Here is a 72,089-nt window from a genome sequence, read left to right as displayed (position 1 = left end):
CCATCCAGATGAGTTTTGCATTGTAGCCATATGCAGGAATTGGCACATAGTGGAAAACCCATATTTCAGGCATGAAACTAATTTAGCACATTGTTTGAAGATTCATATCTCACTTAGCTGGAGATAAACAAGATGATGCCTGGGGTTTCATTTAGATGGATTTGAACTTAATTTCACCCCATCAGTCATTTCATTGACACATTTTTTACGTGACGTACCACCGAAGTTCCTTGCTAGAATAGTATTGCATTGTTCACAAAGATGGCTTGTGCCACTATCATACTCTAGCTTCAGTAAAGATCATATCCTCTAGCTTTCAGTCAACATTGGTAGACGACAGTCTGCTGTGACTAGACAGCTTATTGAGGTCATTGCTTTCTAACTAACACATGCATGCATACATTCTACCACAGACAGTCAACAGGAAATGTCTCTCTTGATGTTTAATTCAATAAGATTCAAAGGCAGTGCTGTCTAGATGTCTCCACCAATGTATTTCCCCTGTCTCTAAGGTTGAACTCAACACCCAATATCTCAGTGTCCTCACAAGGATTGGAAAACAACATATACCGTTGTAGAAGTCCGTAGTAATAGTTTCACATTGCCATAGATTACAACTTAAATCTAAACCAAAAAAAAAACACAGATACGATGTAAAAAACTTGCATAAATCAAATTGCCAGAAATAAGTGATTTGGGAGCTTGGTCAGTATATCAATAGTGTATTGATAGGAACATCTAAGAGGTTTAATAATCATGAACAACACAATAATGATTTTATCACCAACAACAAATGAATAGTCCTGTCAGAGCCAAAAGTCCAAAGAGCATATTCAGAATGTAACTGAAAACGTTATTTCTCCCAGAACCTCTGGTTGAGTCTTTGAATGGAAGTCCAAGTCCATGTAACTATTTGTAATTCAAGAGAAGACAAAAAGTAATCCCAACCGAATCCCAAGTACGAAGTCCAAGTCCATGTAACTATTTGTAATTCAAGAGAAGACAAAAAGTAATCCCAACCGAATCCCAAGTACGAAGTCCAAGTCCATGTAACTATTTGTAATTCAAGAGAAGACAAAAAGTAATCCCAACCGAATCCCAAGTACGAAGTCCAAGTCCATGTAACTATTTGTAATTCAAGAGAAGACAAAAAGTAATCCCAACCGAATCCCAAGTACGAAGTCCATGTAACTATTTGTAATTTATAATGTTTCATCATTTATTTTATTTTAAGTGCAGTGTTCCATTTCATTTTCATATTATGCTTTCATGGTAAGGCATTTACAATGATACAGTACTCGACATCTGCCACTGTTACAAGGCCTTGTTAGATGTCCAGTATTTGAATTTCTGTTTGGCATTTGCATCACACACGTACTTGTTGTACACTGCTCAAAAAAATAAAGGGAACACTTAAACAACACAATGTAACTCCAAGTCAATCACACTTCTGTGAAATCAAACTGTCCACTCAGGAAGCAACACTGATTGACAATAAATTTCACATGCTGTTGTGCAAATGGAATAGACAAAAGGTGGAAATTATAGGCAATTAGTAAGACACCCCCAAAAAAGGAATGGTTCTGCAGGTGGTGACCACAGACCACTTCTCAGTTCCTATGCTTCCTGGCTGATGTTTTGGTCACTTTTGAATGCTGGCGGTGCTCTCACTCTAGTGGTAGCATGAGACGGAGTCTACAACCCACACAAGTGGCTCAGGTAGTGCAGCTCATCCAGGATGGCACATCAATGCGAGCTGTGGCAAGAAGGTTTGCTGTGTCTGTCAGCGTAGTGTCCAGAGCATGGAGGCGCTATCAGGAGACAGGCCAGTACATCAGGAGACGTGGAGGAGGCCGTAGGAGGGCAACAACCCAGCAGCAAGACCGCTACCTCCGCCTTTGTGCAAGGAGGAGCACTACCAGAGCCCTGCAAAATGACCTCCAGCAGGCCACAAATGTGCATGTGTCTGCTCAAACGGTCAGAAACAGACTCCATGAGAGTGGTATGAGGGCCCGACGTCCACAGGTGGGGGTTGTGCTTACAGCCCAACACCGTGCAGGACGTTTGGCATTTGCCAGAGAACACCAATATTGGCAAATTCGCCTTTGGCGCCCTGTGCTCTTCACAGATGAGAGCAGGTTCACACTGAGCACATGAACACATGTGACAGACGTGACAGAGTCTGGAGACGCCGTGGAGAACGTTCTGCTGCCTGCACCATCCTCCAGCATGACCGGTTTGGCGGTGGGTCAGTCATGGTGTGGGGTGGCATTTCTTTGTGGGGCCGCACAGCCCTCCATGTGCTCGCCAGAGGTAGCCTGACTGCCAGTAGGTACCAGGATGAGATCCTCAGAGCCCTTGTGAGACCATATGCTGACACATGCACATTTGTGGCCTGCTGGAGGTCATTTTACAGGGCTCTGGTAGTGCTCCTCCTTGCACAAAGGCGGAGGTAGCGGTCCTGCTGCTGGGTTGTTGCCCTCCTACGGCCTCCTCCACATCTCCTGATGTACTGGCCTGTCTCCTGGTAGCGCATCCATGCTCTGGACACTTCGCTGACAGACACAGCAAACCTTCTTGCCACAGCTCGCATTGATGTGCCATCCTGGATGAGCTGCACTACCTGAGCCACTTGTGTGGGTTGTAGACTCTGTCTCATGCTACCACTAGAGTGAGAGCACCGCCAGCATTCAGAAGTGACCAAAACATCAGCCAGGAAGCACAGGAACTGAGAAGTGGTCTGTGGTCACCACCTGCAGAATCACTCCTTTTTTGGGGGTGTCTTGCTAATTGCCTATAATTTCCACCTTTTGTCTATTCCATTTGCACAACAGCATGTGAAATTTATTGTCAGTCAGTGTTGCTTCCTAAGTGGACAGTTTGATTTCACAGAAGTGTGATTGACTTGGAGTTACATTGTGTTGTTTAAGTGTTCCCTTTATTTTTTTGAGCAGTGTATATTAAAACAACTCAGTTGATGCATAGACATAGGGAATGCAAACGGCAGATGCTTTATTTGCTGGCTGGTTAATTCTCTCTCCCTTTGGGATGATGTGACTGAACGGCTTGAATTGTTGAATCTGTTCATGGGTCAATGAATGCCAAAGAGATCAGGTTCCCCATCTTTAAATTACAGGGTGCATCTGAACTGACTGTGCTTAATCCACATTATAATTACATCTATCCAATTTTCCAGCTGATTATACATAGATGAGTTTAAACGACATGTCTGATTTAGTTGTATTAGACTTAACCAAAATATCATTGGCCACAAACATTCTGGTGGTTGATTGAGACCTGGCAGGCTTGGATAGAAGACAAACCTGCTTTCAAATGCTCTGTGTGGATTCAGTTGTTGGATTGTTTCAGAGAAATGGAAGAGCTACACATTTCAATTGGTTGTTGGGATGATTATTTTGCTTTTTATGTTGCTGCTGATGCTCCCAATTTCTTGTTTGATTTGTTTGGAAATCATTTGATAATATAAATACAAAGATATAAATGGTAAGAATTGTTGAAGTCTCCATATGCCTTATTTCAAACAGCAAGAAATTAAGTTAACCTGTTTGGGCTGCAGGGGCAGTATTGAGTAGCCAGATAAAAGGTGCCCATTTCAAACGGCCTCGTACTCAATTCTTGCTCGTACAATATGCATATTATTATTACTATTGGATAGAAAACACTCTCTAGTTTCTAAAACCGTTTGAATTATATCTGTGAATCAAACAGAACTCATTTGGCACAAACTTCCTGACCAGGAAGTGGAAAGTCTGAAATCGATGCTCTGTTCTACTTCCTGCCTATAAATGGGCATGATACGTATGAGTATACATGCACGTCATACACCTTCCCCTGGATGTCAAGAGGCGGTGAGAGAAGACATTTAGTGTTTATCTTGGTCTGAAGTGGAATACAAGCTCTTTGTATGACGTGTCCCCCATTTAGGGTTTTCTGGAGAGCGCGAGGCGGTACCTGGATTTGCCTTCTGTTAAGCTGCCGTGATAGGCGACTACTATCTCCGGCTTTGATTTTATTTGATACATGTGACCATATCATCGTAAAGTATGTTTTTTCAATATAGTTTCATCAGATTATTGAACATTGTTTGGGAGTTTTGCCGTGTTCCGTTCTCTGACTTTGTTGACGATGGAGCGATTCGTGCCACTTGGCTAGTGCGCTTGCTAAATCGAGAGGGAAAATGAATGTTCTAAATCCAAACAACGATTGTTCTTGACAAAGGACACCTTGTCCAACATTCTGATGGAAGATCACCAGAAGTAAGAAACATTTTATGATGCTATTTCATATATCTGTCGTGCATGTGAACTAGTCGTCGGCGCCCAACGTTTGGGTACTCAGCTATACCGAAGCTGGATGTCGTAATGAAGTTATTTTTTAGAATTCTAACACTGCGATTTCATTAAGAACGAATGGATCTATCATTTCCTATACAACATGTATTTTTTAGTTATGTTTATGAATAGCTATTTGGTCAGAATATGTGTGTCAGAAAAAGTGTTGGAAAAATATCGTTGCTGTTTAGACGTTGTGGAAAAAGTAGCTAAGTTAGCACAATGTGTAACTACTGGTTTCAGCTCTAAATATGCACATTTTCGAACAAAACATAAGTGTATGTATAACCTGATGTTATAGGACTGTCATCTGATGAAGAATATGAAGGTTAGTCAAAAAATATATATCTTTTACTGGTTTGTTACGATCGCTAACTTTTGCTACTGGGAAATGGCTTGTCTTTCTGGCTATTGTGGTAAGCTAATATAACGCTATATTGTGTTTTCGCTGTAAAACACTTAATAAATCGGAAATATTGGCTGGAATCCCAAGATGCCTGTCTTTCATTTGCTGTACACTATGTATTTTTCAGAAATGTTTTATGATGAGTAATTAGGTATTTGACGTTGGTGTCTGTAATTATTATGGCTGCTTCGGTGCAATTTCTGATTGTAGCTGCAATATAAACTATGATTTATACCTGAAATATGCACATTTTTCAAACAAAACATAGATTTATTGTATAACATGTTATAAGACTGTCATCTGATGAAGTTGTTTGTTGGTTAGTTTGGTTGGTTCTTGGTTAGTTAGGTTGGCTTTGTGCATGCTACCTGTGCTGTGAAAAATGTCTGTCCTTTTTTGTATTTGGTGGTGAGCTAACATAAATATACGTGCTGTTTTCGCTGTAAAACATTTTAAAAATCGGACATGTTGGCTGGATTCACAAGATGTGTACCTTTCATTTGCTGTATTGGACTTGTTAATGTGTGAAAGTTAAATATTTAAAAAAATATATCTTTTGAATTTCGCGCCCTGCACTTGAAGTGGCTGTTGTCATAAGTGTACCGGCACCGCCCTGCAGCCATAAGAAGTTTTAAGATTAGGTTTATCAGAACAAACTATTACACCTCGTTGATGATCTAAATCCATAAGAAGGAAACGTTTTTGGACTTGAGATAGTTGTGGTTCTTGATGGGGCAAATACTGGCTAATGAAAATTACTTGATTTCATTTCCTTCTGGCCACACAGTATTTGTCTTTGTTACGCTAACCTCTAAACTGGAACAAATTCACAAAAATGTAGTACTAAATACAAGAAAGCTGATCCTTATCTTATTAGCTGGAAAGATTACTACTGAAAGATCAATTTACACACTTATGCGGAGCCCTTGAACAAAACACCAATGAATGATATTTTTTTACACAAACCAGGCCTCCAACCCAAAAGTAGTGGGATCATACAAGAGGGAGTAAGGAGGCCCACCCCTGAGGGCATTTGGAGAGAAAGTTGTTTTGTAGGGAAGAGGGTCTCTTGACAGTGATTAAAAGTACTGTGTCACTTATTTGGGCTTGGAGGGGAGCTCAGTGCCTAAGGCAAGTCCATACAGCAGCCCCACGTCTCAAATTATTTTTGTTATTGGAGTCTTGTAGACGAGAGAGCCAGACAGTAAGAGAAAGTGTGTGTGTGTGTGTGTGTGTGTGTGTGTGTGTGTGTGTGTGTGTGTGTGTGTGTGTGTGTGTGTGTGTGTGTGTGTGTGTGTGTGTGTGTGTGTGTGTGTGTGTGTGTGTGTGTGTGTGTGTGTGTGTGTGTGTGTGTGTGTGTGTGTGTGTGTGTGTGTTATGGGTGTCTGTGCTCGAGTCGGTATACCTGTATGTGTGGTCCCAGTGATATTTGACGTGACTAGGCTCTCTACTATCATGATGACATTAACATGAGAAGCATGAGCAGGATGAAATACACTGTTCTCTGAGCCTTCTGGCTTGGTGCCCAGAGCAGGTAAAATGCAGGCTTTTACCCCCATCACTCTCCCTTTCTCATTGATGGATTACTTTTTACTGCCTTTGTGAATGGCTGTGCAAAGCCGACCCACTCAGTGCTTGATGGAAATGGAGACATAAAAGTGACATAAACATTTTGGCAGCTCCTTTAGACGTGCATAGCTTTTCTGTACTAGAAGCTAATACAAGTGCATCACTCTTGATGTAGAATTATTTACACTCTTAAAAAAAAGGTGCTACCGGACTCAATACGTAGAATTTTGAAATTATTGCAACCAATAGAATGCTATATATATATATATTGTATCCCCCATATATATATATATATGGGGGATACAACCTTCTCCGCTCTGCAGATCTTCCTGCGAGGAGGCAGAGTTTGAGAAACAGACAGTGATTAAAGAAGCAATAAAACCGGCCTTCTTTAAACTAGTTGAGTATCTGGAGCATCAGCATTTGTGGGTTCGATTACAGGCTCGAAATGACCAGAAACAAAGCACTTTCTTCTGAAACTCGCCAGTCTATTCTTGTTCTGAGAAATGAAGGCTATTCCATGCGAGAAATATGCCAAGAAACTGAAGACCTCGTATAACGATGTGTACTACTCCCGTCACAGAACAGCACAAACTGGCTCTCACCAGAATAGAAAGATGAGTGGGAGGCCCCGGTGCACAACTGAGCAAGAGGACAATACATTAGAGTGTCTAGTTTGAGAAACAGACGCCTCACAAGTCCTCAACTGGCAGCTTCATTAAATAGCACCAGTCTCAACGTCAACAGTGAAGAGGCGACTGCGGGATGCTGGCCTTCTAGGCTAATAACCTATTTGGTTCCAGGTAGAACCCTTTTGGGTTCCAGGTAGAACCCTTTCCACAGAGGGTTCTACATGGAACCCAAAAGGGTGCTACCTGGAACCAAAAGGGGTTCTACCTCAAACCAAAAAGGGTTCTTCTATGGGGACAGCCGAAGAACTCTTTTTATTTATTAAGAGTGTAGGATGCAATGCACAAATGTAATCGTTTTTCAACATAAATATAAAGGCTTGATAAAGACACTTCAAATTATCACATTGATTGATTAATATAAAAAATAGTAAGCAAATCCTATCCATCAATATTCTTTAATTTAAAGTAAAGATCACAAAAGTAGTTTTCATCCAGAGGGATAGCATTTTATATTAGCTGTGTATATACTGTGGTTTGAATTGACATGTCTTTGCTCTCCTTCGGTTTTTCTGCAATAATACAAATCTACAAAAGTTGGAGTTAAAAATATACTCCATTACAGAGTGTCAAAATGTTATCCACACCTCCCAGCAAGTAGTTATATTACCCTCTGGCTGCAAGCTGTGGCCAGAAGCAATACTCAGAATGATTGTCTGGTTCTAGTGGTCTGTGTCCAATTTCAGGACTTTTTGGAGTGTAAACATGTTTGACCATTAAAAATGATATTTTCCCTAACCCCAAACCTAACCCTACCCCTAACCCTTAACCTAACCGTAAACCTATCCATAACCCTATCCCTAACCTTAACCCCAAAACCTTAAACAAAACCCTTAAGCTAAAAATATAATTTATAGTTATTGTTTTCAGCCCTGTTCAAGACATTCGGGTGAAATGTTAGGACATTGGGGTCCTGATAATGTAGGAAAACAAGTGCATAAACACACACACACACACACACACACACACACACACACACACACACACACACACACACACACACACACACACGTGGCCTACAGACAACAAATCACTTAAGCGTTCTTGTACTGCATGAGGAAATACTCATCCAGTGATATCATTCTTGGACCAAGATACAGCACTTAAAGGGACTGTATCTGTAGTTGCTATATCCATTTTTGCACTAATCAATTAATGATATGTACCCATTGATTCTTGCAGAATATAACTTCTGAATGCTTCATGAGCTTAGTTAAACTGTCGTACCCCATCAGAACCCAAAATGTAAGCTTGTTTTACTCCGATGTTTGTAAACAAAGTGAATGTAAGCAAACACTATATAGCCTCAAAACATGGTTAAAACTATAATTTTGATATCATGGATTGTAAGTCCTTGCATCCATAGCTCTGTCTATGAATTTGAGAGACATTACATTTCTCCAGCCCCATCCCTCAACTTTTTACAGAGTCAGGGGCCTGTAGAACACTTTTTATTGTGCTGCTGCTGATTGCAGCTTTAAGGTACATAACAACGGAATACGTAGGATATTTGTGTCACGTTTGAAATATTGAAGAGATTTTGTTGGAGAACAGCAGATTTCCTATACAAACAGCAAGCCAACTTTCCTGCAGTAGGGACATTCTGACCTTTGAGTGCTTCTTGTCGAAATCTATCAACTGTAATTCAAATGAAGATGAAAAGTCATTACATAAGTCCATACTTAATGTTGTTTATTCAATGTGAAATAAACAGCAAATGTAATTGAAGAGTTCTTACCCTATTAAACATCTACGATGTGGACATAATGCACATGAGGAAGACACTATATAAATATATTAAGATAGAGTCCGGCCCTTGATCATATACAGTAATATATAATTATGAGATAATTATGAACATTGAAGGTTACTGTGCGCATATATCAACTTCCTCAGTAAGAAATCTTGAGACAATGTAGATCACATAAATGCAGACTATGAGAAAATGCAAAAGCCATACCATATGAATCAATAACATCAATAAGGACCGTCCTGAAAGACAGAATTGGAACAAATTGTTCTACTGTCTAAAGAATGAAGGTTTGCTCATGCCTCTTTTCCCTTACCCATTAAATGAATGTTCCCACTCCACCACAGACTTGGTGGACCATCATCCATTAAACATGACAGGTCCCCCTGCCCTGCTGCAGGAGTCTGAAACCGATCCAAAGGCGTTGGATCATTATGGGAAAAGGGCCAGAAGTAAATGGACAGCGTAGATGCAAAGGCATTAAAAAGACAAATGTTTTGGTCAATTACCACCAAACGCCCCCATTTCTGATTGATCCAAATGGAGAATTTGTTTCGTACCGTACATTGTGGCGGTAACAGAGACAGACTGTAGCTAATACATATTTCTTCAGCTAGCTGTCCTAGTAGGTGAGTACACTGGATTGACAGGTGTGATCCATTAAAGCTGCGGAACTAATAGAAGGAGATTGGAGAGAGGGCCTACTGCTGTGACTGTCTCTCTTCAGTGTTCTCATCAATAATAAACCACTGTCACTTCCCTAAGGGTATTTCTGCTCGTGAGTAAGTTTCACAATGGACATTGATTCAATGGATCAGCCCAACTGCTACCAACCTTTCAAGGGTTTACCATTCTCCTTCACTCTTGACTTTAAATAACTTTGTCAGTGTGGATCATTCATACATAATTCATGGGGGTCTTTTAGCAAGAGAACGTCGCCTCCTTTTCTCTGCACACTGTTATTTTCTATTCTTCGCCTGTCAAAGTCTCCTTCCACAAGTCTCTTATCCGCCTCGTAAGACTCTCTCTCTCACACACACATACTATAACATTTGTTGAGCGTGTGATACTTTCCATGGCTGGAAGAAGATATTGACTGTTTCCTGTTGCCCTGCAAAACAGGGTTGGGGTCAATTTGAATTGAAGTCAATCAATTCAGGAAGTAAATAGAAATTCCGACTCAATAATTGAGAATGTTTAGCATCTATTTTCAATGATTTCTCAATAAACTGAAAATAAGCTATTTATTTAAAACGTTTTACATGTTTTTATTGTTTTTATTCAAATCACTTCCTGAATTGAGTAACTTAAATTTGAATGGAGCCAAACCCTGGTGTGCAGGGCAACAGTAAACAGTCAATCTCATGCGCTCAACAAATGTTTTTTTAGTAAAAGTCAAAAGAAAACACAAATCAGGACAACATAACATTCCTTGTACCGTGCCGGAGGTTCTATTTAATGAAAAACGGAGATGTACTGCTGTCTTATATAAGTTATGTGGAACGTACTGTTATGTGGACTGTACTGTAGGTATAAAGTGGGTTTCTCTTCTCCTTAGAGGAGAAGGCATGATGTGTGAGACATGTGAGGATGAGAACGTAATTGACCTGTTTGTCCTCAACCCTTGGCCCTGTCTAACTCTTGGCTTTGGAATAAAGCAAAAATCAGCAATAATTTCTTCCTGCCTTAAGTAATTAAAGAAGCAGAATAATATGACGCAATGCTTCATTCCTTGGCATGATGGGGGAAGATGGGGGAGGAAGGTGAAGAGTGTCAAGTGCTGATTCTTGTCTTGGCATGATGGTCACAGTTGCAGGCTGGACACTCACCAGTCAATCTGTGCATCTAAACTTACTGCATCGGAACTAACCTCTATTACTGTCCTTCCTCCTTCCTTCAGGCTCCCGAGTGGCGCAGCGGTCTAAGGCACTGCATCTCAGTGCTAGAGGCGTCACTACAGACACCCTGGTTTGAATCCAGGCTGTATCACAACCGGCTGTGATTGGGAGTCCCACAGGACGGCGCACAATTGGCCCAGTGTCGTCCGGGTTTGGCTGGGTTAGGCTGTCATTGTAAATAAGAATTTGTTCTGGACTGACTTATAAAAACATGTAAAAAAGAACACATTTGAGCTGTCTATCTTTTTGTAGGTGTAATGTTTTGGTGATTAAGGGCATGTTTGTTGTGGTTTCAAAAACTTGGGCCATGTTTTCAACGTTTTGCTTATTTGCATGAATCATTTTCCACAGATTCTGAAAGTCCTGGGAGTCGACATAAACTGAACAGGCACAAACATTAACAGTATGAGCTAAACCTCCTGCTACACTACACTGGTCATGTAAATTCATCAGAAAACCCATGAATCATTTCATGGGCACAAACAGATGGAAATGATTTGTTTATTTATCTTACAGCAAATAGATATGTCAGTGGAGCTCTTACAGTACATTTGATGCGGTCTGTTTGTGTTATTGCAGTGGAATGAATGAAGTTTGAATGAATGAGGTTTGAATGAATGAGGTTTCGATACAGAATAGCCATTGTTTTGAGCAGTTCCCTTTGTTTTATGACATTCTCAACAATCACATCATTGACAACTGGACAAGTCCCAAGGGTACTGGAACAACACAAGGGTGTAACCTTCCTATGAGATCAACTTTGACAAAACCTTGACATCACAAAATAGGTTTGAGGATTTTAGATCGAACAATCTAGAGATTTAACAACTTAGATTTAGAGCGTTGATTGACAGTTCATTTGTTTTGCATGGTCATTTACTTTTCCAGTTTGTCATATTCATCACGATCATTTCTTAGCTAGAGCCCTTTGCAACGATATTTCAAATTCAAAGCTTCAGAATGTGTGAGATCTTGCAGCACTGATTTACATATCATCTATTAAACATTTATGGGGTGGTTTTCCCTTGTTATCCTCTGTAACATCAGGAATAGGCATATAGGCAGAGCATTCCATTGAAGTTTCACTTTTTTTGTTTTATAATTCCTTTTACTCAAACATGCCAATGAGAGGGAGAGATGTACTTTTCCCACACAAATGTGGTGAAAAATATACTAGTCCATCTTTGAAAAATGCCTCTAATACCGCAATAACAGAGGTAGCTAGGGAGGAAGAGGCAGGGGACTTCCAAAGAACCATCACATTTACCATTCTCCATCACTCCTCTCCTGGATCAAGTTTCAGCTCCGAGCCACTAATCTCATTTTTAATGGCTACTTTAAAAGTAGGACAACTTTTCCAGCAGAAACTGGTGAAATTGTACAATGGATTTATAAGCGGGGGAAACCCAGGGGCTCATGGTGGAGGTACATTCCAAACCTCCCCATATGTGTCGTTGCAGGTTTGGATTTGTTAAACAGAACTCAGACATGTCAGTGCACTCATCTGGTAGCTTTTCTGGAGAAAAACAGGTATTCACAGTGATTTACTTGAGTGAATAAATACATAACCTTGGCTTCCCACAGAATATGTGACAGACACTAAGGTTACATTCTTTGTGTATTTAGGGTCTTACATGTCTCTAATGTATTTCTCAATGTCCAGGAAAGGTAGAAAAGAAATGCATGCCGTACCGAATGTTACCTTCTCTAGAATTGTAATGAATTATTATAATATTAATATAATTTATTACCCCATCATTGTACACTTTTGACAGTGCAACGTAGGAATGTGTAAGTGATGCAATGACAAGCTTGGACCTCTCAGGAGTTGAAACCATTAAAAAATGTACAACAAACATTTAACTGTGACCCTTCATTTCACGGAGACAGTATGTAAATCCTCTGACCTTACTTCACCTTGCCTCCTTGTCCTTGGCTCATTGTGTGGAGTCAAACTATGCTAGTTATTAAGAATTATGTGAATATTATTATACCATTCAGGAGGTCCAAATCACTTTTAAAGTCGAACCTAAGCTGTCCTATGGGATATTTTAAGAGTGGGCCGGGGACAGCAAAGAAAACGAGAGATCATACAAAATACCCCATATTGTATCGCATGAGCTGCACAGCTTTGTGAATTCTTCCCAATTAACAATGTACTGGCACAATGTACTGGCACCTCTTCCCTTCAAACAATAAATCATTCCAACTATAGCCAACAATCCTTCCCAATATGCCCAACATGTTTTCTCTGTCCCTGAAATCTACTACTGTACAATTAAACAATGGTGGTTATACTGGCCCATCTCATTTCCTGGTTGAAATCAGAGTGAAATCAATCAAGTGTTTCAAATATATTGAATCAGAGTTGCCATAGGATGCTGCACACAGTTGGAATTTAAAATAGTGCAGACATAAATAACCGCAACCAATGAGCCTTGAGCCTTGAGTCTTGAGCCTTGAGCCTTGAATCTTGAGCCTTGAGCCTTGAGTCTTGAGCCTTGAGCCTTGAGCCTTGAGCCAGCACCTAGAGGGAGAGGCTGCTGCTTGTCTCCCAGCGTGGTCCTGCCAGGGAACACACAGTGCTCCATACTGTCATGTCAGTGTGCACTGTGCTCTCCCAGCTCTGCTTACAGCTCAGAACTAAATGGAGCAGTAGAGCTTGAGTGTCAAGACCCAGCGGCAGGTTGTTCTGTTACTTCAGACCTTGAGCAACAGGTCAACGGAGCTCATGGGACATCTGAGTGAGATATAGAGGAAGGCGATGGGACTGCGTTAACAAACTAAGGTTGCCAACAACCAGTTGCAAAAGGAAGAGTTTCAGGAAATTGAAGGCCCATTTTGCTATCAGAATGCACACATTACAGTATTTAATTTTCTAGGGAAGTATGTTATCTAAGTTATGTGTACTGTGGACATTTTCCACAGACAGCTCTGTTCCAGACTAGACCAGACACAGGGAGCAGGACAGTCAGTGATTACCACAGACACTCAAGGGGTCTGTGTGTGCCAGGCCAGGCAGCAGCCCTAATTGGAGCCCTCAGTCTAATTCCAAAAGCATGATCTCCCCACAGCAGCCCTGATAAACATTAAAGCATACAGAGGATCAATGTATGTTGCCCGGGGAGCCTTCAGCTGGCACAGACTGTTTTTTACGTCTCCCACTGCACTTTTCCCATTCATTAACCTAAATTATCCCCCTGCCTGGAGGCTGGGGGGGTGAACAATTATCCAATTAGCAATCTCTTGTGCCTAATGATCACTTGCATATTGACTGGCTTAATGGCTTGAAAAATATTGATACGTGCGCAGAGCAAAATGGTGGGGGAGTGAGATGCTGATGTTGTCAGTCTGGATTATCTATTATCTGGGTGTTAATGTGCATTAACGCTTGAATTAGTCATCAGTCAGGGATTAGTGGTGTGTCATTATAAAATCAATGCAATGGCCCATTTAGAACGCTTCAGTCATGTCTCTCCTCTGTAACGTTGAGCCATGGGCGTTATGAGCAGACAGAGGAAGAGGAAATACATGCAAAGATCAGAATGTAAAAACGACCAACTATAAATGTCTCAGTTAAATAATCTGTATTCCTTGAGGTGGCTGAGGAGCTATCTCTCAAAGCGTTCTTAAACTTTAAAAGCTTCTTTTTTTTAAACTAGTGTAGGCATATACTAATTTCCACAGCAACAGCTCGATCAAAACACCCCCATGAAATGTTAGGGTTTAAAATATTTTTTGTGGGAGAGAATCCACCAAAGAATGTGTCATTTCCAAATATCAGGGTATTTATGGATTGAAACAAAGTTGTTTTTTTGGTGGTGATGAATGATTGGGCTCCAAGCAGGACAGCCACTGCATACCTGAGGGGTATACGAGGACAGTTCTATTGTATCTTTGAGGTTACCTGCTGTATGCCTTGTTTTGGCATCATTTCCTGCAGTAGCTTTATACAAGGGAAACGGCAAAATCCTCTGTGTGTGCTGCAGGTAGCTCCCACCACTCATCTGAGAGAGGAGTGAGATGGTAAAGGCTAAAATTCCATGTCTTATTATTGACTAGATTCTCCTCCAGCCGTGTGAAGTTGTAATCTGACAATCAGAACCATGTCATGCTGAGCTCAGGTCCCTCTGCTCCCTCTCATAGCCCTACTTGAAAAACATAGTGCCTTGTTAGCTAGCTGATAAATAATGAACAAACCCCAAACTACAGAGAGAGAATAACTCTCAGCGGACTGACTATCACCATGGCATTAGGATTCTGTTGGCTCGCTGTCTGTCTGTCTGCTCTGGGCCTCGGGTCCAGCTATATCAGAGGTTTAACTCTTCTAAAATGCCAGCTAGGAAACTTGCGTCATGAATGGTTTAAACATGACCCTGTGTTGTGCAGATGACGTAGTTACGAAATTGACGGTTATTGACCATAGCATGTTCTTTATGAATAGCACTTGCATATCTCGCTTGCAAATACCACTTGCATAATGCCTCATCTGTAAAGCATAGTGAATAAAGCATGTATACCCATGTATCCTTAAAGAACACTTATAACTCATTAAACTTATCAAACTCAATTTCCCCAGTCATTCTGTTTCCATACGTTTCTGCCTCGTATAACACCACAGATTGTGCATAAATCAATACACTTCCGTATAAAATCTTACAGGAAGAACGAAAGTATACAGGACAGCAGGTAGCCTAGCGGTTATGAGCGTTGGGTCAGTAACCCGAAAAGTCGTTGACCCAACGCAACTAGTCACTTTGAACTAGTCGCTATGGAGAAGAGTGTCTCTGCTAAAAAAATAATAATAATAATTGTAAAATCTATACAATAGATCATGGAATGTGATCGATTGAGAATAAGCTATAGGCAATTTCAGAAGAGATCCTTGCATCTCTTAGATTTTTTTATATTTAGCTAGTACAAGTAGCTATGTAAACGCACATGGTTCCATAGAGTCCAATCCTATGCCCAGCATGACTTTAAGATACCATCTAACATGTTACTGAATGTGACATTAATTGAGCTATTCTTTGCTGCTGCACTGAGGGACACACAATTAATCATATAAAGACTATGCTATAAAGCTCACTGTGGTCAGAGACACAAAGTAATGGACTATACAGTATAATAGCGTTGTGTATGCAAAACATTCTCTGTGTGTTTTAGACACTTGGTGGTTCTTAAAAGTCCGGTTTATCTGACACCTGCTGTGTGGCAAAAATGAGATTTTGAGCGACTTTCATGTACATTGTGATTATAGTGCCTTTTCAGTGGGCAATCAATATTTCACATATCTAACACCCTCTAAAGTGTATGAGTGGTTGGACACTCAGCTAGTAATTGGAAGTCCTCTCATAATAATGATAACCTGGAGCGATAAGGATAATGTGAAGGAAAAACATTTTCAAATACATGCCAAACAAAAGGTAGCTCAGGTGTTAGCGACCTGGTGCCTAATATATGTAACTCTCTGTGAATAATTTGACAAAGATTTTATTGAGGATTTACATTCCTCATACCTGACACATCAGTGGTAGAGGAGCTTGGTATACTGTCTCTCTCTGCCGCTCTCTTAGTTGCCTGAGAAGGCAAATATTGCTGGCCTGGCCACTAACTAAATCACAGTGCTTGTCTCAGTTGAATTCACTGTAAAGGAGTAATCTACCTCAACGACAAGGGGATGTCTCACAGTCTGTGTGGGTTATTGAGTTCTCCTACCATGTCATCCTGAGAGTAAAAGAAAGAACACCAATCAGCCACAATCGACCCCAACCTCCGCACCAAACATGCTCGTACACAGGGACGTACGCATACACGGCTGCTCTTCAACTCCACAAATGTACACGAGAATACTCTAATCAATCATCTATTTAATCAAAGTTTATTTGTCACGTGCGCCGAATACCTTACAGTGAAATGCTTACTTACAGGCTCTAACCAATAGTGCATAAAAGATATTAGGTGAACAATAGGTAAGTAAAGAAATAAAATAACAGTAGAAAGACAGGCTATATACAGTAGCGAGGCTATAAAAGTAGTGAGGCTACATACAGACACCGGTTAGTCAGGCTGATTGAGGTAGTATGTACATGTAGATATGGTTAAAGTGACTGCATATATGATGAACAGAGAGTAGCAGTAGCGTAAAAGAGGGGTTGGCGGGTGGTGGGTGGTGCGACACAATGCAGAGAGCCCGGTTAGCCAATGTGCGGGAGCACTGGTTGGTCGGCCGGCCCAATTGAGGTAGTATGTACATGAATGTATAGTTAAAGTGACTATGCATATATGATAAACAGAGAGTAACAGCAGCGTAGAAAGAAGGGTTGGGGGGGGATTGGGGGCACACAATGCAAATAGTCCGGGTAGCCATTTGATTACCTGTTCAGGAGTCTTATGGCTTGGGGGTAAAAACTGTTGAGAAGCCTTTTTGTCCTAGACTTGGCACTCCGGTACCGCTTGCCATGTGGTAGTAGAGAGAACAGTCTATGACTGGGGTGGCTGGGGTCTTTGACAATATTTAGGGCCTTCCTATAGGCCAGGTTGGTGAAAGACAATACTAGACGTAAGCCTGCCTGTATGTGGCCGAAAGCATAATAAAGGGAAATATGCATTTTTCCCTGTCCTTGTTTTTCAGTCTGCAACAAGAATGACTTGGACTCAATATGGGCTTTGTTGTGAGACCAAGCCATCGCCAGATCATCATGTCCTCAAACTGATATAATCAGTCCCACTGAATTACTACTATGGGTAATGACATTAGGACCTGGTGACACCAATGTAGTCCACTTTTGCTGGGACTCACTATCCCTCTCATAGGACGGGTCAATCGGCCCGGTGGGCCTACAACCCCAGGGAGTTCTCAGATGTCCAAACAGCGCCTCCTACTGGACAACATTCACTTTACAACAGTATGCAACTGGAGGTCCAAATGGTATTCAACCTTTTGAAGATAATTCACTATAAAGTCAGGTAAGTATATCTTCACGCCATTGACCCAGTTTAGGCTTAGAGATAATAAAAAATATATATTGTGGGGGAAAACCAGAGAGATGGATCATTCAGATGTCAAAGATAATGGGCATAAGCTGCTACAGTTGCACTATCTAAAGACAGACAGACCATATTTTACCCCATCCTGTTCTAACACCCTGGAGGGCCTCTTTGATAGACCAGTGTTCAGCGATGATGCCTGTTGGAACACAGCCTGCTGCACATTGGCCACAACATCATCTCACTGACAGAGTTCGCTCTATCTGTCTGAAACAGCACACATGGCCAGCAGCTATTCCAAATGGCACCCATCCAGATGACCGGAGAGAAATACGACTCAGCCGTCACATATTATACGTGTTACATATATCAAGGTCTTGTTTCAGTAATCCCAGGTATCATGTATGGACCCTGCTCTCATCTCCAACCTTGACTGAGGGGAAGACGTAACTTAGTAAACGGAAATCTGTCTGCGCCCCAATTTGTATAATATATTATGTGTCCATCATCAATTTCGTATGATATGATATGAATTCCAATTTGTTGTGGCTAGCGTTAGCTAAGTGACTAATGTTAACTAGACGGCTAACGTTAGCTAGACTAGGGATTAGGGTTAGGAGTTATGTTAGAAGGTTAAGGTCAGGGTAAGGATAGTGGCCATGCTAAGTAGTTACAAAGTAGCTAAAAATGAGTAAGTAGTTGCAAAGTTGCTAATGAACTAAAACGGTAAAGTTGTCTGTGATTCGAACACGCAACTTTGGGTTGCTAGACGTTCGCGCTATATGCCCACCCATCCACCCTACTTTACAGGTGACCTGACAAAATTCACATAGAAATGTAGATCTGTCATTCTCATTTAAAACAATTCTAAGAAGCGATAGATATTTTCTATGTGCACTATTTCTATGCTTCCCGTTATTAAGTTTAGTTTTGTATCTTTTACTTTTGGTTCTGTACACCAGCTTCAAACATCTGAAAATACGATATTTTTGGTTATGGAAAACCTTTCACAGCGGTTTAGATGGTACAAATGATACTCTACGCCAGCGGTTCCCAAACTTTTTATAGACCTGTACCCCTTCAAACATTCAACCTCCAGCTGCTAGCACCAACACTCTCAAATGTAGTTTTTTGCCATCATTGTAAGCCTGCCACATATGATATCAAATCAAATCAAATGTATTTATATAGCCTTTCTTACATCAGCTGATATCTCAAAGTGCTGTACAGAAACCCAGCCTAAAACCCCAAACAGCAAGCAATGCAGGTGTAGAAGCACCGTGGCTAGGAAAAATTCCCTAGAAAGGCCAAAACCTAGGAAGAAACCTAGAGAGGAACCAGGCTATGATGGGTGGCCAGTCCTCTTCTGGCTGTGCCGGGTGGAACATGGCCAAGATGTTCAAATGTTCATAAATGACCAGCATGGTCAAATAATAGTAACCCCAGTAGTTGTCGAGGGTGCAACAGGTCAGCACCTCAGGAGTAAATGTCAGTTGGCTTTTCATAGCCGATCATTGAAAGTATCTCTACTGCTCCTGCTGTCTCTAGAGAGTTGAAAACAGCAGGTCTGGGACAGGTAGCACGTCCAGTGAACAGGTCAGGGTTCCATAGCCGCAGGCAGAACAGTTGAAACTGGAGCAGCAGCACGGCCAGGTGGACTGGGGACAGCAAGGAGTCATCATCCCAGGTAGTCCTGAGGCATGGTCCGAGAAAGTGTCACGCCCTGGCCTTAATATTCTTTGTTTTCTTGATTATTTTAGTTAGGTCAGGGTGTGACATGGGGAATGTTTATGTTTTGTTGGTGTTGGGTGTTTATATGGTAAAGGGGTTATGGGTTGTTGTATAGTATATGGGTTTGTGTGGAGTACAGGTGTCTAGTGTTTTCTATGTATGTTTAGTTGTCTAGGAGAGTCTATGGTGGCCTGAATGAGTTCCCAATTAGAGACAGCTGATTTCGGTTGTCTCTGATTGGGAGCCTTATTTAGGGTAGCCATAGGCTCTCATTGGTTGTGGGTAATTGTCTATGTAAGAACGTTTGTAGCCTGTCTGTATGTGCACAACGTTTGTAGCTTCACGGTCGTTTTGTTGTTTGTATAGAGTTTTGTGTCGTGTTCATCTTCGTGTTGTTAAATAAAGAAGATGGCTTATTTTCCAACAGCTGCATTTTGGTCCGTCAATCCGCCACACGATCGTGACAGAAAGAGAGAGAAAAGGAGAGAGAGAGAGAGAGAGAGAGAGAGAGAGAGAGAGAGAGAGAGAGAGAAACAAAGAAAGAAAGAAAGAAAGAAAGAGAGAAAGAGAGAATTAGAGAGAGCATACTTAAATTCACACAGGACACCGGATAAGACAGGAGAAATACTCCAGATATAACAGACTGACCCTAGCCCCCTGACACATAAACTACTGCAGCATAAATACTGGAGACTGAGACAGGAGGGGTCAGGAGACACTGTGGCCCCCCATTTATTAAACATAAGAATGAGTGAGATTTTGTCACAACCCGGCTCGTGGGAAGTGACAAAGAGCTCTTATAGGACCAGGGCACAAATAATAATATAATAATAATAATAAAAAATCATTTTGCTCTTTATTTAACCATCTTACATATAAAACCTTATTTGTTCATCGAAAATTGTGAATTACTCACCACAGGTTAATGAGAAGGGTGTGCTTGAAAGGACGCACATAACTCTGCAATGTTGGGTTATATTGGAGAGAGTCTCAGTCTTAAATCATTTCCCACGCACAGTCAGTGCCTGTATTTAGTTTTTCTTGCTAGTGAGGGCCGAGAATCCACTCTCACATACGTACGTGGTTGCAAAGGGCATTAGTGTCTTAACAGTGCTATTTGCCAAGGCAGGATACTCTGAGCGCAGACCAAACCAGTAATCTGGCAGTGGCTTCTGATTAAATTACATTTTCACAATTTTGATGAGACTCTCTAGTTCAGATATCGGTAAGTGGACTGGAGGCAGGGCATGAAAGGGATAACGAAGTCAGTTGTTTGTGTCATCCGTTTCGGGAAAGTACCTGCGTAAATGCGCACCCAGCTCTCTCAGGTGCTTCGCTAAATCACATTTGGGAGAATGTCATATGGTCAGATGAAACCAAAATATAACTTTTTGGTAAAATCTCAACTTGTCGTGTTTGGAGGACAAAGAATGCTGAGTTGCATCCAAAGAACACCATACCTACTGTGAAGCATGGGGGTGGAAACATGCTTTGGGTCTGTTTTTCTGCAAAGGGACCAGGACGACTGATCTGTGTAAAGGAAAGAATGAATGGGGCCATGTATCGTGAGATTTTGAGTGAAAACCTCCTTCCATCAGCAAGGGCATTGAAGATGAAACGTGGCTGGGTCTTTCAGCATGACAATGATCCCAAACACACCGCCGGGGCAACGAAGGAGTGGCTTCGTAAGAAGCATTTCAAGGTCCTGGAGTGGCCTAGCCAGTCTCCAGATCTCAACCCCATAGAAAATCTTTGGAGGGAGTTGAAAGTCCGTGTTGCCCAGCAACAGCCCCAAAATATTGCTCCCACAGTTGATTTCTTCAAACCAAGCTGCTTAACTATTGCAGATTCAGTCTTCCCAGCCTGGTGCAGGTCTATAATTTTATTTCTGGTGTCCTTTGACAGCTGTTTGGTCTTGGCCATAGTGGAGTTTGGAGTGTGACTGTTTGAGGTTGTGGACAGGTGTCTTTTATACTGATAAGTTCAAACAGGTGCCATTAATACAGGTAACGAGTGGAGGACAGAGGAGCCTCTTAAAGAAGAAGTTACAGGTCTGTGAGAGCCAGAAATCTTCCTTGTTTGTAGGTGACCAAATACTTATTTTCCACCATAATTTGCAAATAAATTCATAAAAAATCCTACAATGTGATTTTCTGGATAGTTTTTTCTCATTTTGTCTGTCATAGTTGAAGTGTACCTATGATGAAAATTACAGGCCTCTCTCATTTTTTTAAGTGGGAGAACTTGCACAATTGGTGGCTGACTAAATACTTTTTTGCCCCACTGTACATCTGATGTCAAAAAGCTGTCCAGTAATTTAAAAAATATCCTCTCCTGGTTTCCAGAAGAGGATGTCTTCCTTAATTGACCCCCCCCTCATAAACGTAACGAACATATACCAGGAGCTGTGCCAGGCCTGCCACGTCTGACTCATCCAGATGTAATGCATAGAATTCACTGGCGTGTATGCGAAGCAGTAATTGTTTCAAAACATCTCCTGCCATGTCACTGATGCGTCGTGAAACAGTGTTATTTGATGAAGTCATTGTCTGTCTAGTTCTTTGGCCTTTTCCCCCAGCCATATCCCCGACAACAGGAAGAATTAAGTCCTCCACAATAGTATGGGGCTTACCTGTCCTAGCCACTCGGTAGCTAACCATATAAGACACTTCTAGCCCCTTCTTATTAATGGTATCTGTAGCTTTTATACGTCTTACTAATCGAAAGTCGTCTTATTTCTCGCTCCAAAAACTCCTGTGGCTTATTTTTCAAATGGGCATGTTTTGTTTCTAAATGTCTGCGCAAGAGTGAAGGTATCATCGAGTTGTGAGATAGTTCTTCTGCACATATAACACATGGACACGGGCCATACTTTAAAAAATAATTTAACAATTTTCAAGCAAAGGGAATGAGCAGCAGCTACGGTTGGCTACATACGGACCGTTAGTGAAATTCCAGCGAGAGAGTAACGGTTAATGTGATTGGATGTTAATTATTGGACTAGGCTACCTGTATTTAACATTGTGTTGTTATTTTGCTGAACACTAGATGGTTGAATTTTATTTTTGGCAGTGAAATGAGGCTACTCAGGCCAGAAAAAAACTTCACCCAAATGTATAGCCCCGTTGGAAAATATAAAGGTACTGTTTGAAAATGTAAGGAAAAAAAATACTAAAAAAGCCTTTTTTATGTGAACACATTTTTATTTGGCGTACCCCGACAGCATTGTACGCGTACCCCAGTTTCGGAATACCTGCTCTACACTATACTTACTGGTTTTGTCACAAACTGAAATTTGGTGAACTATTAGAATTTTAGGAACCAGGAAATGGCGGAGCGATTTCTGAACAGTGTATCTTTAATTAACCTTCTTTCATAGGTAACCACACCAAACCTAACAGATCATACTCAAATCCAGTGTCCCTGATTTACGTATAATATGTTACGTCTAGTCTATGAGACCCGGCTGTCATCTCTGACCTTCAAAGACAAGGACGGGAGTATACTGAATTATCTACTTAATCACAATGAGACATCAGACACACAAAGAGAGGCATTATTACTGTATGGTTGTTTTGCCATCTTTGAAAAGGTCCACTGAGTTCAATATGAGGTTGTTTGACAAACAGAAAATGTATCCTAGGATTTTTCTGCAGGAGGACTGTCACAAGGAGCACCAAGGACATGTTTACATGAATGTTTGCAGCCGAGTAATGGCGGCTGCACAACTCCATGTAAATAATCAGTATACTGTTATTGTTAAAGGTCCAAGGCAGCCGTTTTTATCTCAATATCAAATCATTTCTGGGTAACAATTAAGTACCTTACTGTGATTGTTAAAAAGAAACAAAAAGATCTTCTTAGCATAGAGCAATTTCTCTAGAATTGTGCTAGCATTGTCTAGTATTGATCTGGTGGGAAATGAAAAGGACCTGTTATTGGCAGAGGGGTTTGGAACTCTTTTTTATTGGTTTATCAACACATTTACCATGGCTAAAACTCCATCCCACCAAAATAGGCTGAAATGTCAGGTATTTTCAAACAACACTTAAAAGGTATTATCATCATTTTCACAATATTATTCCAACCTGTGGAAATATATATAAAATACATTAAATCACATTTTTGACTGCACTGGGCCTTTAATAAGTTTCCAGTGCTCTTGGCATCGCATGTTTTTAATTTGCATTCATTGGAAGTATGTCCCTTTTCCTACAGAAGCAACAGCAACTCTTCAGAATGTGTTTCTACTCTATAGCAACTGCTGCACAAAATCATAAATTGCTGAGCATTTAAGAGTATTCTACCTGAGATTGCAAGGTGTGTGGTGGGTTGGAAAATGCTGCCTGTAGATATAAGCCTAATGCCATCCCACCCTAATTCCTGATTTCAGTAGAAATTCTTGACAGACTAAACTTCCTCTAAAATAGTTTGCTTAACATCTAAGTAACCTTCTGGAATGAACTGTTACCAAGTGCTGGAGACTGAGGTTAATGGTCCATATTCAAGATCCTGGAAGAAACACGGGACAAATCAAGTGAGACTCATTTCTGAAGGAATGTTACAACAGCAGTGTGCTTAAACTCTGTGTCTAGAGACATGTCTGTAATCTGTCACAACAGGAACTCTGTCAGACTCTCTTTAACATGAGCAGCAGGAAGGAGAGAAAAATTGTGTTTAATAAAGAACACATCTGTGAATTTTGCTTAATTATCATAACACATCCTCAGAGAGAGAAATAATTGAATCCATGATGGTGACGAGTCTAATGTTGTCCAGAAAGAGAAACAATTTATCTTGTTGATGCTTAAATCATAGTGCCTTTGAGAGCATAGCTTGTGATACTCAATCTGGACTTATTTTCAAGGTGTTTTGTGGCCAACACATTACAACTTTGATTTCCCCAGAGACAAATGATTTCAATTACATCAACTAATCAAAAGACCATCTCAAACAATGACATGTTATGTAAATGCTCTGTAAAATATAAGGAGATGATTGTGGAAAACACATATAGTATATCAAACCAGGCATTTGACCAGGGAAACAAATCAAGTGTGAAATTGTCTATTTGCACGTTAGGTCTTGGAAGCCATGTCATTAACATTTTTGTACCACAGCGATGATGAACCTGGCGCCATCTTAGGTTTGTACTGTACACGGCTCGCTTTTATATGGGAAACCAGTGTGAAACCTTAGGGCACCCTGCTTGAGTAACAATGCAGACCACATGTGGAGGGGACCGTGTGACCAGTATTAGACAAGCCCAGAGGAGGTTCAATTGTCTTCCTATACAGGCAAACCCCAAAGACAAGCATTCCTGAGAGAGCAAACAAGAAAACCTACGAACCAAACAATGACTGGTCTTCTTTAGGGAAGACCCACTGGGCACAGATGTCAATTCAACGTCTGTTCCACATTAGTTCAAAGTCATTTAATTGAAATGACGTGGAAACAACGTGTGTGCTCCCAGTGGGGAGTTCCTTACAAACAGAGATAAAGACGAGAGAGAGAGACACAGGAGAGAGAGAGAGACACAGAGACAGGAGAGAGAGAGACAGGAGAAAGAGAGACACAGAGAGAGAATTGAATGCGATCCACCAAGGCACCAGTCTGACATCATCTGTGTACATGTTGAGTGTGAAAACCTGCACTGCAAACAATCACAGCCAAATCAAACTGTATAAATAATTGAAAGAGAATAGACTGGGAAAGAAACAGAGATTCTCATAGACTGTTCATTGAGTGGTGTACAACAAAGATGAATGGAACACTATTGGGAACATATGGTTGGGAGGATGGAGGGTGAGACGTTTAGACAAATAAGAAGGACAGAAGGAAAACGTTCTCATACAGTGCATTTCAAAAACATTCAGATCCTTCCCTTTTTCCACATTTTGTTACATCACAACCTTATTCTCAAATTGATTCAATATTTTTTTCCCTCATCAATCTACACACAATACCCCAAAATGACAAAGCGAAAAGAGGTTCAGAAATTTTAGCTAATTTATTAAAAAAACAAAAACATTTATCACCCTTGAGCTGTTTCTACATCTCGATTTGAGTCCACCTGTGTTAAATTCAATTGATTGGACATGATTTGGAAAGGCACACACCTGTCTATATAATGTCCCACAGTTGACAGTGCATGTCAGAGCAAAAACCAAGCCAAGAAGTTGAAAGAATTGTCCGTAGATCTCCGAGACAGGATTGTGTCGAGGCACAGATCTGGGGAAGGGTACCAAAACATTTCTGCAGCATTGAAGGTCCCCAAGAACACAGTGGCCTCCATCATTCTTAAGTGGAAGTAGTTTGGAACCACCAAAACTTTTCCTAGAGTTGGCCGCCCAGCCAAACTGAGCAATCGGGGGAGAAGGGTCTTGGTCAGGGAGTGACCAAGAACCCGATGGTCACTCTGAGAGAGCTCCAGAGTTCCTCTGTGGAAATGGGAGAACCTTCTAGAAAGACAACCATCTCCGCAGCACACTACAAGGCCTGATTGGTGGAGTGGCCACTCCAGTAAAAGGCAAGACAACCTGCTTGGAGTTTGCCAAAAGGCACCTAAAGGACTCTCAGACCATGAGACCATGGTGAAACCAAGATTGAACTCTTTGGCCTGAATGCCAAGAGTCACATCTGGAGGAAACCTGGCACCACCTGTACAGTGAAGCATGGCGGTGTCAGCATCATGCTGTGGGGATGTTTTTCAGCGGCTGGGACTGGGAGACCAGTCAGGATCGAATGAAAGATGAACGGAGCAAAGTACAGAGAGATCCTTGATAAAAACCTGCTCCAGAGTACTCAGGACCTCAGACTGGGGCGAAGGTTCACCTTCCAACAGGACAACGACCCTAAGCACACAGCCAAGACAACACAGGAGTGGCTTCGGGACAAGTCTCTGAATGTCCTTGAGTGGCCCAGCCAGAGCCCGGACATGAACCCGATCGAACATATCTAGAGACCTGAAAATAGCTGTGCAGCGACACGCCCCATCCAACCTGACAGAGCTTGAGAAGATCAGCAGAGAAGAATGGGAGAAACTCCCCAAATGCAGTTGTGCTAGCTTGTAGCATCGTACCTAAGAAGACTCGAGGCTGTAATTGCTGCCAAAGATGCTTTAACAAAGTACTGAGTAATGGGTCTGAATAATTATGTAAATTTGATCTGTTTTTAGTTGTAATAAATTTGCAAACATTTCTAAAATATCTGTTTTTGCTTTGTCATTATGGGGTATTGTGTGTAGATTGATGAGGGGGGAAAACGACGTAATCTATTTTAGAATAAGGCTGTAATGAAACAAAATGTGGGGAAAGGTCAAGAGGTCTGAATACTTTCCAAATGCACTGTGTCTTATGGATCAGGCAAGTGGCAGTTTTTACATCAAACTTTAATCTGAACAAGCATAACAGGGAAGAGACAAACATCCTTTTGTTTGATATTGCTTGTGGGCATTTTCAAAATTAGATTTTACACAGGCACTAGTAAAGTAGCTTCAATGGAAAAGTAACAGGGGCCACACTGGTAAAAGTGGAAATTCACACAGTAAGCATTATTTGAATTGCAACTTAGTAATACCATATGATTTGATAAGTGTTTGTGTTTTTCTGGCTTATATGATATTCAAGTAAAACTGGAGCCAGCATAGTTATCTTCTAAACAAATCATTTGCAGTGACTTATAGACATATGTACTTAAGTTTTGATTTGCAAAAGACCATGTGGAACATTACATGCTCTGCTGTGGCAGCGGACCAAAACCATTACTGCATATTCAGTTGTAGTAGATCAGATAGGCAGAAAATAAGTTTGTCAAACGTTGAATGACTACGAAGATTAGGGCGGCAGGTAGCTTTGGGACAATATTGTGAGTCTGTATATTGGTTAGACTCCCTGAGTTGTGCATAGTTCTGGTGGCTGGCGACGAAGAATAACCCTAACACCAGGGTTGGGGAGTAACAGATTAGATGTAAGTTTAAGTTTGTTCCACCTGAGTGAGTCTGACCACAAGTCAGAGACCACTATGATGACACACCAAATGTGTTTGATGGATCGCAGGAAAAGAGCAGGAATAGGCTTTTGTAGGCTACAGTCCAAGCCATGTCTTCCAATGGTGGGACTGCTGTCTGCATCCAAAGATGATCCAACTTGAATAAACGCTTGGAGGTAAGGATGACAGCAGTGTAGTCTACGGCGATACGGATATAACTTATTATTGGTATCTACATAGTACATTGATGTGAATCACACGGCTGCACTCTCATTTAGCTATTTGCGCTTTACGGATTGTGGTTGTTGTAGATGACAATGTGTATTTGAACCCAAAAATGGTTGAATTCAATACATTTAAGCTGCCTATCAATCATTGTTTTTAAAACCAGTGGACAGCTAGTGAAAATGATGCTCTTGCAACAGCTGCATAGTGTGGATCCCAGCCTATGGAATAAAAGTGGGGTTTTATTGCTCAATCTAATTCATGCTGATAAAAGAAATCCATAGGCCTAATGAACACATGCTCAAACTCGCACTTTTGATTGCCCTTTTAAGTTTATCTGTAGTTGCTACATCCATTTTTGGACCTATAAATTATACATATTCATGTAAAGATATAATTTAATCGTATTATTATTTGTACTGGAAAGCGTTGGGTTAGAAGAAGCTTACATAACCAACCCATAAAGTAAAATTTAACATCCAAATATGGCCAGTTAGGTAAACTTAACATTGATTTATCCTGCAATAGATGTGGTTATATTGGTAACATACATTTTTGTCTTCTTCTAATGCCTCTTAAGGGAAAAGTAATCTAAAAGTAACTGAATGTAATCAGATTACGTTACTGAGTTTGGGTAATCCAAAAGATACATCACTGATTAGAATTTTGGACAGGTAACTAGTAACGGATTACATTTTGAAAGTAACCTACCCAAACTTGCGCTACCACAATATTGCCAGCTTCATCAAGAAAAAGTTTTCTGTCGACAAAGGAATATGTATAATCTCAAGGAACTGAGATTGTGAAATGTGTCCCTCGGTATTAAAAAAACATCTGAATCGAACTTTTGTCTGAACAGCACCATATTCCTTGAGTTAGACACCAAGCTGCCATTAGACCACCCACTTCACGCGTATATGGTGTGGTTCGGACAAAAATTGGATTGAGACGTTTATTTGATAGCAAGGGTAATTTCACTTTATGTCTGGTAAGTAAAGTTCATAGAGATTATACAAATGCCTTCGTTGGCAGGATTTTTGTTGTTGTTGATGTAGTCGGCTATATTGTGGTAGGGTTATTCTCGGTCACGACCCACCAGAACATTCACAACTCAGGGAGTCCAACCAATACACAGACTCCCGATGTTGTGTCCCAAAGCTATGCCGCAGGTAGCCTAGTGGTTGAGAGCGGTGGGGCCACTGGTTCAAATCTCCGAGGCAACTAGGTGAAAAATCTGCCGATGTGCCCTTGACCAAAGCTCTTAACTCAAATTGCGCCTGTAAGTCGCTCTGGATAAGAGCGTCTGCTAAATGACTTAAATGTAATAAAATACAAATTAACTTCTAGCAGTGCTGAAGTTACATAGACATACAAAAGCATCTTTATTCAAAATACAGTCGCAGTTTTGACAAACAATTCCAGGCACCTTTACAGCATTCTCTTTATCCTTATGCACTGTTTCCAGTAAAGCCCTCTTGGACCTGGTACCCTTGGCATGACCACGGCGCTCCAAATGAGAGCCACGATCTGTCCCCCCTTCCTCTCTGTCCTCATTCCCCCTTGCTATCGCTCATCCCCTGGGTCCCCAGAACACTCTCCAGCCTGCGTTGCCGGATGGGAGGCAGCTGGTCGTAAGTGTTGAAGCCCAGCTCAGCGTCGTTCTGGGGCAGCCTAAACAGCAGCAGGTGGCTCCTCAACACCTAGATAGGATAGGACAGATGTTAGGGGAGAGGAGGAATGGCAGGAGGATAAGAAGGCTGTGGGGAAGGAGTACGGAGCAGTGGAGAGATGGAAGACCCCGGGGGAAGGTGAGTGAGTGTGTACCTCATCAGTCAGGTAGTGAGTCTTCCTCAGGAGGCTGCGACGGGCTGTTTCCACCTGCTGGAGAGGGGGAGACAAAAGCCTTTCAGAGGGGGCGCACAAAAGAAGACTATAAAAGTGTTCCTGTTCAAAGTACAGATCCATTCCAAATCACCCTGAAATTGCATAACCCTGAAGAGCAGTGAGACCTTTCTATGAACTGCAATGCCACCCAGTTGTCATCCGTGTCGCTCAACAACACTGACCCACAGCCTGGGCCTGTGACGTGCTCTGTACCTGTGACGCTGCGTCCTGGGAGAAGATGAAGGTGTTAAGGTGGGACAGAGCCACCACGTAGAGCACAGGACACCAGCACAGCCTCAGTGTCCCTGTCACCAGCGCCCGGAAGTAGAGGCGCAGCAGAGGGAGCGAGTCCTCCGGGGGTGACGTGAACCTCTCCATAGGGACGGCCAGCTAGGAGGAACACAGAGAGAGCGGCTCATTTAGCCTCTCTTTATGTCACATGTTTTCGACACATTGTCAAATGGCACAACGTTGCAGCAAGTGACAAGAGCCCCAAGACCTCCATCTACTGGCTGTCTACACAATAATGTACCCTGTGCTCTCTACCGCAACATTCAATCCAGTGTGTTAACCAGCCTCCCTCTCACCTGTTCCAGTGTTACCCCTAGGGAGCGCAGCAGGCACACGTGCTCCCCAAACAGAGTCAGCCTCATGGTGGCACTGAAGCGCCTCTGCAGAGGCAGGAGGATGACGCAGCCAAACAGGGGGTCCCCGAATGACACCGCCTCAAACTGTCCCACCAGGGCAGAATAGAGGTCATTGAAGGAGGCCAGGCCTGTAGGAGGGGAGTTGAGGTCCAGAGCATCCAGCTGAGATGGCCTGGTGAGCAGCCTGAAGAGAGCCCAGGTCAGCCTCTGGACAGGCCTCTCCATGAAAAGATCACTGGAGCACAGGAAGATACAAGCCAGACGGGCCAGTTTGGCTACAGGTAGCACCACCCTGAGGGCATCCTCCCTCCAGACCTCCAGCAGCAGCAGCCACTGCAGGCAGTGTGTGACCGACTGCACTGCCCCCGCAGGGAGCGACTCCACCTGCAGGCCCCCTCCGTCCGGTGCACCCGCCTGCTCGTACAGGCTGACGAGTGGCAGGAAGGGCCAATCGGAGGGGAGGGAGGGTCCAGAAAGTTCTGGGAGGAGCTGGGTGTTGAGCCAGGGCGTTCTGCCCAAGTGGAAGTCCCTGGAGGAGAGGACAGAGGGCTCCATGTGGGCCAGGTGGGAGAGGTAGCAGCCCCGGACAGAGGGCAGCTGGACACAGGCTTCCCTCAGCAGAGGACCCAGGGTCTGGAGGGGAGGGGCGGAGCACTCCTGGAGCCGCAGCTCAGACATCTCTGCAGCCTCGGGCCCTCCAATCTGACCCTCTCTGGAAGACAGGGAGAATGGAATAGTTGAGCTATACAGCACTGAGTTCAAATACAATAGGGCCTTTACAAGAAGACTAATGAGGCAGGTTGGCAGTGGCATCAGAGGAATACCAGCTATAGAGCAGTGATCTAACTTAAAGTGAAAAGGTCAGGAGATAGCTCCGGAGGCTACTATTTGGTGCAACCTCGATATAATGCGAGATGGCTTAGCATGACATAGCTTAATATCCCGTTGGAAAAGATTTATAGTCATAGTCCTCTCACTCAACAACACCGACAAAACACAAAAGAGATTACCATGTGTTCTAAATAGTCCATCTGCATAGCAGACCAGGGTTCAATAGTAGGTATATTTATTTATTAGGTATATTTATTTTCTATCATATACTTGAGCTGGGCTCAAACACTGTTTGAACCCAAAGTCCCATCCTGAGGGAAAAAAAACAGTGCACTTCATGTGGACTTGAGATCAAAGCCCTTAGTCGTGACCTTTTGAAAACCTGCTTCACATTTATTCCTGAAACAAATTAGATCCAGACAATGGAAATGTAAAAACAAAACAGAATGTCAGAATTTGTTTAAAGAATAAAAAAAAAAATGGTGTGCTTAGCAGAACAGATGCTGTGTAAACATAAACCACTCTACTGCATAGGGTACACAATGCCCACGGGCAGCCCACCACTGCCATAAACTACATACATTTGTAGTTTATGGTGTTGTGTTGTGCCTGTGTTGTGCCAACATTTCACATTTGGGCATACGTTAATGCACCGCAAACCACCCTGGTTGAAGTACATCTCCTCTTTCAACAACAATGTATCTTCTGGCCCTGCACCTCAACACAACAAATATTTCACTACATTGGAATTCCAGAGTTTAAGTTCTGCTTTATGAAACTTAATTGGAGGAGAGCTCATTTTGGGTTGGCAATGCTGCTGTGAGGAGAGGCCACCATGTATGTACATTTGCCCCGGGGAACCTTCCTAATTCCATAGACAACACTCGTGAGAGCATTCGCTTTCAGCAGAACTTGCCAAAAAGGAAATGAGAAAACCTCATTACCTTGTCTTATATCATGTCTGTATGAAATGTGATATTGTTTGAAAAAAGGAATTATTAAAAAAAAAGCTTCATTGCCTCTGGGAAGACTTCTACCTCTAGTCTAATGGCTTCGAACCTATGACCTACTGAGTAATGGAGAAAGTATCACTAAAAGACTCACGGTATGAAGTCTTTGTTGAAGACCATGGTGGCCATGAGTTCATGGGCCAGGTATTCACTGCCAGGTAATAGCCAGGGAAGCATTACCAGAGACACGTGGTGAAACAGGGCAGCATGCTTGGCCACCTCTGGGTCAGTTGGAACCTGCAAGCATTGAGTAACAAAACGGTAACTCATCCAAAATGTCCAAATCACACAAAGATGATCATGACAAACTATCTGTATGTGAAATATTTAACGGAGGAACTTGTCAAGGGACAACGAGAGGAGACATCAGACACATAAACATGTACATTTGCACCTCTTAACAGAATCACTGGTCTGAGATACAAAGTGACTCAATGACAACACAAGATGAGCCTACTGGGCGATGACAAACAGCATGACCCTGAATGACTATATGGGTACCAGTCTGTTTGGCTAACATTCCACTCCTTGTACTCCGGGTCAAATGCCAAAGGTGATGTTTAGCATGGCAGGAGTGGAAAGGAGTGGAATGATAGCTAAACAGACTGGTACCCAGACTAGCCTAAGACTGAGTGATGGAAGTTGGGCTCTATACACTACCAGTCTACAGGCCAGCCTCAGCAGCAGGTAGAGCAGGTGGTGTTCATGACGCAGGACCCAGTGAGACAGGGTGGGCTTGGCTTGGCCACAGCCACGCAGGTATCCTAGCACAGCCTCAAAGAGAAGGAGGGAGCTGAACTGAACAGAGAGAGAGAGAGAACATAGGAGAGAGATTAGTCCTGGGCCCACTAGCCCACTGTAAGGTAAGAAGACAAAGACATGAATGTGAATTGTTTGTTACACATCTCGGAATCAACCACTAGATGGCGGCATATATTCATTCCGTTCCACGCAGAACAACACGAAAAGCTTGTGGTTTACACCGGACAGATAAAAGTCACATTTAGAGAGTAACTACAGCTTCATAAGGACGTACTTTGCGGACCAGGCCTCTGTGGATGCTGGTGAGGGTGTCCAGGAGGTAGCACAGGGAGGTAATGAGGGGGAAGGGGGAGTTGGGTCCAGGCAGACCCCCAGCAGACGTCCACCCGGCGCAGTGCAGACCAGGCAGACTGGGGATGGTCTCAGGGCCGGGGCAGCAGGACTGAGGGTTACACACTGCCGAACTACACCTGGGAACACAACACAGATAGATCACAACAGAGAGACAACACACTCCCAGAGTATCATCCTACAGCACTGGATCAGGGGCTAGACAGAGAAGGCCCAACCACACAGAAAGAGCAACATCCCCTCCATTAAGCTCTGCAGTAAAGGAGTAAATCACCACAGATGTAGCTCTATGCTTCTAAGTAGATGGGACTCACTTGAGGTTGTTAATCAGGCTGTGAACAGCCTCATGGGACAGCAGAGGGAGAAGAACCTCTGAGGTCAGCATCTCCAGCTCCTGCAGACACTCCACTGGATTGAACGAGCTCTGCAAGGGTTGCACACCAGATTAGAGACGATGAGTAAAAGCAATGAGCTGGCCAATGATTTTCTCTATTTTTGCTGTAGACTTGCTTGTGTGTTTTGGATCATTGTCTTGCCGCATGACCCAGCTTCGCTTCAGCTCATGGATGGATGGCCTGACATTCCCCGATACACAGCCGTTTCTTTAATGATGACAAGTCGTCCAAGTCCTGAGGCAGCAAAGTATTTTCGACCGCTGGTATGAGGTTCTTACTGTGGAATGCAGTGTTTGGTTTTCGACAGACAACGGGGGCCCACGTCGTCCAAAAAGTAGACTTAAGTTTGCCAAAAAGCACCTGGAAGCACCTTTCTGTTCGGTATCAGAGAATTTTAAAAAGGGAATGTCAGGCCATCCATCCGCGTGCTGAAGCACAGCTGGGTCATGCAGCAAGACAATCATCTTAAACAAACAAGCATGTCTATATCAGAATGGCTGAAAAGCAAGACATGTCACGTTTTTGAATGGCCTAGTCAAAGTCCAGACCTAAATCCGATTGATATGTGGCAGGACCTGAAACGAGCAGTTCATGCTTGAAAGCCCACAAATGTTTCCAAGTTAAAGCAGTTCTGCATGGAAGAGATGGACAACATTCCTCCACAGCGATGTGAGAGACTGATAGACAACTACAGGAAGTGTTTGGTTGCAGTCATTGCAGCTCAAGGTGGGACAACCGGTTATTGAGTGTAAGGGGACAATTACTTTCTCACAAGGGGAATTGGGTATTGCATAACTTTGTTTAGTAAATAAATGAAATAAGTATGAAATTGTGTTATTTGTTCACTCAGGTTCCCTTTAACATTAGGTTTTGGTTGAAGATCTGAAAACAGAACATCCGAAAAGGGGGCAAATATTTTATCACAGCACTGTAGTGGAAGACTATTTCCAATCTGTACTGATGAAGGACGACGAGAACAGGCAGTTAGAACTATTTAGAAACAATTCTGGTCTGATCTTTTAATTCCCTTGTTGAGTACTGCTATAGTTTTTATACAGTCACCTGGATGGAGAGCTGGGAGTAGAAGGCCCCCATGTAGACAAGGTAGGCCGGCACCAGTCTCAGGGTGCTCTCCCTCTGGACTGGCTCCCCCAGGGTTCTCACACAGCCCTTCAGCAGCCCCAGCACTGTGGGCTGCAGACCTGTCACATGACCCCACGTCACCGGGGGTGGGGGAGGAGACTCGGCCCCCTGGGAACTGTAGTGAAAGTAGAGGTTTGGCACTGTTGAATCCAATGGCTATCAATACAAAGCAGCACATGATGGAGTCACATGAAACACGTCAAAGCTGTAGAAGTGAACATAGTTAGAAGTAGTAGAGATCCAGAGTGTGTGTTACCTGACCAGGCCAGCCTGCAGCTCCTGATGGCAGCCAGCGGTGTGTGTGACGTGTGTGAGCAGAGTGAGGAGGGCCTGGAGCCTGTGGAGCTCCAGGGGCAACAGGGGGTCTGAGGGGCGCCAGGGCCGGTGGGCAGACTGCAACACTCTCACCAGGATGGGGTACAGGTCCCTGGTAATGGTAGAGGGAAGAAAATGTTCTGCTGTACTATTCACCCAGAGGGACAGACTTGTTTTTGACGCAGCTTTTCCTGCCATGTATAATCTAACACCAAACAATTATACCCATCTGATCTAGGTCGTCTGTGGTATTAAGCAATACCTTTGAACATGAAATTAGGAGGAATAATATTTTTTTAACACAGAGTGTCCAGATGGCTTATTACGGCCCCACCATCCCCCAGGAGCCTAGAGATATACACTGAATGTACAAAACATAATGAACACCTGCTCTTTCCATGACATAGACTGACCAGGTGAATCCAGGTGAAAGCTATTATCCCTTATTGATGTCACTTGTTAAATCCACTTCCATCAGTGTAGATGAAGGGGAGGAGACAGGTCAAAGAAAGATGTTTAAGCCTTGAGACATGGATTGTGTATGTGTGCCATTCAGATGGTGAATTGGCAAGGCAAAATGTTTAAGTGCCTTTGAACAGGGTATGGTAGTAGTTGCCAGGCGCACCGGTTTGTGTGTGTCAAGAACTGCAACGCTGCTGTTTTTTTAACGTTCCAACAGTTTCCTGTGTGTATCAAGAATGGTCCACCACTCAAAAGGACAACCTGCCCAACTTCACACAACTGTGGGAAGCATTGGAGTCAACATGGGCCAGAATCCCCGTGGAACGCTTTCGACGCCCTGACGAATTGAGGTTGTTCTGAGCGCGTGCAACTCAATATTAGGAAGGTGTTCCTATTTTTTGTACACTCAGTGTAGGTGATTGTTTGGGGGTTTGAAGACCAGTGACTCACGTGTACAGGTTACAGGCCTGTCCGTAGCTGGCTGCAACGGCCCACAGCCGGTAGGCCTCAGTGCTGACCCTCAAGGCCTCATCTGGCTCCAGCAGCAGCTCGCTGGGCTCTGGGGCAAGCACACGAGACAGACGCTCCCGCGCACCGAGAGAGTTCAGCTGGGGAACACAGTCAGGGTGACTTCATTCTACTAGTCTATTAGACAAGATCATATATCACATCAAGATCATAAAACACTTATGCATCACTCCATCACATTGAAGTTACCCAACAGAAGAAAGCTAAGTGTAGCAGTACTACATGAGGTAAGCTGGCAGTTGGGTTTGAAAACTCTCTCCAAACTTACCAGCCTGGCACAGGCGTGCCTGCCAGTGGTGGCCAGGACGCGTAGCAGCTTCATGGCATTGGCCACGGGCAGTCCGTATGCAGACTGGAGCGTGGGTGAGGCGGGCACTGTCCAGGAGCAGGGCAGGAACTCTGACATAACAGTCTCCATCAGACGAGGGCAGTCCAAGACCTGCAGTGACAGTCCAGATAGTAGTCATACTACAAATGTTAACTCATGTCAAGAGGCTTATAGCTAATAAAACCAGAGAGCGGCAGAGATATGCCAGAGGGAATTGTGGGCAGTGTAGTTGATGTTACCTGAGTGGCTGCAGAGGAGGAGTGTCTGGCGATTCGGATCAGGACTCCCAGCACGTCCTGGACCACCCTGGGTGACGGGCGGATCACCTCGAGGATGTAGCGGAGCCTAGGAAGCAGCTTCATCCTCAGTAAACCCTGAGACAGAGAAACAACACAGCCGATAGCTTTACACAATGCATTTATCCCTAGCACTACTCCACAGGGTGCAAAGACATTGAGGTGCAGAATCACAGAGCGAGCGATAGTGGAAAGATAACGGGAGTGTTGGGATGATTACTCAGTCTGCTCTCTAGTCACCTTAACGACATCATTCCTGGCCACGTCATGATCAGTCTTCTTCTCTTCCTTCTCTTGAGCCGTCTCTCTCATGACCTCAGGCAGCCCCTCGTCTTCCTCATCCTCCTCTTCCTGAGCAGTGGGCAGTAGAGGAAAAGAGGCCAGCCCACGGAACCATGAGAGAGTGCTGTCCAGACAATCCTGAAACAAGACAGGGACAAAGATCAATTTTGTTTTACCATGGTACCCTCTAGTGGTGATGATACAAAGTGCACTGTATGCAAGGTCTCTTACCTCGTCGTCTGAGGACACCAGGAGGGCTCGGAGTGCGTGCACGGCGGCGGACATCACTCCCTCCACATTATCGTCCAGTGAGAAGCGCAGCAGGAAGAGAAGGCCAGCATCCAGCAGAGTGGACACCACACTGCCCCTGAGAGCGGCTGCAAACTCGCCAGCCCGCGCCTACAGGAACACCGATCTCCAATGTTAAAGCAGATTCAACTGTCTTTTGATGTGATCGAACTGATTGACAGGCAGTACCTTGGTGAGGATGTGGGCCAGAGTGTTGAGTGCCAGGCTCCGCTGCTGGATCACCTGACTACGAGAGAGAAGGAAGAGCTCCTGCAGGGAGTAACCAGCCAGCTGAGGGAGACAGAGAGAAGACATCAACAGGCATATTCTCTGGAAAAACTTCCAGGAGATGTGTGTTCGTGCACTATGCTGACCTCAGGCTCCTCTCCGTGGTGGTGAAGACCAAGGTGGGTGGGCAGGTCCTCTGTAGGCGGGATCAAGGTTCCGGCAAAGTCAAAGCGAGCCTGCATGGCCTGTCAGCACAGAGACACAGTGATAGTCACTAGATGAGACAAACACACAAGCTCCTCGCATCTCTTGACAAACGTGTTCCGTGTAAACAGTAGTTAGTACCTGCTTGGTTCCTTTCCGTCTGGGGGCAGGCAGGTCCCTGATCCATTCCAGCTTCTCTGGCTCCAGCTTGTCCATGTGCACCCACTCCTTCTGAGGCTTGACTGGCAGGTCCTCCTCTGGAGAGATACATGGTGGTAATGCATCATTAGTACGATGTTTAGCACTATTTGTAAAGCACTTCATGGGCTAAATATCCTAAATGATCTAGATCTGAATGGAAACCATGTTTTGGGGTAACTCGAATGCGTCTAGAGTTACTCTAGCACCTCAGTAGTACATTTCTCTCCTATCAGTGTAATGGATAATAAAAGCTTGTAATGCTGGCATTGCTGTCTGAAAACAATCCAAAATACTGTAGGCACGCACTGTGGTCCAGAAACGGACAATCATTCTTCCTCTATGTTCATACAGTATGTCTTGGGCTTTCCCCCACGATCTCCACTACACAAAGTGAATCTGAATTTGGCCGGCTTCCTTCTAATCAGGCAGATTTAAATCAGTGTTCAGCCCTGGTATTGTAGTCACAGAGCTCCAAGGCGTCTTTTTTCTGCAATACGAAATGACTTGTGCAATTAGTTTAAAGGAGAGGGGAAACAGTTGGCAGACATCCAGGTGTGCTAGGACTGACAGTGCAGAGGCAGGCTCTCTCGCTAATTCGTAATGGAGTTACAGCACATTTGTAAAATTTCATCTACCTTTCATTGGCGGTTGGGGGGTCGGTTCGTCCTCATCTTCCTCTCTCTCCATCTCCCGAGGATTCTGATCTGGCATCATGACGGTTTCTTGTAGACGCTGTTCCCTGCGTCTCTCATCCTGGGAGTTGGAAGGCTGTGGGGCAGAGGCTAGGGCTCCCTGTGCCTTACGAGACCTTACAAAGTCAACAAGTCTGGGATCTGAGAGGTACACAATATGATTGAAGGTTTAAAAGGCTCACATCCTAGCCTTACCAAACACAGCACACAATCCTCAAATAGCAACATGTGCCTACCTAGCTGACCCAGCAGCCTTTTCTGCTCCTCCAGGATTTCGCCCTTAGACATGGCCTGTAGTTTGGCCTGGTTCTCCTGTTGGATCTTCAGCATTTCTACTGTACTGTCTGACCCACCAAGTCCCTGGCCAGACACCAGCCTGGGGCCCGCCATTGCACTGAATCCTGGAAGAAAAAGAGAGACATGAGCAAGTTTTCCCAACTGAACAGTTTAGTATTGGCTGGCAAGTGGGACAGTACAAAAACAAACAGGACATCCCATTCAGTGTAAGCCAAGTTGGGCCTTTAGAGTAGACATCAAAGTATGAATTATTGTCTGCCAGGAATAGATTATTTTCAACTTTATGAAATTAATTACTGGAACTCTGGTACTTACTGTCAAGTCTAGAGGGAGGTTGATCCATCTCCATGGTGGACTCTGGAGAGAGGTTCAGCACCTTGGGTCCAGATGTTTGACCCCTGGATGCTGGTGCAAAGTATAAAGGGGTATTTCCCTCTTTTATTCTCTGTGCTGCAATCTGTCTGGCAAAAATGCTCCTCTTTTCACCAGCAGCTGGAACCTAGTGAACCATAACATAGTTTAGAGGAATAGTTTGTGTGTTTATCCATAATTTATGAAGCACCATTCTGGATTAATTGTACCACATTTAGTATGAAGTAAATTCTGTAGTAACTGATTGATCCTCATAACAAAACTGAGCAATTGAGCTCCTACCATGCTCTCCATCTCAGGCCGGTGTAATACTTTAGGAAAAGCAAGGCTTGTGAATGCTGGTAAGGACACTGGTGTAGTACTAGTGTCCCTTTCCTAAGGGAAGAGAAGCGAAAGTGTAGGAGTTGTTGTTGAGACACAAACAGAACTGTGTGTGGCTCTGCTGAGCAGGAGATAGATGGCGAGAGTATCACTCACAATGATCTTAGAGAGAACAGCACTGATGTGCGTGTCATGTCTGTCCAACCTCTCCTCTGGGTCCTCATCCTCGAAACGAACACGATCGACTTTGAGGCGAGACTTTTTGGGAGGTGCAGGAGTCAGAGTGGGGAGCTCATCTGGAAGATCTGAAGAAAGAGATGCACAGCATCATATTATTAACAATCAGAAAACCTAAAGTTGTGTTTGGGCTGCCCGCTACACACAATCAACTATCTTACAAAAAGGCGTATGACAGACTGTTACTATGGCTGCGTTTACAGAGACAGCCCAATTCTGATTTAAAAAAATGTACCAATCAGACCAACTCTGAAAAAGATCTGATGTAAAAATATCTTATGTGATTGGTCAAAAGACCAATTAGTGGAAAAAAGTTCAGCAATGGGCTGCCTGTGTAAACACAGCCTATGAACCTTGGATTGTGACCACATCTCTCTGGTCTCCTTGAGCCCCCTTGGAGTCTCCTGATCTCTTGTCTGGCCGTCGGACCACATTGACAGTGGATGGGGTCCCCGAGGCAAGAAACCTCTCCTGCTCTTGTAGGAGGTCAGCCTCCGAGTCAGTGGGCTTGGGACGCCGTATCATCACCTTACAGATAAAGGATCTGTAAACATAGTGGGTATCACACAATACGGTGTATGGCTATGTATTACTTTGTTTAGGTACAGGGCTGTGATATTATACTATTACCACATCAAAAAATAACATTTTAACGAAGCTTTCAACCAATCACATTCTCATCGTCTCTCACCTAATGGTACACCATATCATGTCAACACCTCTCCTGCAATTTGAATGTTAACTATCTTAGCTAGCTGTTCAAGAACATTGTAATTTACAGGCAAGGATCCAGCAGCTAATAAACAGAGATCGTGCCTTGAAAACCTAGCTAATAGTTATCATGACATGTTCATGATCGCTAAGTGCTCAGCTAGCTAGCCAAAGTAGCTAGTTGGCGTTAGCTTGCTGGCTAGCTACAGCCGGAGCATTTCCTGCTTTATTATATGGGACCGTTGCAATGCTAAACATTTAAAAACTACATGTATTTCAATGTATTTGTTGAATTCACCTTCAGTAAGAAATCCTCTGGGTTATAATTCACAGAAAAATGTATACAACGTGAGTGCAAAACTCAAAAACATCCACTAACAAGGGGGCGGTTACTTCCTGTGAAAGTGTGACGCCCACAAATCCGACTTCAAAATAAAAGTTCTTAGAAATTCCACCATGAATGCATTAGAATAGAGTAATAACACAGCTAGAACAATGAGACAAATTTTCACTGGATGTATAAATATGAAGCATCGGTTGACGTTTCTACTCACTACCAAATATGGTGATGAGAGGAAGCCCAGTGGTCGACAATGGGAGAATATGGATTTTGGCCGACATTCTACCAATCTTCTCATCGAAGAAACATTTGATCTCAATACAGTTCTGTTTCCAAAACAAACAGTTGTTACGAAGAGTGGACTAAGTTTTGTAAACTTTTCCCTTTGTCAACGTTTTTAAAAATTGCGTTCTTTAGAAGGCATTCAGTGGCTGAGTTGTTGCACATGCGCACTTGAAAGTTGGCGTTCCCTAACGGAAATATGCAAATATATATTAGAACGCGCCAATAGGATCACGCTATCTCATGCTTGTCTCTGCCCACCTCCTTCAAATCAAAATCAAATCACATTTTATTGGTCACATACACATATTTCGCAGATATTATTGCGGGTGTAGCGAAGTGCTTGTGTTCCTAGCCCTGACAGTGCAGTAGTATCTAGCATCCTTGCTTGTTCTGCCCAGTCATTAGCTCACATTGGAAACGACAGGCTGTGGTCTAACTTGGGTTAGGTATACATTTTTGGGGGAAATAACATTTTAAAAACTATTAATATGATAACAGTGGATGTGGATAGTTGTCTACCTGTAGCAGGCTAAGGTTTTATAAATACTAGGAATAGGCTACTTTCGTGGATATGATGATGAATGTAGGAATAATGATGAGGATGAATCAGTTTGTTAGGTCACAACGTAGGCTACATTAGAAGTCATACATTTATTTTCTATGGGTGCAGGATTTAGAAAAAATCATACTTTTTTGAACGAGGCTTTCTGGCTGCAGTCGACACTGGTGCCTAGAATTGCTCCAAGCCTTGCCTGCTTCATGTAAAGTAACGTGGTGATTAAACAGTCTCATCTTCTTATTTAATTTTGAAACAGATGCTGATGCTGAACATGCACATCGTTGGAAGCTGTTGAAAAAATGATGCTTGTAAAAAGTGAATGACATCACTTTCTCTGTGCAAGGTAGCCTACAGTCAACTATTTTGACATTCATTTTAGATATCTGTTTATTGCGCACGCATGCGCTTCAACCTGCGGCATTTCGGCGTTTCATTTATCTTTTTTTATCTGCTCCTGAATGTATCCGCAAGCCTCTGCGGTCAAATCGTCCCCGCCCCCCGGGTTCAAGAGATTGGAGCTCCTAAAAGCGGGATCCCCATTCGCCTTGGCTCCAGACCAGATGATCTGAAGCTCTGTTGGGGACCAGAAAAGAAAGGGGTAGCCTACAGGAAGCTTTGACTTGATTCTGCCATGTCCAGACAGCAGCATGTTCTCTCCCGATTTGGAAACGGATACCACTGCGGAAGACACAGCGCCCAACACCCCCAATGATGGAGAGGATGCACCGGCCAGCATTGATGTACTGGAGGAGGTGAGCGCTAGGATACGCGGTTGAACGTAGATTACATAACAGTAATGACAGCATCATCCTGAGAATGCGCATAATGATGTATTTTTTATGAAATAAAAGTATATGATAGATAGCCTTCTAGCCTACTGTATATATTTGGTGGAAAGGCAACTTTTTCATTGGTGCAAACAAGTGCAGCCCACAGCCTTATAAGAAAAGGCACACAATCAATAGGCCCTACCTGTGGACCTATATCATATTGATCGTTGCTATTTATGAGTAACTTGGGTGGGAAATGTCTATTTTCTGACAGAAGTTTGATTAGATTTAGATATGACTATCCTTAGGCAAACACATTTTTAAGGGAAAAAAGTGTGCATAATTTTTGGGGGCGTTTCCCCCCATATCGGGCAACCCCCTCTCTATGGGGAGGCCCCTGAAGATGAATGTGTTCAAATCCATTTATATGTTTTTTATGTAGGAGTGTTTTAGTAATTGATTCTTAAAAGCTAGGTATATTATTTCAATCAATAATGGAACAAAATGGGGGAGGGGGGGGCAAAACTGGGGAGGCAAACATACCCACTTAAAATTGTACTAGTTTATTAAAAAACAATTACAATTTTTCTCTCTAACCAAGTGGATTATTTGTATTCAAGTTCCCCTACTGGTATAGTGTATTCAGAAAGTATTTATACCCCTTGTATTTATCCACATTTTGTTATGTTACAGCCTTATTCTAAAATTGATTAAATATTTTTTTCCCTCAATCTACACACAATACCATGACAAAGCAAAAACAGGTTTTTCGATTTTTTTGCAAATGTATTAAAAATGTAAAACTTAAATATCACTTCTACATACATATTCAGACCCATTACGCAGTACTTTGTTGAAGCACATTTGGCAGTGATTACAGCCTAGAGTCTTCTTCGGTATGACGCTACAAGCTTTGCACACCTGTATTTGCAGATTTTCTCCCATTCTTCTCTGCAGATCCTCTCAAACTCTGTCAGATTGGATGGGGAGTGTCGCTGCACATCTATTTTCAGGTCTCTCCAGAGATGTTCGATCAGGTTTATGTCCGGGCTCTGGCTGGGCCACTCAGGACATTCAGAGACTTGTCCCACAGCCATTCCTGCATTGTCCTGGCTGTGTGCTTAGAGTCGTTGTCCTGTTGGATGGGGAAACTTCACCCCCCCCCCCCCCCCAGTCTGTGGTCTCTAGCGCTCTGGAGCAGGTGTTCATCAAGGATCTCTCAGTACTTTCCTCCTCTTTCCTAATTCTTCCCGAGTTTTTCTTTATTTTTACTATTTTCTACATTGTAGAATAATAGTGAAGACATCAACACTATGAAATAACACATATGGAATCATGTAGTAACCAAAAAAAGTGTTAAACAACTTTTTGTTACGTTACAGCTTTATTCAAAAATTAAACAAATAAACCAAATTCCTCAGTAATCTACACACAATACCCCATAATGACAAAGTGAAAACAGGTTTTTAGAAATTGTTGCAAATGTATTAAAAATAAAAAACAGATACCTTATTTACATAAGTATTCATACCCTTTGCTATGGGACTCTAAATTGATCTCAGTGCCATCCTGTGTCCATTGATCATCCTTGAGATGTTTCTGTATATAACTTTTCTAAATGACAAAATATTTAGATCAATGTACCTCAAAACCCTTTGCTTGGAATAACTTAAGTTGAGATGAGATAGATGAAACCCCACTCCAACCTATTCATCAGATGCAAGAAACTGTACTGAGTACAATTTCTGTACCACGAAATCCTCTGTTCTCTGGAGTCTAATAATGGCATCACAATTGATTTACCAGCAAAATACTATTTCATTTAATAGTTTCTCAGATTGGATGGAAGTGCAATAGCCAAGAGCAAGATATGGCCTGTATGATGTCCACCCCTACCATTATATCCACATGAATATACTATAATTCTGCATTCAAAGTACATTATTATGTATAAGACAGAAAACAACTTAATCTTCCTAAGAAATACATGTCCTAGAAGACAGAGCCTAGTAATGGCATGGATATGCGAGGCACAATACAGTAATTCTGAGACGCTGGATTTTGTAACCTGTAGTTAAATGATGTGTACTCTGAATGCTGGAGTTGTACCTCCTGTCTGTCAGGCTATAATTACACAAATTCCATCTGGGGAATTGGATGTGTGCAGCCTACCGTGAAATATAACTTCTAGGAGAGAGCATGAATCGACAGTTTTTTTTGGTGATACAGTTTTTATTGTGAGATTTGCTGTTTTTTCCCCAGAGGTCCTGACCCATGATGCTGTGTTGCCCTATATGAGGATGCTCCAAAGTCAATGGTATTTTTGACTTTTGACTTGCTTCGATGCCTGGTTACATGTCCCGTCTGAGTCACCCCTTTCTGTCAGCCTCAGCATTGCTGACTGAACTCTCCCTTTATCACATATCAGTTAATTCAATGTTTCTCGCATGAAGCAACAGTAATTCTTATTGGTGAAAAGACCATGACACTTCCTCTATGTGGTCAGTTGATCTTCATGGGTGAATGGCTGTTATACACCTGAAACACCTGAATTAGCTGAAAACATGGTGAAACAGTCAAAACATTTATTCTTCAAATACAGTATGTACGTTTACCCTGCCTAAATGTTTTATGTCCAGTTGACTTAGGTCTGGGACACTATACTTATTGTACTGGAAATAAATAGAGCACCTCTGGGACAATGCCTCTGCTGAAGAGGATACATTTCATTGGCAGTCAGAATTGCAAACGTGAGCAATTTTGAAGATGCCAGGACAGACTGGGGTAGCTGCAATGAGCTCTTCACTTGACACTTAGCAGATATACTGTATAGGGTACAAAGAATGTGTAATCCAATTACCTGTGTGTTTGATTCTGTTGTGGTCAAGTTAAGTATAGAAAGTCAATGTTCATTTTAGCAGCAGAGGTCACTGGGGGACTGAGGATATGCATGCCCTGTTGGAAATGGTGCATGCCTACTTACTATAACCCATGCAAAGATGGTTGAAAGGTTAGCAGTAACATAGTGGTGAGGAAGGATTTGGGTGGAATGTTAGAGTTGTACCTAACGTTATTTGCAGTTGTTTCCAGTGGTGTAAGGTACTTAAGTAAAAAATATTTAAAGTACTACTTAAGTAGTTTTTGGGGGTATATGTACTTTAATTTACTATTAATATTTTGGGCAACTTTTACTTTTACTTGACTACATTCCTAAGGAAAATAATCAACTTTTTACTCCCTACATTTTCCATGACATCCAAAAGTACTCGTTACATTTTGAATGCTTAACAGGATAGGAAAATTGTCCTATTCACACACTTATCAAGAGAACATCCCTGGTCATCCCCACTGCCTCTGATCTGGCGGATTTACTAAACACAAATGCATCTTTTGTAAATTATGTCTGAGTGTTGGTGTGCCCCTGGCTGTCCGTACATTTTAAAAACAAGAATGAGTCATTTGAAATGATTTATACTTTTGATACTTAAGTATATTTAGAACCAAATACTTTTTGACTTTTACTCAAGTAGTATTTTACTGGGTGACTTTCACTTTTACTTGAGTAACTTTCTATTAAGGTATCTATACTTTTACTCAAGTATGACAATTGGGTACTTTTTCCACCACTGGCTGTTTCTATTGCGCAAGTAGCCTTAAATGAAATTCAAGCAAACTACTGTACATGGTATCGCTTCAACCTCATTTACTGTACTTGCAGTTTCAAAAAGCTCAGCATGTTACAGCTCTGCTATAATAATTTGCATTTTGCCGACAGCAATATTGGAGCACTGCATTTTTTTAGGCTCATTGGTGTGTCCTCACTTTTCATCATGTTTTACCATTCTCTTTCATATGGTACAGTAGATCTATTATTCATGTGACACTGTTGCTTTCTGACCCGTTGAAAACCTTTCAACCTGTATAGGTAAATCAAATAGCCTACATTGGGATCCAGCTCTCCTTAAACACAGAAATATAGAAGAACTGATCAGACATGGCATCGCATCATAAGACAGAGGCAACATAAAGAAATGGTTGTACTTTTATTAGAGATTCCCTAGGGAATTCTGAAAGTTCTTCAAAACACTGTTCTCATTTTAATAACTCTGCTAAAAGCTATTTAAATGCAGCCATTTGTCATCCACAAATATATTTTTAAAGTTAGAGTATTGTATGTAAGCTTTTCTCTCGCTCTCTCCCTTTTCACTCCTCTCTCTTTCCCTGCAGCAGCGGCCTGTGAAGCAGTCACTGAGTGCCTGTATGTGTCGAGAGTCCCACTGGCGCTGTCTTCTCCTCTCCCTACTCATGTACAGCTGCCTTGGCACTGTGGCTTGGTGCCAGCTCACCCGAGTCACAAAGCTCAGCTTCGACTCATCCGTCACCTCCCTGACAGCCTCCATTTCCTCACTCAGAGGGGTTGGCCTGGGAGGCCGCTCTATGATTTACCATGACAGCCCCTGCTCTGACGGCTACGTGTACATCCCTCTGGCCTTCCTGTTCATGCTCTATGTCGTCTACCTGGTAGAGTGTTGGCACTGCCAGGCTTGCAGTGAGCTACAGTGTAAGGCTGATGTGGATAGCGTATATGAGCGGGTATTGCGGATGCGACAGGCTCGTCCGTGTGTTTGGTGGAAGGCCATAAGTTACCATTTTGTTCGGAGGACCAGACAGGTGACCCGCTACCGGAACGGGGATGCCTACACCACCACCCAGGTCTACCATGAGCGGGTCAACACACACGTGAGGGAGGGAGAGTTTGACTACAGTCGCTGTGGTATGCGGGACGTCTCACGGGATCTACGTGGACTGGAGAGCCACCCGGCGACAAGACTTCGTTTCACCAAGTGCTTCAGTTTCGCTGGGGCCGGACCAGAAAATAATTACCTCAACCAACGTGCCAGGTTCTTCTCAGAGATTGAGGGCTTGGATGACTACATGGAGGCTCGGGAAGGGATGCAACTAAAAAACGTGGACTTTAAAGAGCACCTGATAGCCTACGTGGACCCTGACCGGTTGCCCTGGTATACTTCTCAGGTGGCGTTCTGGTTCACTGCTCTGCTCATGCTGTCCTGGCCCCTGAGGGTGCTTATAGAGTACCGTACAGCCTTTGTGCACTACCATGTTGAGAAGCTCTTTGGGCTGGAGTACAGCCACAGCAGCCCCTCTCCAACAGAGGAGGAGGTTCCCATCAGGAGTGGTCTCCCTCGGGTAGATACCGTGGACAGCACTGAGCTGGAGTGGCACATCCGCTCCAACCACCAGTTGATCCCCAGCTACTCAGAAGCCATGCTGATGAACCTGAGGGCTTCGGACTCTGGTACAGCTGATGACACCAGGTCCTCTAACTGCTTCCTGCTAGACAGCCACCCAGCCCAGAGCTATAGCACGCTGGTGCAGGACTGTGAGCACTGCTGCCAGCTTCAGGGCGAGGTTGGACAGAGGCGGGCCACCACCAGCTCCAGCTGTTCCTCCATCTTCTCCCATCAGGCCTTTCACTCCCGCCTCTCCCTGGACACCTCACACTTCTCACTGTGCCGGATGTACGGCTCTCGGCGCACCGTAGGCCTGTGGAGGAGCCGCAGCAGCACACTGACTGACCGCTGCTGCGTGGATGAGCAGTGTTGCCGTTCCTACTCCAGCCAGCTGGCTCTCAACGAGAGCCCACCCAGCTACCGGGACGCACGCTTCTTCCCCGTCCTCATTGTGCACCGACCCGAGGGCTGCGGTAGAGGTGACTCCACCACAGAGGTGCGGCGCTATTATGCCCGCCGGGGGTCCTGCTGCCTGGAGACCTCACTCTGAGGGACCAAGAGACATTTGACTGATTCACTAACAATATATTCCAAATTAGCTGTTTTGAGAGTCCAAGAGCATATAAAGACTGTTCTGTTGACAGCACTGACATTGTGTTACTCACTGGCTCTGTGCTGTATGCTCAGATTCATATAAAGGCTGCATAGTTCTCAGTCTCTTGTGCACGTTGGATCTGTATTGGTATTATCTCCTGCTCCAGACATGATTGTGAGTCAAACTAAAAGAGGCTGGATTTGAATGTTTGATTCATCGATGACCAGCTCTCAGTGCGGTGCATATGGCATTATGTCATTGTGAAAAGTTGCCCTTTTCTGTTTAAAAAAATGACATTTGTATTGTCTTTGTCCTGATGGGCCACATGTTTATTACTGCTACCCTGTTTAGTCACCATTGCCAATTTCAAAATGCTTCATTGACACATTCTGAGTGTGTTTTCACACTTGGTCCCTTTCAGCCAACTTTTGGGAACTCAGTGCGGTTCGCTTAATTTTGTTTGTGCAGTGTGAACTCTCCAAAGGAACTCAGAACCCTCAAAAGAGTCCCCGAAGTGAAGTGAACTGAGACCATCTCGAGAGATTCCCTTTTGTAGGGCAATGTGAACACAATCTCCCCAGGTTCGCTTATCATTATTCACGCACCACACACTAGACCACTGCAACACAATTTCCCAAGACATAACCCCTCACATTGGTGCCACAAAAGAGATGATGTGCAGGTTTGTGGAAAATAATGTGTGCTGTTTTTGGATATTGATTAGCGATTGTCAAGGATGTACAGACATTCCGAAATATGTGTGGAGTTTTTAGTTCAGATTATTTGTTTGCAATATGTGATCTATAGGCTAAGAGAGAGCTGTTTATTCGATTGTGAGGTTTGAACAGTATGAGAAGGCAACAACATATTTGGTGAGAATCACAACATAGGAACTAGAATTGATTATGTACCCAAAAAGAGCAGTAGCCTTGGGTGTACAATTTTCAATTACAGCCTTATCTCCAGTTATTCTTCTGCTATTTATTATGTTACCAATAATATGAACATGTTAATACCTTCTGATTATTATTATTATGTCTCATCTTTTAACTAAATTAAATATATTAGCTTCCAAAATGTAAGTAGGTGTGTCTAGCTGTCCAATAACATTGATGGAATGGCTTGTCCTGCACTTTGTAAAAACCCAGAGTGCATTGAGTGAATGTTGAAAACAGGAATCAAAATCTGTCTTAGCAATGTGAAAGCAAAGACGACTCAGACGACAAAATAGGGGAGGTGAACTGGCAAAAGTGTTTAGTCCTCATTTAAAGACAAGGGCAATGTGAATACAAAGATAACTGAGTTCTTTAGATTATTTTTTTTACCCTAGAGTTCACTTTAAAGAGGACTGAGATTGGTTCTTTTCAAGAGGACTAAATGTGAAAACACCCTAAAACAACACCAGAAAATCAAACTGCCTGATCTACATTTAATACAATATTGAGAAGTTATATTTTCTTTGCTTTTGCATGTTTCTAATGGAACAAACTGTATCTGTGTCAAGTAAGTGAAAGTAGCATACTATGTACACTACTGTCCAAAAGTTTGGGGTCACTTAGAAATGTCCTTGTTTTCGAAAGAAAAGCAAAAAGAATTGTCCAATAAAATAACATAAAATTGATCAGAAATACAGTTGTTAATGTTGTAAATGACTATTGTAGCTGGAAACGACAGATTTTATGGAATATCTACATAGACGTACAGAGGCCCAATATCTGCAACCATCACTCCTGTGTTCCAATGGCACGTTGTGTTAGCTAATCCAAGTTTATCATTTTACAACTCTAATTGATCATTAGAAAACCCCTTTGCAATTATGTTAGCACAGCTGTAAACTGTTGTTCTGATTAAAGAAGCAACAAAACTGTCCTTCTTTAGACTAATTGAGTATCTGGAACGTCAGCATTTGTGGGTTCAATTACAGGCTCAAAATGGCCAGAAACAAATAACTTTCTTCTGAAACTCGTCGGTCTATTCTTGTTCTGAGAAATGAAGGCTATTCCATGCGAGAAATTGCCAAGAAACTGAAGATCTCGTACAACGCTGTGTACTACTCCCTTCACAGAACAGCGCAAACTGGCTCTAACCAGAATAGAAAGAGGAGTGGGAGGCCACTGTGCACAACTGAGCAAGAGGACAAGTACATTAGAGTGTCTAGTTTGAGAAACAGACGGCTCACAAGTCCTCATCTGGCAGCTTCATTAAATAGTAACCGCAAAACCCCAGTCTCAACGTCAACAGTGAAGAGGCGACTCCGGGATGCTTTAACCCATCTTAATCTTTTATTTTTATTGGCCAGTCTGAGATATGGCTCTTTCTTTGCAACTCTGCCTAGAGGCCAGCATCCCGGAGTCGCCTCCTCACTGTTGATGTTGAGACTGGTGTTTTGCGAGTATTATTTAATGAAGCTGCCAGTTGAGGACTTGTGAGGCATCTAGTCTAAAGAAGGCCAGTTTTATTGCTTCTTTAATGAGAACAGTTTTCAGCTGTGCTAACATAATTGCAAAAGGGTTTTCTAATGATCAATTAGCTTTTTAAAATTCTAAACTTGGATTAGCTAACACAACGTGCCTTTGGAACTCAAGAGTGATGGTTGCTGATAATGTGCCTCTACGCCTATGTCGATATTCCATTCAAAATCAGTCGTTTCCAGCTACAATAGTCATTTACAACAATAACAATGTCTACACTGTATTTCTGATCAATTTGATGTTATTTTAATGGACAAGAAATGTGCTTTTCTTTCAAAAACAAGGCCATTTCTAAGTGACCTCAAACTTTTGGACGGTAGTGTAGATTACTGTATTACGTAATGGTACAGCAGTAATTATTGTGCCATAAGGGCAGTATTGATGTGCATCTTTAAAATATACAGTTGAAGTTGGAAGTTTAGATACACTTTGTCATTAAAACAAATTTTTCAACCACTCTACAAATTTCTTGTTAACAAACTATAGTTTTGGCAAGTCGGTAGGACATCTACTTTGTGCATGACACAAGTAATTTTTCCAACAATTGTTTCCAGACAGATTATTTCACTTATAATTAATTGTATCGCAATTCCAGTGGGTCAGAAGTTTACATATACGAATTTGACTGTGCCTTTAAACAGCTTGGAAATTCCAGAAAATTATGTCATGGCTTTAGAAGCTTCTTATAGGCTAATTGACATCATTTGAGTCAATTGGAGGTGTACCTGTGGATGTATTTCAAGGTCTACCTTAAAACTCAGTGCCTCTTTGCTTGACATCATGGGAAAACCAATAGAAATCAGCCAAGACCTCAGAAAATAAATTGTAGACCTCCACAAGTCTGGTTCATTCTTGGGAGCAATTTCCAAACGCCTGAAGGTACCACACTCATCTGTACAAACAATAGTACGCATGTATAAACACCATGGGACCCCACAGCAGTCATACCACTCAGGAAGGAGACGCGTTCTGTGTCCTCGAGATGTACGTACTATGGTGCAAAAAGTGCAAATCAATCCCAGAACACCAGCAAAGGACCTTGTGAAGATGCTGGAGGAAACAGCTACAAAAGTATCTATATCCACAGTAAAACGAGTCCTATATCGACATAATCTGAAAGGCCGCTCAGCAAGGAAGAAGCCTCTGCTCCAAAACCGCCATAAAAAAGCCAGACTACGGTTTGCAACTGCACATGGGGACAAAGATCGTACTTTGGAGAAATGTCCTCTGGTCTGATGAAACAAAAATAAAACTGTTTGGCTATAATGACCATCGTTATGTTTGGAGGAAAAAGGGGGAGGCTTGCAAGCCGAAGAACACCATCCCAACCGTGAAGCACGGGGGTGGCAGCATCATGTTGTGGGGTGCTTTGCTGCAGGATCGACTGGTGCACTTCACAAAATAGATGGCATCATGAGGGAGGAAAAGCATGTGAATATATTGAAGCAACATCTCAAGACATCAGTCAGGATGTTAAAGCTTGGTCGCAAATGGGTCTTCCAAATGGACAATGACCCCAAGCATACTTCCAAAGTTGTGGCAACATGGCTTAAGGACAACAAAGTCAAGGTATTGGAGTGGCCATCACAAAGCCCTGACCTCAATCCTATAGAAAAGGTGTAGGCAGAACTCAAAAAGCGTATGCGAGCAAGGAGGCCTACAAATCTGACTCAGTTACACCAGTTCTGTCAGGAGGAATGGGCCAAAATTCACCCAACTTATTGTGGAAGGCTACCCGAAACATTTGACCCAAATTAAACAATTTTAAAGGCAATGCTACCAAATACTAATTGAGTGTATGTAAACTTCTGACCCACTGGGAATGTGATGAAAGAAATAAAAGCTGAAATAAATCATTCTTTCTACTATTATTCTGACATTTCACATTCTTAAAATAAAGTGGTGATCCTAACTGACCTAAGACATGGAATTCTTACTAGGATTTAAATGTCAGGAATTGTGAAAAACTGAGTTTAAATGTAATTGGCTACGGTGTATGTAAACTTCAGATTTCAACTGTAGCATATCTTGATTTCAATGTGTTTTATACATTATATGGTCATGGGAAATGTATTGACTGTATTTCAAAGGTTCTCATAAAACTAATGTCCTGGCAGAGAGTTTCTAATATCCTTATTCACAAAGATAATTGTCCGTTAAGACCTCTGGATGTTGCATTGCTTTTATTTATACTTGAATTCTGACACTTGAATCCCCATTCATTTAATGATGTTCTGTCTCCCTGTGCTCAATCACATTCCAGATGATACCTTTTCAAATGCTAAAACACTATTGACGTCATACGTAGATCTATTTATCGAAGAGTTTGAATGATACAGTTATATTTGGTTCCAACAAAATGCAAGCTATGTTCAAGAGCTAAATAGGCCTACATGTAATTCAGCCTATAATTAGTCTCAACGATGCATGTCGAGATACACACTCCCAATTCTCAAAGTTAGATTGAAAGGAAAATTGTAGTCTAGTTGTGAGTCCGAAACAGTTAAAAATGTGTTTCATAGAAATCATGACAAGATGATAGGTTTATGAATAATCATTATATTGCAAAATAACTTGGTTGGATGAAATGGAGATTGATAAAAGGTATTGACAACATGTAAAAAGCAAACAGAGAGCAATAAAAGTGTGCCGTTTTAAATTAGTGACTGTTAATAAAAAGACATCTAACAAAATCTTCTGGGTTTTGTGTAAGCAGAAAATATATGTTGGTTCTTGTTACATTGTTGCTACATTCACAGACAGCAACAAAAACTCCCTGGCAAACTGTCAGCTGCTTTGCTGCCATGACAACATGTGGTCAGCAGCTGATACATGTTAGCAGCATTGGAGGTGTTGGTTCTTCCTGAATTGTGTCAACTACAACATTGGGTAAGTGGACAGACAACAAAATATGCAGGTAAGTAAGTATTTTGGCTTTTTATGGTTTGGAATGTTTGAAGCATTTGAGGTTTGAATCATGTATCCTATACCAATAATTTAAGTGGGCTGGTTAGCAGTCTGAAGATAGAGTAGCCCTATCATCCCTGTTATGGTATTTTATCTACTTCTCAGCAACATGAACACAGCAATGTGAGGCTTTGAATTGCACACAATTTATTTCTGTTATCCCCTCAGCAGCCTCCACTGCTCTGGACTTATGGCACCAAGTACCAAGCCGAAGAGCACAGGGATCATTCAAATGTATCCCCTTAATCCTTCACCCAGTATGCTGCTGAGAGCAGAGGCTTCTGAGAACTCCCTCTATGCTCCCTGCATTATAAAAATCCCAATCTACTCCATTGACTGTCAAAGATGCCTTTACCCTCCCTAGACACCAGGGGGGGCTCTTGGATTCCTTTAAAAAGGACAGGACCAATGTTTACAACTGTCTCAAGGAAGCCTATACAGGAGGCAGGGAGGCAGTGGTGTGTATTCATGGACGATAAGGGAAGCCAGGCTTCCCAATTTTTTTAACCAAAAATAAATACATACATTTTTTAATCTTTTGTCTCTTTTTTTCATAATTTTTATTTCAATTCGCAAGAGGGTGAATGTATCTCACAGGAGAAGGCATCTGAGCGAGCGAAACAGCGCCCTCTGTCTCTCTACGTGTAGGCCATCTATCTGATACTGTCTGGTCCAAAGGAGTATAACATTTTTGCCACCAGCCATTAAATGCAAGGGAAGCCAGCGGGCATTTTGTTCTCCCTTGACAAAAAAAAATATTTTTAAAATTGCCAATTAGCTTTGAGCTAAACTGAGTGAGCTCAACTGTGAATGGTCCTGGCAAAAGGGGGGAAAAAAGTGTAAAGGTGTCACGTTCTGACCATAGTTCTTGTGTGTTGTGTTTGTTTTAATGTTGGTCAGGACGTGAGCTGGGTGGGCATTCTATGTTGTGTGTCTAGTTTGTCCGTTTCTATGTTTGGCCTAATATGGTTCTCAATCAGAGGCAGATGTTTTGTGTTGTCTCTGATTGGGAATCATATATAGGTGGCTTGTTTTGTTTTGGGTTTTTGTGGGTGGTTGTTTCCTGTCTTTGTGTTTTGTCTGCACCAGAAAGGACTTGATTGGTTTTGCCACATTTGTTATTTTGTAGTTTTGTAAGTGTTCACGTTTTCGTCTGTCATTAAATATGTTGAACACGGAATACGCTGCGTCTTGGTCCGATCCCTGCTACACCTCCTCTTCAGACGAAGAGTAGGAAGGCTGCCGTTACAAAAGGGAAGCCAGCTTGAATTTGGCATCTCTCCTATCAAATCGCTTTGAGAGCATACGTCATTATTAGAAACAACTTGAATTGTTGCATCTCGTTGTGTTGTCCTCCGGTGGCTAGCTAGCTACATGTAGCTATGCATGCGCACACAAACAGAAATCAGAACCTTGGACAGCCACATCATATTTCAAATCAAAACAAATTTATTTGTCACATACACATGGTTAGCAGATGTTAATGCGAGTGTAGCGAAATGCTTGTGCTTCTAGTTCCGACACTGCAGTAATAACCAACGAGTAATCTAACCTAACAATTCCACAACTACTACCTTATACACACAAGTGTAAAGGGATAAAGAATATGTACATAAAGATATATGAATGAGTGATGGTACAGAACGGCATAGGCAAGATGCAGTATATGGTATAGAGTACAGTATATACATATGAGATGAGTAATGTAGGGTATATAAACATAGTGGCATAGTTTAAAGTGGCTAGTGATACATGTATTACATAAAGATGGCAAGATGCAGTAAATGATATAGAGTACAGTATATACATATACATATGAGATGAGTAATGTAGGGTATGTAAACATTATATTAAGTGGCATTGTTTAAAGTGGCTAGTGATACATTTTTACATAAATTTCCATCAATTCCCATTATTAAAGTGGCTGGAGTTGAGTCAGTATGTTGGCAGCAGCCACTAAATGTTAGTGGTGGCTGTTTAACAGTCTGATGGCCTTGAGATAGAAGCTGTTTTTCAGTCTCTCGGTCCCTGCTTTGATGCACCTGTACTGACCTCGCCTTCTGGATGATAGCGGGGTGAACAGGCAGTGGCTCGGGTGGTTGTTGTCCTTGATGATCTTTATGGCTTCCCTGTGACATCGGGTGGTGTAGGTGTCCAGGAGGGCAGGTAGTTTGCCCCCGGGGATGCGTTGTGCAGACCTCACTACCCTCTGGAAAGCCTTACGGTTGTGGGCGGAGCAGTTGCCGTACCAGGCGGTGATACAGCCCGACAGGATGCTCTCGATTGTGCATCTGTAGAAGTTTGTGAGTGCTTTTGGTGACAAGACAAATTTCTTCAGCCTCCTGAGGTTGAAGAGGCGCTGCTGCGCCTTCTTCACAACGCTGTCTGTGTGGGTGGACTAATTCAGTTTGTCCGTGATGTGTACGCCGAGGAACATAAAACTTACTACCCTCTCCACTACTGTCCCGTCGATGTGGATAGGGGGGTGCTCCCTCTGCTGTTTCCTGAAGTCCACAATCATCTACTTAGTTTTGTTGACGTTGAGTGTGAGGTTATTTTCCTGACACCACACTCCGAGGGCCCTCACCTCCTCCCTGTATGCCGTCTCGACGTTGTTGGTAATCAAGCCTACCACTGTAGTGTCCTCTCCATATTTAGCTTATGTTGATTGGATTAAATTGTTTTTGGTATATTATAGTTGTTACCGTATTAGACTAAGCAGAGGTGATTTGATGATGTTGAAATGGTGCTTGAATAGAGGAGGCAGCTCATGCAGCTCATGTTTTCTTTGCTACTTGCAGTAACTCTCTGTGGTTCTAAATCAATAGTTGTTTAGTAGTCCAAAAATGTCGGATACATGCTTAGCCATGCTGTAGGTCATGTACAGTGCCTTCCAAAAGTATTCATCCCCCTTGGCGTTTTTCCTATTTTGTTGCATCACAACCTGTAATTTAAATAGATTTTTATTTGGATTTCATGTAATGGACATACACTTAATAGTCCAAATTGGTGAAGTGAAATGTAAAAAAAAAAATACTTGTTTAAGAACATTTTTAAAAACAGAAAAGTGGTGCGTGCATATGCATTCACCCCCTTTGCTATGAAGCCATTAAATAAGATCTGGTGCAACCAATTACCTTCAGAAGTCACACAATTGTTAAATAAAGTCCACCTGTGTGCAATCTAAGTGTCACATGATCTCAGTATATATACACACACCTGTTCTGAAAGGCCCCAGAGTCTGCAACACCACTAAGCAAGGCGTACCAACAAGCAAGCGCCACCATGAAGACCAGGGAGCTCTCCAAACAGGTCAGGGACAAAGTTGTGGAAAAGTACAGATCAGGGTTGGGTTATTAAAAAATATCTGAAACTTTGAACATCCCTTGGAGCACCATTAAATCCATAATATTTTTTTTTAAAGAATATGGCACCACAACAAACCTGCCAAGAGAGGACCGCCCACCAAAACTCAGGGACCAGGCAAGGAGGGCATGAATTAGAGAGGCAGCAAAGAGACCAAAGATAACCCTGAAGGAGCTGCAAAGATCCAAAGCGGAGATTGGAGTATCTGCCCATAGGACCACTTTAAGCCGTACACTCCACAGAACTGGGCTTTATGGAAGAGTGGCCAGAAAAAAAGCCATTGCTTAAAGAATAAAATAAGCAAACACGTTTGGTGTTTGCCAAAGGCATGTGGGAGACTCCCTAAACATATGGAAGAAGGTACTCTGGTCAGATGAGACTAAAATGTAGCTTTTTGGCCATCAAGGAAAACCCTATGTCTGGTGCTAACCCAACACCTCTCATCACCCCAAGAACAACATCCCCACAGTGAAGCATGGTGGTGGCAGCATCATGCTGTGGGGATATTTTTCATCAGCAGGGACTGGGAAACTGGTTAGAATTGAAGGAATGATGATAGCGGCTAGATGTGCCAAGCTTATAGAGACATACCCCAATAAACTTGCAGCTGTAATTCCTGCAAAAGGTGGCTCTAACAAAGTATTGATTTTGGTGGGGTGAATAGTTATGCACGCTCAAGTTCTGTTTTTTTGTCTTATTTCTTGTTTGTTTCACAATAATTAAAAAAAAATCATCTTCATGTTGTGTAAATCAAATGATACAAACCCTCAAAAAATCCAAGGTAACAAAATACAGTTGAAGTTGGAAGTTTACATACACCTTAGCCAAATACTATAATATTTCATCCGAGTAAAAATGTCCTGTCTTAGGTTAGATAGGATCACCACTTCATTTTAAGAATGTGAAATGTCAGAATAATAGTATTGAGTGATTTATTTTAGCTTTAATTTCTTTAATAACATTCCCAGAGGGTCATAAGTTTACATACACTCAATTAGTATTGGGTAGCATTGTCTTTAAATTGTTTAACTTGGGTAAAACGTTTTGGGTAGCCTTCCACAAGTTTCCCACAATAAGTTGGGTGAATTTTGTCCCATTCCTCCTGACAGAACTGGTGTAACTGAGTCAGGTGTGTAGGCCTCCTTGCTCACACACTCTTTCAGTTCTGCCCACAAATTTTCTATAGGATTGAGGTCAGGGCTTTGTGATGGCCACTCCAATACCTTGACTTTGTTGTCCTTAAGCCATTTGCCACAACTTTGGAAGTATGCTTGGGGTCATTGTCCATTTGGAAGACCCATTTGTGACCAAGCTTTAACTTCCTGACTGATATCTTGAAATGTTGCTTCAAATTATCCACATAATTTTCCTACCTCATGATGCCATCTATTTTGTGAAGTGCACCAGTCCCTCCTGCAGCAAAGCACCCCCACAACATGATGCTGCTACCCCCATGCTTCATGGTTGGGATGGTGTTCTTCGGCTTGCAAGCTTCCCCCTTTTCCCTCCAAACATAATGATGGTCATTATGGCCAAACAGTTCTATTTTTGTTTCATCAGAGGACATTTCTCTAAAAAGTACGATCTTTGTCCCCATATGCAGTTGCAAACCATAGTCTGTCTTTTTTATGGTGGTTTTGGAGCAGTGGCTTCTTCCTTGCTGAGCGGCCTTTCAGGTTATGTCGATATAGGACTCGTTTTACTGTGGATATAGATACTTTTGTACACGTTTCACAAGGTCCTTTGCTGTTGTTCTGGGATTGATTTTCACTTTTCGCACCAAAATACGTTAATCTCTAGGAGACAGAACGCGTCTCCTTCCTGAGCGGTATGACGGCTGCATGGTCCCATGGTGTTTATACTTGCGTGCTATTGTTTGTACAGATGAACGTGGTACCTTCAGGCATTTGGAAATTGCTCCCAAGAATGAACCAGACTTGTGGAGGTCTACAATCTTGGCTGATTTCTTTGGATTTTCCCATGATGTCAAGCAAAGAGGCACTGAGTTTGAAGGTAGGCCTTGAAATACATCTTTAGGTACACCTCCAATTGACTCAAATTATGTCAATTAGCCTATCAGAAGCTTCTAAAGCAATGACATAATTTTCTGGAATTTTCCAAGCTGTTTAAAGGCACAGTCAACTTCGTGTGTGTAAACTTCTGACCCACTGGAATTGTGATACAATGAATTATAAGTTAAATAATCTGTCTGGAAACAATTGTTGGAAAAATTACTTGTGTCATAAACAAAGTAGATGTCCTAACCCGACTTGCCAAAACTATAGTTTGTTAACAAGAAATTTGTGGAGTGGTTGAAAAACGAGTTTTAATGACTCCAACCTAAGTATATGTAAACTTCCGACTTCAACTGTAGGAAAAACGCCAAGGGGGTGAATACTTTCGCAAGCCACTGTAACTGTCTGTCACATGCAATATACGTCGTGGACTTCACCGTACAGAGGTTGCTATCCGGTTTTGTGATTAAACAAAGGTGTGGTTGAATTTATTCTGCCACCGTCTTCTTATTGTCTCTGCCTTTAGGCCTATATATCACGGTTGCAAGGCATATGAATTTACAGCAAACAACGCAATTATCACAACACATACAATGTAGGTTGTAATATGGCTTTTTTTTTGGGGGGGGGGGGGGGGGGCTTGGCTTACCCAGTGATTTTACCCATGCACCGCTACTGCTGGGAGGACCGTTCAAAGAGGTGCCACTGGGGTGAGTTTGTGCTGAGGAAGCTAACCAAGACCACAGCTTAGTGGATCGTGAGTCAACCAATTCCAAACCAGTCCCAGAATAAGTCACAGCTGCGGTCTCTGCATGGTTCGGCCAGCGCCACAGATCTAGTCAAGGACGAGCCGTGTGAGGAGGATTTCTGCAGCTACCAAGATCTCCACGAGCAGACTGAGAAGCAGAGGGCCCTTCAGAGCATTATGGCTGAGACACCTCTTCCAGTATATTATGTGGATCACCAGAATTTCTATTCATGATTTTATACCACTGACCTAGATTTTCACTTGACATTCCTGCTGCAGGGGTACCCCCTGCATGTTTTTTTATTTAACCTTAATTTAACTTGGCAAGTCAGTTAACAAACTCTTATTTACAATGACGGCCTACCCCAGCCAAACCTGGACGACACTGGGCCAAATGTGCACCGCCCTACAGGACTCCCAATTATGGACAGATGTGATGCAGCCTGGATTTGAACCAGGGACTGCAGTGACACCTCTGAGACTGACATGCAATGCCTTTGACCGCTGTGCCACTGGGTTCTGATGAGCCTGGGGGTTTGAATCAGACTGCCAACACTAGCAGTCAAGCACATTGAAACCCCTCAACCTCCTTGTGTTCAGGATAGCCTCAACTCCCGTGCTGCAGGCCATGCCTTGCACACAGAGAACAACTTTGAACAGGAGCTATTTTCTGGTACATCCTTTCTCTCACTACATATTCTTCTGAAACAAATTATTTTCTACATTAGTTATTGATCTAAACTCAGCAAAAAAAGAAACATCCCCTTTTCAGGACCCTGTCTTTCAAAGATAATTCATAAAAATCCAAATAACTTCACAGATCTTCATTGTAAAGGGTTTAAACACTGTTTCCCATGCTTGTTCAATGAACCATAAACAATTAATGAACATGCACCTGTGAAACGGTCGTTAAGACACTAACAGCTTACAGACAGTAGTCAATTAATGTCACAGTTATTAAAACTTAGGACACTAAAGAGGTCTTTCTACAGACTCTGAAAAACACCAGAAGAAAGATGCCCAGGGTCCCTGCTCATCTGAACGTGCCTTAGGCATGCTGCAAGGAGACATGAGGACTGCAGATGTGGCCAGGGCAATAAATTGCAATGTCCGTACTGTGAGACGCCTAAGACAGCACTACAGGGAGACACGACAGACAGCTGATCGCCCTCGCAGTGGCAGACAACGTGTAACAACACCTGCACAGGATCGGTACATCCGAACATCACACCTGCGGGACAGGTACAGGATGGCAACAACAACTGCCCGAGTTACACCAGGAACACACAATCCCTCCATCAGTGCTCAGACTGTCCACAATAGGCTGAGAGGCTGGACTGAGGGCTTGAGGGCCTGATGTAAGGCAGGTCCTCACCAGACATCACCGGCAACAACGTCGCCTATGGGCACAAACCCACCGTTGCTGGACCAGACAGGACTTTCAAAAAGTGGTCTTCACTGACGAGTCGTAGTTTTGTCTCATCAGTGTTGATGGTTGGATTCGCGTTTATCGTAGAAGGAATGAGTGTTACACCGAGGCCTGTACTCTGGAGCAGGATCGATTTGGAGGTGGAGGTTCCATCATGGTCTGGGGCGGTGTGTCACAGCATCATCGGACTGAGCTTGTTGTCATTGCAGGCAATCTCAACGCTGTGCATTACAGGGAAGACATCCTCCTCCCTCATGTGGTATCCTTCCTGCAGGCTCATCCTGACATGACCCTCCAGCCTGTGCGTGATTTCCTGCAAGACAGGAATGTCAGTGTTCTGCCATGGTCAGCGAAAGAGCCCGGATCTCAATCCCATTGAGCAAGTCTGGGACCTGTTGGATCGGAGGGTGGAGGCTAGGGCCATTCCCCCCAGAAATGTCCGGGAACTTGCAGATGCCTTGGTGGAAGAGTGGGGTAACATTTCACAGCAAGAACTGGCAAATCTGGTGCAGTCCATGAGGAGGAAATGCACTGCAGTACTTAATGCAGCTGGTGGCCACATTAGATACTGTTACTTTTGATTTTGACCCCGCCTTTGTTCAGGAACACATTATTCAATTTATGTTAGTCACATGTCTGTGGAACTTGTTCAGTTTATGTCTCAGTTGTTAAATCTTGTTATGTTCATACAAATATTTACACATGCTAAGTTTGCTGAAAATAAACGCAGTTGACAGTGAGAGGACGTTTCTTTTTTTGCTGAGTTAACATCATATTGCCTTGACTTTACATGTTGCAGGATTAGCCAACAGGTACATCGGCGTGATCCACGGAACCACGATCGCATCATCATGGACAACAATTCAGAGTACCAGAAGAACCTTCAAGAGTTTTTCCCTCCTAGACCAGATAAGTGGACAAAAGCTTCAGCAGCAACCATGCACAGTAATACACAATGTAAGGATACAAGCAAAGTTCAAGACTTGAACCCCAAAAATGCAACCTCAACCTCTATGTCAATGGCAAGGTTTTACTCGTTCAAATTCCTTTGGGTAGAAATGCGAAGAGTGGAGAAAGGTGCTCAGCGGTGGATGGATCAGCTGACTTTTTAAAATTTTATTTCACCAGCGACGTTCCCCATCCAACCTGACAGAGCTTGAGAGAATCCGCAGAGAAGAATGGGAGAAACTCCCAAAATACAATTTTGCCAAGCTTGTAGCATCATACCCAAGAAGACTTGAGGCTGTAATCGCTGCCAAAGGTACTTCAGCAAAGTACTGAGTAAAGGGTCTAAATACTTATGTAAATGTGATATTTCCGTTTTTTTATAATAACCTGTTTTTCTCTGCCGCTATGCGGTATTGTATGTACATTGATGAGGAAAAAAATATAATTGAATCCATTTTAGAATAAGCCTGTAAAGTAACAGCATTTTGAAAAAGTAAAGGGGTCTGAATTCTTTCCAAATGCACTGTACTACACTGAAAGTGGTAATCGGTGCCGTTAAAGATGAGGGAGGACAGAAAAAAATGTGTGAGCATGGTCTTATTTCTATTACAGCATATTTGATGACTGTCATTCATATTTCATTCACCCAGCCCAATGTAACATTGAAAGGTTTAGGCTACTACATGATTCTAAAATTGTCCCTATACCCATCCACGAGGTCGCTACATCCTAGCCTCTGAATGAACATTTACAAAGTAGGTGCACAGGTCGAGAGAAATTTAAGTAATCAAGGTGGCAAACATAGACACATTCAATACCACCTTGCACAATCTAGCTAAACTAGGGTTTAATCATTAGTCCAACAGTTACAAACGAAAGTTTCTATTGGACAAATTCAGGTATGTTTATCCCTGTTTCTATCCATTTGCTTCCGTTTAAGAAATATTTTGTCAACAGAATCGGCAGAATGAATACATCCCTGATCACACGCAAACACATTTCACTTTCATAGAGGCTACATACAAACAGCTTTCCAAGCCAAACCTTCATATCTTAACCGCAAACCGCTACACACAGCCTACATTGTTTCCACATATTAGCTAACGTCACGACAACATAGCTACTAGAACCAAAGCGTTAGTAAACCCGCTACAATCATGCAGTACAGTGTATAGTCAGCAAGCAGTTGAGCAGTTACATTGGCGGGCCCCGGTGGCAATAAATTAATAAAACCAAAAGCTTGACTTGGAAGAGTTCCAGTGTTGGATAGCCATTGCCAGCTAGGTAACATAGAATCCCTCTCTGTTTGAGCCAGGTGTTTGAGTATGCTAAACTAGCTAGCTGCATTCGCTAGCTAAGTAAGTGAAAGTGAAAAAATATGAAATATAGCTAGCTCACTTGTTTCTCCTTAATTTTTGAAGAAATAAATTTGTTCAAAACTGTTAAACTATTGTCTTTTTATCCTTTTGAGTCAATTACTCACCACATTTTAAGCACTGCAGTGCTAGCTAGCTGTACAGTATGCTTTCAATACAATATTCATTGTCTTTTATTTATTTTTATTTTATTTTATTTCACCTTTATTTATTTAACCAGGTAGGCTAGTTGAGAACAAGTTCTCATTTGCAACTGCAACCTGGCCAAGATAAAGCAAAGCAGTGTGACAGAGACAACAACACAGAGTTACACATGGAGTAAACAATAAACAAGCCAATAACACAGTAAACAAGTCAATGACACAGTAGAAAAAAGAAAGTCTATATACAGTGTGTGCAAAAGGCATGAGGAGGTAGGCAATAAATAAGCCATAGGAGCGAATAATTACAATTTAGCAGATTAACGCTGGAGTGATAAATGAGCAGATGATGATGTGCAAGTAGAGATACTGGTGTGCAAAAGAGCAGAAAAGTAAATAAAATAAAAACAGTATGGGGATGAGGTAGGTAGATTGGGTGGGCTATTTACAGATGGACTATGTACAGCTGCAGGGATCGGTTAGCTGCTCAGATAGTTGATGTTTAAAGTTGGTGAGGAAAATAAAAGTCTCCAACTTCAGCGATTTTTGCAATTCGTTCCAGTCACTGGCAGCAGAGAACTGGAAGGAAAGGCGGCCAAATGAGGTGTTGGCTTTGGGGATGATCAGTGAGATATACCTGCTGGAACGTGTGCTACGGGTGGGTGTTGTTATCGTGACCAGTGAACTGAGATAAGGCGGAGCTCTACCTAGCATAGACTTATAGATGACCTGGAGCCAGTGGGTCTGGCGACGAATATGTAGCGAGGGCCAGCCGACTAGAGCATACAGGTCGCAGTGGTGGGTGGTATAAGGTGATTTGGTAACAAAACGGATGGTACTGTGATAGACTGCATCCAGTTTGCTGAGTAGAGTGTTGGAAGCTATTTTGTAGATGACATTGATATTTACATTTACTTTGCCCCACGTATGAGTCTGAGGAGGCGTATTGTAAAGAGGAGCTTGGCTGTACATTCTCTAGACAATCCTATCCGCCAATCAGGGCTGTGTACGTAAATATATAACATTTGTATCAACACGCCCACATGATCAGAATGGGCATTTTAATGGCAAAAGGATGCTCAGGAAAATAAATGAAAAAATATACAGTGGGGAGAACAAGTATTTGAATCACTGCCGATTTTGCAGGTTTTCCTACTTACAAAGCATGTAGAGGTCTGTAATTTTTTATCATAGGTCCACTTCAACTGTGAGAGACGGAATCTAAAACAAAAATCCAGAAAATCACATTGTATGATTTTTAAGTAATTAAATTGCATTTTATTGCATGACATAAGTATTTGATACATCAGAAAAGCAGAACTTAATATTTGGTACAGAAACCTTTATTTGCAATTGCAGAGATCATACGTTTCCTGTAGTTCATGACCAGGTTTGCACACACTGCAGCAGGGATTTTGGCCCACTCCTCCATACAGACCTTCTCCAGATCCTTCAGGTTTCGGGGCTGTCGCTGGGCAGTGTATCAAATACTTGTTCTCCCCACTGTATATTTTGAGTTATTTTCATGAAATAAACACAGTAATTTATGAGACATACAGTGACGATTTACAATGAAATCAGATATATTGCATGAGGGCTTTAAATACTGATGTTTTCTAAGCATTGTCAATTATGTCATTGTGCTGTTAAGCCTAATTTATTTCACAACCCAAATACATTTCACAACCCAAATACATTTATTTCACAGGTAAGCTGTTCTTTTTTATTTTGTTTTGGTAATTGTGTGAGTCTGTACACATATAGTGGACATGGACAAAAACATGTTTTTGGCAAACTCACCCCAGGTCAGTATGTGCATGTGTGGTACACCTAGGAAGTTCCTCGGGAGCTACAGCCACTTCTTCTGGCTTTAGCTAATCAAGTGAAGAGAGTTCAGAAGGCAGCAGCAGTGTGCCAGTACGTCATCGGGACGGCAGACTCCAGAGCCCGCGGCATCCTCTGTAATGCACTGGTCAAATGGTGAAATCAAGTTTTATTTGTCACATGCTTTCGTAAACAACAGTTGGGGGTCAATGCAGATAGTTCGGGTAGCTATTTGTTTAACGATTTAGAAGTCTTATGACTTGGGGGTAGAAGCTTTTCAGGGTCCTGTTGGTTCCAGACTTGGTGCATCGGTACCGCTTGCCGTGCAGTAGCAGAGAGAACAGTTATGACTGGCTGGAGTCTTTGGCAATTTTTAGGGCCTTCCTATGACACCACCTGGTATAGAGGTCCTGGATAGCAGGGAGCTCGGCCCCAGTGATGTACTGAACCGTACCCACTACCCTCTGTAGCGCCTTCCGGTCTGATGCCAAGCTGTTGCCATACCAAGCGGTGACGCAGCCAGTCAAGATGCTCTTAATGTAGAACTTTTTGAGGATCTGAGGGCCTATGCCAAATCTTTTCAGCGTCCTGAGGAGGAAGAGGCATTGTCGTGCCTTCGTCCCGACTGTGTTGGTGTGTGTGGACCATGATAGATCCTTAGTGATGTGGACACCGAGGAACTTGAAGCTCTCGACCCGCTCCACCACAAGCCCGCCGATGTGGATGGGGCGTGCTCGTTCCTGTAGTCCATGATCAGCACCTATGTCTTGCAGACATTGAGGTAGAGGTTGTTGTCCTGGCATCACAATGCCAGGTCACTGAACTCCTCTCTATAGGCATTCTCATCGTCGATCAGGCCTACCACCATCATGTAGTCAGCAAATTGTATTATGGTGTTGGAGTCGTGCACAACAGTATTTCCTTGGTGAACAGAAGGACAGGAGGTAGAGCTCTGCTACCTGTCTCGAGCCTGATCATCTCTGACATCACACATCGGGTTAGGGCTGGGTAGGGTCTGTTTTTTCATCAACGAGTAGGGTATGGGCAGGGCTCAGGTATCACTAAATTGATCACTAACGTTTTGAAGCTGAGACATTTGTTAATGATCTGCTGCGCATTTTAAAACCTAAACATCTAAAAACATTTAACAAGACTAAGCCAACGAAAGAGGACATAGGCATAAGATTGAACATTTAAATGTAACATTTAAAAACACTTAGTTCTCCCAACTGACAGGGCCCAACCTGCCTGAACTCTTGGCTCAGCCTTGTATAAGTTTATCAGAGTCCTGGGCAGAGTCTTGCAAGAGTCTTGCAAGGCACAGGTGAGAGGAATTAGTTCATTATTCTTCTTCTATGATATTATGGTGGTCCGCAAACAACTTTAAAGGTATATTCCGCCACTCAGTGGATGGGGTGAAAACTGATAAACGTTAACGCAATAGGGAGAAGGGAAATGTGCTAAAATATACTTCTAATATTAAAAAGTAAACAAAAAAAACATATCAAAAACTGTACTCATTCAGTTGAATTTAAATGTCTATTCAGATCCCTACACAGGCTCAGGAACCTCTTCATTCAGAAATCATTTTGGCTGTAAAGTCCTAGAGATCCAGAAATATTTTTGCCGCCTTCACAATTATGTCTAGCTTCTTGGATGTTTTATCAGTTTGACTAGCGCAGTTTATCACTTGCGCTATAAACGCAACAAAGTCCACCTTCTTCACTGTTAGTGTGTCGGGATCCTTCTCCTGAATGCTCGTTCCGTTCCTGTGAATGGCTGTAGGCTGTGGAACATTCAATACCATCTTATCTCGACTCACTCCATAGCTATTTTCACTGCCTCCACATAGGAGACCTGCTGGATGGTCGAGGATCCAAGGCCTCAGATCAGCTTGGCAAATGACTGACAGATAGCCAGACCACCCTCTCTCCCACAGGAGAGGAGAGGGGTGGCTGGGACGGTTCTATGACACCTCACGCCAATCGCAAATTGTATGCAGCAGACGACTCCTTTTGGTCTCTCGTATCAAGATCGGAATGTCTTTGTTCCAGAGACATTTTGCCGCTCAAAAACTCTAACGTCCAACGAGGGAACTTTGGAACAATATTTCTAAAATAGAAATATTAAGAATGGTCAGTGGGAATCTAAAGAATAATCATGTCATATTGCTTTTTATTAAAAGCTGTATAATGAAAATACTGTAACTTGAAGAGCTTTCACACTGTGTATATCAGGTTTATATCCTTTATGTTGTGTAGGAAAGATGAAGAACGATGAAACAATTTCTGTTAATGAAGATAGGAATGCAATTTTAGTTTTCTAACAAGATAGTTTTCATGTCCGCTGCACATTAACTAAGCCACGCCCCAAATGAGGTCAGAAGAGCGTGTCAGTTCTTAAAAGGACTCGCTAAGAATTAACATACCAGACCAGCAGACGTGAAGCGTGAGCTAAACGTTAAAAATGGTTGAAACTCTCAAACCAGAAAGCATGGGAAACGTAGAACTTTGAATCTCAACACGAGGTGAAGAAGATAAAGACTAGACTTTAACATTGACAGTCTGCAGCTGTGCATGTAAAAGTGGTCCTAGAACTTTGACTATCTACCCAAGGAAGAGAAGAGGCAATAAGCTCACCTCAGACATTCACTGGTGAATCATTGAAGCCACAGACAACTAAGAAGAAGGACATTTTGACCTCTGGTGGACAATCAGAGCCTTACACCCACGGGAGAGCCTACTGAAACAACCTTCCGACAGGGCTTGGTTCTGACTGAGATAGATGACGAATGAAGGCATTCACCACGTAAATACATTTGTTACTTTCTTACCCAAGCGGGCGGTGGTTCATGTGCAAGGTATATGATTAATGAGAGAATAGTTATAGAATGTTTCCACGATAAATGTCCCTTTCTCTATCTCTCTTTTCCCCCACCCCCTCTCCATCTGTGTAACAAGCCATCATATCTTGTCAGTCCACTAGGGACATTTGTCTCATGTCAGTGTGTATGTGTATTCTGTGTTATTATTTAGTTGGTAAATAAATAATTAACTCAATTTGAGTAGTACTGAATAATCAGGGGGGGTTCTTGCGGTTTCAAGAGGTCTGCAATTGAGACTGATATGAGGTAATAATTAATAAGAGACTGTTATCGATATATAACTGATATAAATATTGTAATGAAACAGCAGGGAGCAAGTCTCGAACCCTCGACCTTCTAGCCCGAAGTCCGGCGCGCTATCGACTGTGCTGCAAAAGCATGCTTGATCGGCAGAGTCGATATCCGCGATTATAAACCCAGGGTCGTTACACTACGCCCTCCTTTCAAAGAGCGCGTCCTCGCGCTATCTTGCGACTTTACGTCTTACAGGAACGCGCTCACCGGCCAAGCACACGCACTGTCGTGGATGCGAGGTCCGATCACTTCCGACACCAATGTAAAGAAACAGCAGGGAGCAGGTCTCGAACCCTCGACCTTCTAGCCCGAAGTCCGGCGCGCTATCAACTGTGCCGCAAAAGCATGCTTGATCGGTAGAGTCGATTTCCACGCTTATAAACCCAGGGTCGTGACAATATATATAACTGATATATATATATATATATACTACTCTGTGTATCCTCTGTGATTTTGAATATAATAATATTTTCTATCAGCCTTAACTATTCATATTGCTAAATATACCCGACAGGACTCTTATTTTGAAGGATAAAAAAAATACAGTGACCAGGATGTTCACTACAGACACAGTAGTGAAGAAGGCACAATACCGACTCTTCAACCTCAGGATGCTGAAGACATTCGGCCAGTCCCAGAGGGCCCTCACAGTGTTCTACAGGAGCACCATCGAGAACATACTGTCGGACTGCATCACAGCCTACGGCAACTCCAGTCTAAAAATTAGGGGTTCAACAGGAGTTCTTCTAAGATCCTCACAGATCCTCGAATAACCTTAGGGTTCTTGGCAATGAAAAACAGTCCCAACGGGTTCTTCAAAGAACTTCTTAGGAGATGGGGTTCATCGAGGAACCCCCATTGTTGCTGGAGTTCTTCGGGGAACTTAACTGCCTTGCTCAGAACGACAGATTTTTACCTTGTCGGCTCGGGGATTCAATCCAGCAACCTTTTAATTGGTTAGCGCGTTTTCCCAACGCTCTAACCACTAAGCTACCTGCCGCACCATGGAAGTCAGTAGATAGGCTTTCTTCCAATCGCGAAAGATTTTCATGCGACTATTCTAAAATCTGCATCAATAAAATATGTGCATTTTCCCACTAGAGATGTGTTCCATCAAATTGATTTGTTGCGGATTAAAGTCTGTGCGTGATCCGTAGTGCACATGAAAATGTATTTTGCGGTTAAATTCCCATGTTGGTTTCCATCACATTTTCAACTCTACTGATGGTTTTGTCACTAAAAATGTTGTGTTATATAGTGATTGTGCACACTCTGGTATTGGCACATGCGCTATAGACAACATTTTGCAGTTAGGTTTACAGTGCGTGTATAGCCAATACACGATATGATTAGTATAGACAAAAGAGAGAGATTAGATTGTCAAATGGCAGTCAAGCATTGTTCATCATGTCACCAGAATAAGACCCTCAATATTTATTGGAAAGGCGCATCAAACTCATCATCACCTTGTGTAACAGATGTTTTATGTACTCTCCATGCGTTGTGTTTTCTCATAATAAATCACTTCGGCCAGTGGTCCCAGTTGAGCATAATTTATTTCTGTTGTTAAATGGGAAACAGCACGTTAGTTGTGCAGGGCTTAACAGTATTGATGGCTGTCGATGGCAAAATCCCTTGCATCACATTTTCCTACTGGGCGAACAAAATACAAAAATACAATACAAAATATAACATGTGTAAATACCTGTTGTTAAATGGGAAACAGCACGTTAGTTGTGCAGGGCTTAACAGTATTGATGGCTGTCGATGGCAAAATCTGTAGCATGAAGACAACTGAGCCGTGGCTTATGTGACCATGACATCGGTGTATGCTAGCTAACACACTTATTTACAGCAATCATATGCCAAAACACATCCCAGAAAGCCCCTCAATCCCTAACAGGTACCATATACCCACACATGTATAAATCAGTAACGTACAGCAAACTTGTACACATTGTAAAATAGAAAATAGAAAACAGTATTCAGAACATGACATGCCCCTTGCATCACATTTTCCTACTGGGAAGACCTGACGTTCGCGATCTCCCCCTATCTGCAAGCGGGGCCAATCACAACACCCCTTATTGTCATCAGAGGTGAACTAACCAATAACAATGCTTGAACATCCAATACACATTTCTTTAGAGGCAAGTGGAAACATAACCAACCCTGTTACATTTGCACTTTCACTACGCTGTGAAGTTCATCATAATTTATTTAATCTGTAGCCTAATAAACTGCGTGCTTTCCCGAGTCATAGTGGGAGGTCCATGTGTTTATGGATAATTCCATCGCCTGACTCCAAGTTTAATTCCAGATGATGGTTATTATATCAATATTTGCTCATAGAGGCGTTTCCACAGCCAATTCCTTCATAATGAATTTTAGACACAAAAGATTCCACCATGTCGAATTAACAAATTATCTGTCAGCATATACAATTGTACCAAAACTTCCTTCAAACACAGCTGTCGTTATTATTATAAATGTTTTATTAAGTATGACTTTACTCACATAAAAACTGTGGATGGAAATGTAGTTTCCGAGTGTCGAATTTAGACAACAAAAAATGTCATTTCTAATTTGCTATGTGAGGCTTATTTGATCAATAGAAGTTCGTAATGGTTAGGTTGTTAATTAAGAATGCACTGATATAAGTGGACGCAAGTTCGCCTTCTAAATAAATCGAGTTGTGCCTGTTATTCACACGCGTATGTGTCCTCTCATTGGCTAGAATGTTCCCATCTGATTGGGCCTCTTGCATATTTGCCGAAATGTATTTCCACTTTAAGAGAGGTCACTCGACTATCTTGCCAATATAATAGAACATCTTTGGTTCTCAGACAGTGGTCTGGCTACCTAGGTAACTATTCTTGGGATGGCTGCAGAAAGGCTCATATCAGCGGTTTCTGACTACCCAGAATTATACAACTCAACTTTGACTTCATATAGAGACCCGGTAAAAAAATTAGACGCATGGAAGGCTGTGGGTAAACATTTGGGACTGAAAGGTATGATATGATTAGCTAACAACGTTAGCATGCATTTTGGCTAACTAACGTTAGATAGCTAGCGCTAGCACGAGTTTAACTTGTCAATGTTCTCACTAACGTTAGTTATTAAGTATGACATCTGACTATTGAATAGATTGCAAACAACATTCAGACCGGCCTCGCTAGCGGGTAACCTCCGGGTATAGCTAGCTAACGTTACTGTTTTGCCTGGTTAGTTTCAGTTGTTTGTAAAAAAAAATGTGCAACTGTTCTTCTTTATTTTTCTGTTAATTAAATGTGTTTAGTTAGTTACATTGTATTAAATAGTATGCTGCGTGCCTATGTCAATATACCGTGGAGAGTAGCTAGTTAACATGCATTGTGGCAGTGTGTCACGATTTGTTTACTTGTTAGCTAGCTAGCTCATTAGCTCACCATCAAATGTA

The 72,089-nt window shown here is 42.5% G+C and overlaps 2 protein-coding genes across 3 annotated transcripts; one reads left to right on the top strand and one right to left on the bottom strand.

Moving 5' to 3' along the window:
• Positions 1 to 28,952: 28,952 nt before the first annotated feature.
• Positions 28,953 to 40,845, bottom strand: LOC129812662 (RNA polymerase II-associated protein 1-like). Of its 2 annotated transcripts, none has more exons than XM_055864421.1 (25): positions 40,683 to 40,845; positions 40,027 to 40,217; positions 39,593 to 39,741; positions 39,398 to 39,490; positions 39,059 to 39,242; positions 38,683 to 38,847; positions 38,390 to 38,587; positions 37,695 to 37,810; positions 37,496 to 37,594; positions 37,311 to 37,412; positions 37,065 to 37,232; positions 36,792 to 36,971; positions 36,495 to 36,629; positions 36,196 to 36,366; positions 35,850 to 36,007; positions 34,879 to 35,049; positions 34,542 to 34,737; positions 33,399 to 33,508; positions 33,008 to 33,203; positions 32,632 to 32,769; positions 32,066 to 32,208; positions 30,071 to 30,842; positions 29,697 to 29,873; positions 29,424 to 29,480; positions 28,953 to 29,299 (listed from the first exon to the last, which is right to left on the bottom strand). In XM_055864421.1, exons 2-25 carry the CDS (start codon positions 40,196 to 40,198, stop codon positions 29,150 to 29,152), a joined length of 4,200 nt encoding a protein of 1,399 aa, XP_055720396.1. In that variant the 5' UTR covers positions 40,199 to 40,217; positions 40,683 to 40,845; the 3' UTR covers positions 28,953 to 29,149. The 2 variants fall into 2 exon arrangements, with proteins under 2 accessions (XP_055720396.1, XP_055720397.1); XM_055864422.1 differs by having other exon boundaries at positions 40,027 to 40,201; positions 40,683 to 40,844.
• A 495-nt stretch (positions 40,846 to 41,340) lies between these two features.
• On the top strand, positions 41,341 to 53,315 carry si:dkey-13p1.4 (transmembrane protein 151B). Its single transcript, XM_055864423.1, has 2 exons — positions 41,341 to 42,320; positions 46,566 to 53,315. Exons 1-2 carry the CDS (start codon positions 42,216 to 42,218, stop codon positions 48,138 to 48,140), a joined length of 1,680 nt encoding a protein of 559 aa, XP_055720398.1. The 5' UTR covers positions 41,341 to 42,215; the 3' UTR covers positions 48,141 to 53,315.
• The last annotated feature ends 18,774 nt before the right edge of the window (positions 53,316 to 72,089 follow it).

This window comes from Salvelinus fontinalis, chromosome 16 (assembly GCF_029448725.1).
Source record: "Salvelinus fontinalis isolate EN_2023a chromosome 16, ASM2944872v1, whole genome shotgun sequence".
In the NCBI taxonomy this organism is placed as follows: Eukaryota; Metazoa; Chordata; class Actinopteri; order Salmoniformes; family Salmonidae; genus Salvelinus; species Salvelinus fontinalis.
Note: the sequence above shows the minus strand (reverse complement) of the source record. Positions and strands in the feature narration are given on the sequence as shown.

What these genes read in the sequence shown, in the direction of transcription:
- LOC129812662 (XM_055864421.1), bottom strand. Translation starts at nt 40,198, where the DNA reads ATGATACGGCGTCCCAAGCCCACTGACTCGGAGGCTGACCTCCTACAA. An exon ending in ACCACGGAGAGGAGCCTGAG is followed by an intron (nt 37,413 to 37,495) that starts GTCAGCATAGTG and finishes TGTCTCCCTCAG; the next exon opens with CTGGCTGGTTACTCCCTGCA. An exon ending in TTCAACAAAGACTTCATACC is followed by an intron (nt 30,843 to 32,065) that starts GTGAGTCTTTTA and finishes CCTGTCTTCCAG; the next exon opens with AGAGGGTCAGATTGGAGGGC.
- si:dkey-13p1.4 (XM_055864423.1), top strand. Translation starts at nt 42,216, where the DNA reads ATGTTCTCTCCCGATTTGGAAACGGATACCACTGCGGAAGACACAGCG. An exon ending in GCATTGATGTACTGGAGGAG is followed by an intron (nt 42,321 to 46,565) that starts GTGAGCGCTAGG and finishes CTTTCCCTGCAG; the next exon opens with CAGCGGCCTGTGAAGCAGTC.